General features: G+C 43.7%; 1 long non-coding RNA gene across 1 annotated transcript; it reads left to right on the forward strand.

Moving 5' to 3' along the window:
• The first annotated feature begins 24,859 nt into the window (after positions 1–24,859).
• On the forward strand, positions 24,860–49,623 carry LOC115471654. The gene is made up of 4 exons (XR_003942388.1): positions 24,860–24,900; positions 29,666–29,725; positions 41,253–41,316; positions 49,555–49,623. It is a non-coding gene; the product is annotated as an uncharacterized LOC115471654 (long non-coding RNA).
• Positions 49,624–72,089: the final 22,466 nt, after the last annotated feature.

Genomic DNA, 72,089 nt, shown 5'->3' on the forward strand with positions numbered 1-72,089 from the left:
AGTTTATACATAACAGAGCTCAAAATTAGAGACAAAGTCTCGGTAGAAAGCTTCCCACTCCATCGGTCCATTTAAACCCTTAGGTACTACTGTTTGCAATTTAAAAATCCATTTCTGTTCTTTTGATTCAAACACCGTGAAATGTCTCTTCTGCATCCATTAAATATTTCAAGGAACTTTACAGCTGACCAATGTCTATTAATATTTTTAGCAATCTTCAGTGATAATAGTGTACCTTAACACACAAGAAATCAAGGAGTCTTGTTGAGATTAGTTGGTCTCCTCCTGCAACAAAACTTTCTGATGATTGTACAAAGCTTGTTTATAAGACCATTTAATCACTTTTTTAGGATATCCTGTATCCACAAACGTATTCTTCAATTGTTCTGAAGCCTCCCTATATTTAGATACAGAATCAAAAGTCCACCTATAGTGGAGGAATTGAGCAAATGGGGGACTATTCTTCATGTGAAATGGATGCATACTTACATAGGCTAATAAAGTGTTATGATCAGTAGGTAGGTGTCAGTTTCTAAAAATAAAATCAGCAAATTTGGTCACTTTAACATCCAGGAAATAACATTCAAACTTATGAAAGGTATATTAAAATTTAATCTTTGGGTGATATGTATGTAAAGCAGCAACAAATTGACCAAGTGTTTCCACTGTGTCTAGCCAGATGACAAAACTGTTGTCTATAAAATGCCACCAACAGAAAACATGTTTAAATAGACTCATCTTGTAGATTGTTTCTTTCTCCAAGTTGAACATAAATAAATTGGCAACCAAGGGTGCAAACGATGCCCCCATTGCTATCCCCGATACAGTTTTCCATCAAACAAAATATAATTATTCTGTAAAGCTATACTTGTGAGCTGAAGAAGGAAATCAGTACCAGTGAAGCAAGGAAGCAATCTAAGAACGCTTTAAAGAGTCTTGAGCCATGACTATAGAACACCCTGGGGGATGGTCTAAAATTTTATGTATCTTAGGCCCTGTTTTTCTGTTATAACAGTTTTTTTCTTCATGGAAGGGAGTTGTTTTCTGTTGTGGCTTTTTTCAGAGTGCCATGAGAAACCTGAGATAAGAGCCTTTGGTAGAAGGCCATCTTTGTAGGCATTCCTGGGCAGTTGAGGTTTCACTTGATAATCGATGTAATTGTTTTAATGTATATTCTCTTCCATTACTATCTGCAGCAAAAAAGTGTTTTGTTATATCTGTTGTGAGGGAATCCCATATTTCTCTTGGTGATTACTGAATGGCAAAATATGTGATCCAAAAAAACGAAGCCCCTGTCATTCTTATAAGAAGTATGCACATTCCTTGGTCCTGGGCCAAAACCATGGTGCAGTACACAAATTGACATATGCAACAAGTAATGTCTCCCAGGCAAATATTTGTTCCCAAATTTGCAGAGGACTTTGGATCAGGAGGGGAGCTCTACAAATCACCACTCTCAAGTCATGTCCAGGAAGCCAAACCAGCACCCAGAGCAGTTGAAAAGACAAAAAACCCTGCTCTATGCCCACCCAGGATCTTGACAAGTTAGATAACCATTCAGTCAGAATCTGGAGGTGGGCAGCTTGTTAATAAAGAAGAAAACATGGCACCCCCTTGCCCTCTTGCATTCGAGGTTGATAGAGCATAGCATGCTTAACTCGGGCCGGCACTTTTTTCAGATAAAAGAGAATGCTTTATGTTCCAGCCTAAGAAAAAGTGCATAGGGATGGGAAGTGGTAGGGTCATAAAAAGGTAAAGGAGGTTGGGCAAGACCATCATCTCAAGGGCAGTTATTCAGCCTTTTCACAAAAGATTTAAACCTTCCCAACATTCTGATTCATCAAGAAAACTAAGTTTGAGTGGAAAGTTAGCCACATAAAGACCCTCCAGGGAAACTGGCATTGTAAGGGGGCACCTCTTGGGGGGTCTATGGTTATATTCAAAATTTCTGACTTAGTCATGTTCATCTTAAAGCCTTATAGCTCTGCAGTTCCTCAGTAACCCCTGTCAAAGGTATGTGTGGCTCCATCAGGGTTAACGGAACATCCCTGGCAAAAAGCATGACTTTATGTTTCCCCTGCCCACACTGAATGCCTCTAATGTCAGGTTGTGTTTGAATAGCATGAGCTAGCAGCTCAATAACCAGTGTAAAGAGCAGGAGTAACAAGGCACACACCTGTCTAGTGCCTCTGTGTAGTGTGAAAATGGAAGAGTATGTCCCATTCAGCTTTTATACAGGCCTCTGGCTATTATCACCCATCAAAACTCATCTGTTCCAGTACAGCGAACAGTAACAGCCAATGTATGCAATCAAATGCTTTCTCAGTGTCTAGCAACAGTAACACACTGGAACCGCTCCTGGCTGGGCCCTGGAAATCAAGTGAAGGGTTCTCTGAACATTGTCGAAGGTCTGCCTCTCCTGTATAAAGCCTGCCTGATCCTCATGCACCAGTGAAGGCATCAGATGTTGCAGATGGGCTGCCAATATTTTTGTGAATATTCTATAATCAGAGTTTAGTAAAGAGATTGGCCTATAGGAGCCATAGAATTGGGAGTCCCTACCGGGCTTTAAAAGTATCATAACCACAGCCAGCCTCCAGGTAAAATGGAGCTGTGAATGTTCTTCTATCATATTAAATACTCTCAGCAGTACAGGGACTTTTACTGAAATATTTAAGTAGAGAGGTGTGGTAGTCGTGTTAGTCCACTCTTAAAGGTTATCAATAGAAATCAAACAAAATAAAACATGGAAAAGAAAATAAGATGATACCTTTTTTATTGGACATAACTTAATACATTTCTTGATTAGCTTTCGAAGGTTGCCCTTCTTCGTCAGATCGGAAATAAGCAAATGTGCTAACTGACAGTGTATATAAGTGAAAACATTCAAGCATTACTATGACAGTCTGACAGGGTGGGAGGATGGGGGTGGGTAGGAGGTATGCATCGGGACATCAAAGCATATCATTGATATTCTAACAGGATGGGTGTGGATAGGTGAGGGATGGGGTGATCAACAGAGACATACAGCTTTATGGTTTATAATGGGCTAGGAACCCCAGATCCTTGTTAAGTCCTTTCTGTTGGGTGTTAAAATATTCAATCATTCTGACTTCAAAGGTCTTACATTCTTGTATGGTTTTAAAGTTACCTTTCAGGATTCTCACTGTGAAGTCACTGGTACAGTGTCCTGGTCCTGTAAAATGTTGACCAATAGGTGTGGGAACCCTACTGGCACCAGTATTGTTCATGTGATGTCACTCCCATCCTCCCACCCTGTCAGACTGTCATAGTAATGCTTGAATGTTTTCACTTATATACACTGTCAGCTAGCACATTTGCTTATTTCCGATCTGACGAAGAAAGGCAACCTTCGAAAGCTAATCAAGAAATGTATTAAGTTATGTCCAATAAAAAAGGTATCATCTTATTTTCTTTTCCATGTTTTATTTTGTTTGATTTCTATTGATAACCTTAAGAGTGGACTAACACGGCTACCACACTCCTCTACTTATTGATAAACTGAAATATTTATAAAACCAATTTATGAAGCCATCGGGCTCAGGAGCCTTCCCAGTAGGGAGGTCCCATATTGCCCAAATAATCTCATCTAACTCAATGGGCTTGAAGAGGGTCATGCTATCAGAGTCCAAGATTTGTGGCAGCCCTACCCCTTGGGGGTATATAGCTGCTTATAGTAGGTCACAAACTGATACAGCACTGAACTGGTCTGCACAGGGCCCCACAATTGCTAGGATCGGCCCTGCGTAGAAGGAGTAGCTGAACAGATCATAGGCAAGTGGGAAGTCTGCAGAAGCAATAGTAAGTCCTATTCTTGTTATTAAGGGAATCTTTGAGACAATAGAGGCAAAGAGGATCCCAAGAATTTGTACTGTGACTGCTGGATGTATATGTGGGAGTGTAATTTTAGAACAACTATTTTTCATTCTATTTCAGTAAACTTTATTGGCTTGGAATACCACATTTGAGTTTGGAAGTGCTTCTATTATTGACTATATCCTGGTTCCTCAAGGGAAACACTGGTATCCCTCTCCTACTCCACATAATAAATCCAAGTTAAAAATAAATCTTCTTATGTTAAAGGAAGAACCTGAAAAAGGAGATACATTTAGTTGAAGGATAAGGTTTTCTTTAAATAATAATTACAATAAAGGTTTGTGTGGCATTTAGACTTAAAGGAAAAACTGCAACAGAAATGTTTGTGGTAATCCTCAAGATTGTCTTTTTGATTATTGCAACTGGTTGGCTAAAGCTTCAGGAAGAGACTCTGACTCATGATCTACCCAAAAAGATTTAAGGGGGGGGGGGGGGGAGAGAGAGAAAGAGAGAGAGAGAGAGATAGAGAGAGAGAGAGAGAGAGGGATGATTAAAGGGAGGAATACATTTAATTTTATATAATTATGTATGCATTCTTTGTAAGCTGCTTACATTTGTGATAGACAAGGTATAAATTTCATAAACAAAATCTAGCAGCACTGGAATTAAAATTAGGATGAAAGAGGGGGAGATAAAGAAGAAAAGAAGTAATTATTTTAAGGAATGGTTTATACAATTTTGGAAATTTTTTTTATAATTTCTTACTGATGGAAGGAGCAGAAGAGGAGCGGTCTGAGATCACTCCCCAGGTGACCATGTTCTGCACAGTGTCCAAAGAGCTCTTAGTTCAAAACCCTGAAATGCTTACCATCTTTTTCAGTGGAAAAAGCTAATCAGCTACTTTAATGCATGGAGAATAGAAGGTAGCTCTTGGTTTGAATATTTTTACCTTCTGTGCCTATTCTCCAGTATTTGCACTGGGAGTTAATGGAACATAAGGATGTTAGAAGCTGAGTTTGGTACTAATGGTGTGTTCACACTGAAGAAAATAATATAGCCAGTATGATTATCACAAACTAGCATTACAAAATACAGTCTATGTACAACTGGTTCAAGGGATTTCTAACAACACGATCATACCAACTGACATCTAACTTGACTATTTCAGCCACATGGATACCTGAATGCGGAGTTCCACAGGGATTCCCCCCTCTCGCCGACTCTATTCAACTTAATGATGATAACCTTGGCCAAACTATTATCAAACCAAAACCTCAACCCATATATATATACGCAGACAACATAACGATCTACATCCCATTTAAACAAGATCTGAAGGAAATCTCCAATGATATCAACCAAAGTCTCCATATCATACACTCATGGGCGGATGCATTTCAGTTGAAACTTAATGCAGAAAAAAACCAATGCCTAATACTCACCTCACAACATAACATGAACAAATTCACTACCATCAACACACCAAATCTGAACCTGCCAATTTCAAACACCCTAAAAATTCTTGGAGTCACCATCGATCGACACCTAACACTTGAGAGTCACGCGAAAAACACAACCAAGAAGATGTTCCACTCAATGTGGAAATTTAAAAGAGTAAGACCTTTCTTCCCAAGAACCGTTTTCCGTAACCTGGTACAATCAATGGTGCTCAGTCATCTAGACTACTACAATGCACTCTACGACGGCTGCAAAGAGGAAATAATCAAGAAGCTTCAGACAGCCCAGAACACAGCAGTTAGACTCATATTCGGTAAAACAAAGTATGAAAGTGCTAAACCCCTACGAGAAAAACTACACTGGCTCCCACTTACAGAACGCATCACGTTCAAAATATGCACCCTAGTTCACAAAATCATTCACGGAGATGCACCAGCCTACATGTCAGACCTGATAGACGTACCACCCAGGAATGCTAAAAGATCATCCCGCACATTCCTTAACCTGCACTTCCCCAACTGCAAAGATCTAAAATACAAACTAATGCATGCGTCTAACTTTACCTACCTGAGCACACAGTTATGGAACGCATTACCGCGCAACCTAAAAACGATCTACGAACTAACCAACTTCCGCAAACTACTGAAGACCCATCTCTTTAACAAGGCATACCACAAAGATTAACAAATATGAACATATACAACTCCTCCACATGTATTCAGAACGGTCTTAATATATCTGCTTGCTATATTACTATCATGTTTTTATTATAATGCTACCCAAGATCCTTCTGTACCATTAAATATATATTTTCTAATCATATTTCCACCTATCATGATGTATTGTAAGCCACATTGAGCCTGCAAAGAGGTGGGGAAAATGTGGGATACAAATGCAATAAATAAATAAGAGTACAGAAACTTTGGAAGATGGGATAAGTGAAATGAGGAAATGAAGCAGAGACATTAACTTACTGAGCCTCATTCTGTGATTCTATAATTCTAATTACCCATGTTCCAACTGTAAAATCACCTTGTAACTTAGTGTTTATAAAGGCTTTGGAGATGATCTACATTAGTTGACAATTAATAGGGAGAACTTGCACCCTACAAATGAATTGCTGAAGACCTATCTCTTTAACAAGGCATACCACAAAGATCAACTAATATAAACATACACAACTCCTCCACATATATTCAGCATTGTCTTACAATATCTGATTGTTATACTACTATCATGTTTCTTCATTATCATTTTGCCAAATGATCTTTCTGTAACACTAAATGCCTATTCTCTATGTAATTCCACTATTCATGATGTATTGTAAGCCACATTGAGCCTGCAAAGAGGTGGGAAAATGTGGGATACAAATGCAATAAATAAATAAATAAAAATTTGATTACTATTACTCCTTAAATAATGGATTGCTTCTCATATCCCTCAAATGACTACAAATGGTTATGTTTTGCCACACATTTGATAATCCCTGACATAACCTTCAGAGAGGCGAAATGTGGCCACGTCAGGTTGTGTTTTAAATTGGCAAGAATAAAAGCCTTTTTAAATATTAGACAACGTGTATTCTGCTATCATGGACTGTACTACTCTTTCTGCAGAACTTTTGTTTTCCTCTTCTGGATTTCCTATATTAAATCCGAGACTTCTTTTATTAAATTTAAAACTGCCATTAAAACCTACCTTTTCTCTTTAATATATCATCCTCCTCCTTGATTGTTCATGTGCCTGAATGTATGTGTCCTCCCCTCCCCTGACACAGCATGATTATAATTAGTTTTCTGTAAACCACTCAGAAGTCAGTTCCTGGCGTGGGTGGTACGTCAAATGTTTATAAATAAATAAAATAAATCCAATGAATGCCCTCTTTGGAAATAGTACACATTCTCTTGAAATGAATGTGTGCTATTGTCGACCATCAATAATACATTAATATTAATTTTTCTGTTTCTTCTGTTCATTTTTGGTTGATAACAACATGCAAAAACTTGGGATATGTTGTGTGAGAGTGCAGGTGAAAGGGGATCTGGGAAGGCCCGAAGAAAGGGGGTACAGGGAGCCGGGGAATCTCAACGGGGCAGATTTCATGTGCACAACACTCACATTCAGAAAGCTGGGCTACCGGAGGCAGAGAGGTTGGCTGGGTTAAGGAAGAAGGGGAGGAACTACCAGTCCCAGAATCCTTCTCTTCCCCACCTGGCTGTGCAAGAGTTAGGGGAGGAGATAGAAGATTGGGAAATGGTCTCTGAGGAAGATGATGAGGGCCAGCTGGAGAGATTGGGGGTGGGGGAAGTTGAAGAGGAGGATAAAATGGAGATTACTGAAGGACTAGGGGAGGAACAGATGGAGATTGGAGCCCTGGCTCAAACCCAAAAAGCTGCTGTAAGAGGGTGGCTAGCTGTACCTTGGAGAGACTGGTGGAAGACCGGAGGAGAGAGGCTGAGGCATTGGGGAAAATCTCTACTAAAGAGGAAACAGGTGCAGCCTGTGGGAGAGAAAGAGAGCTGGGCACAATTGAAACCCCAGCCTGAACCAGGTGGGAATAAAGCTGTGTAACCATGCTGTAAGAAGGGGCAAGAAAGACTGTGTAAACTGTTTCATACTAAAAAGGTCTGGGCTGCAATCTACCAAGCTATTTGGTTTTTCCCTCTGATAAGGTACTGTTCCCTAAGTGAAGTAATCTGAGCTAAAGTGAAGTGAAGTTATATGGACTGTTTTTGAACCTGAGTTTGAAGTTATATGGACTGTTTTTGAACCTGAATTTGACTGTGTTGAACCTGAATTGTGCTCTGGGCTGCTAGCCTAAACAACCTGGAGTGAAAGGTGTTTTGTTGATTTGAAGCAAGAAAATAAAAGCTCTTACTTATAAACATTGGGCTTTGAATGTGCCTCTGTGAAAGGAACGGAGGGAGGAGGAAGTCCTGGGAGTTCACAGGGCCTGGAGCCAAGGTTCAGAGGAGCCAGATTGCTGTGGAGTGAAGGCAACAGTCGTGTGGAGGAAGAGGCAGCTAAGCAGGGTCAAGCCTGGCTGGCCCCTGGATGGGCAACCCAGCTACAGTTGTTAACATTTCCCATATAGTTGCAAACAAATACCCAACCCATTTATTTGTGATTCCAAGTTTAAAATATGCTGAAACCTCTAAATTCGTATTATGCTCCAAAGAGCAGGTATTTGCTTCCTAGGGTGTCAGGATTATCTCAGTTTTACAAAATGCTTGAAAATCTGGCTGTTTAATTTTGAAAGGAGATATGGATAGAAGAAAATGGGCTTCTACTTTCTACACTGTAATGAGGCAATGAATGGATAGACTGCACATTGCACCCTTATCCTCAATCAGACATTCTGGGAGTCTATTACAAAGGTGCATTAGTGGTTTCAGGGTCCCTTTTACCAAGATGCAGCAAAATGGGGTGTTTTTGATGTGCACCGAAGCCCCCTTTTACCGCAGTAGGTAAAAGGTAGGTCTTTCTTTTTTTGCAAAACATCCAAAGTCAGACTTAGACGTCATATCGAAAATGCCCCTCTGTTAGGAATATGGCCTATGCAGAATATAAATATTTGTAAATAAATAAATAACAGCTACGCATATGCCTTCCATTTCCATGTGTAAATGTGCACTTACATGTGGATGACAGTATTCTATAAATTTAATTGTGCAAATAACATTTAAATGTAGGTAACTCCCATTATAGAATTGGGGGGTAAATGACTTGAAGCAATAACAGACCATAGATAATACAGATGTGCATCTATTATCAGACATTTTGGTTTGTTAGTGGGCTGAAAAAATTAGGTACGTGCAAAAATTATGTACTACATGTTTATCTGTGAATTAACATAAGTACAGTCAATGTGCATGATCATGAGAACCAACGTCTGCAGTACAGGACAAGCACTTACTATCAATGGTCGAAGAAATGCTATTTAATTTGACCTTCACCCAAATAGTTCTATGTGCAAGAAATAACATATTTATTTAGATTTTCCTCACACCTTTTTCAGTAGTAGCTCAAGGTAAGCTACATTCAGGTACAGTGGATATTTCTCTGTCCCAGGAGAGCTTACAGTCTAAGTTTGTACCTGAGGCAATGGAGAGTTAAGTGACTTACCCAAAAATAAAAGGAGCAGCAGTGGGATTTCGAATAGCCACCTTTGGATTGCAAGACTGGTGCTCTAACCACTAGGCCACTCCACTCCCATAGATTGCTTAATAGCAATTGACCTACTTGGTCTGATATGTTTGGATCAGAAAAGCAAACATTCAGATGCCATTTTCATTATATTCCTGTTAATAAAGGTTTCATAGTATTCGTGTATTATTTTGTACCAGTTGGATGCTTCATGGTGAAGAGTAAAAATCTGGGCACTTTAGGAGACATGGAGGGGCATGATTGAAAGGGACGCCCAAGTTTTGTTGAGGACGTCCTCGCAAAACGTCCCGATGGAGGGGCGGGGAAACCCGTATTATCAAAATAAGATGGACGTTCATCTTTTTTTTCGAAAATACAGTTGGGGCCGCCAAAATCTTGAAATTTTGGTCATCCTTAGAGATGGTCGTCCCTAGACTTGGTCATTTCTGATTTTCAGCGATAATGGAAACCACGGACGCCCATCTCAGAAACGACCAAATGCAAGCCATTTGGTCATGGGAGGAGCCAGCATTTGTAGTGCACTGGTCCCCTTCACATGCCAAGATGCCAACCGGGCACCCTAGGGGGCACTGCAGTGGACTTCATAAAATACTCCCAGGAATATAGCTCCTTTACCTTGTCTGCTGAGCTCCCCAACACCCCCTAAAACCCACTACCCACAACTTACACCACTACCATAGACCTTATGGGTGAAGGGGGGGCACCTAGATGTGGGTACAGTGGTTTTCTGGTGGGTTTTGGAGGGCTCACTGTTTCCTCCACAAACATAACAGGTAGGGAGGGGGATGGTCCTGGGTCCGCATGCTACAGGGACCTGCATACTGCTGTCATGGACCTGAGTATGACATCTGAGGCTGGCAATCAATATTTTGAAAGATGTTTTTTGAGGGTGGGAGGGGGAGTAAGGGGAGGTCAACCCCGATTCTCTCCAGTGGTCATCTGGTCATTTCGGGCACCTTTTTGTGCCATGGTCATAACAAAAACAGGACCAGGTAAAGTCATCCAAGTGTTCATCAGGGACACCCTTTTTATAACATTATGGGTTGAGAGCAGTGCTTTTTTTATGCCGGTACGCGACGGTACGACGTACCGGCACCTTTTTTCTGGGGCTCACCTGCTCGCTCCCTGCTGTTTGCACCCGGCTGATCCCTGCCTCGTAAAACTTTTATTTTTTCGTGAACCGGCAGACTGAAGAAAGGAAACAAACAGCAGACAGGCTTGCCTCCTTCCATCGCGTCGGCCGCTTCATTTCCCTGCATTCTCAGCACGTCCCGCCTTCCTCTGATGTCATTTCCTTTCCTCGAGGGCGGTTCACGAAAAAATAAGTTTTACGAGGCATGGATCGGCCGGGTGAAACAGCAGGGAGAGAGCAGGGGAGGGTGAGCAAGTTGGGCTGGGGGTTGTGTGGGCAAGTGGGGCTGGGGGGTTGTGTGGGCAAGTGGGGCTGGGGGTGTGTGGGCAAGTAGGGCTGGGTGTGTGTGTGTGTGTGTGGGCAAGTGGGGCTGGGGGTGTGTATGGGGGCAAGTAGGGCTGGGGGTATGTGTGTATGGGCAAGTGGGGCTGGGCAAATGGGGCTGGGTTTGAATGATCTCGGGGGCAGGTGGAGGCTGGGGCGAGTCACTGGACATTGAAGGGAGGGGGAGGATAGGGGGCAAAAGAGAATCGCTGGACATGGAGAGGATGGGATAGTAGGGCAGGTGAGAGAGGAGAATGGAGAATTGCTAGGTAGGGGAGAGAAGAGAATGGAGAATTGCTGGACATGGATGGAAGGGGAAGGCAGGGAACAGAGAATTGCTGGACTTGGATAGGAGAGGAGGGCAGGGGAGAGGAGAGGAGAATTACTGGACATGGGAGGGGAGGGCAAGGCAGGGGAGAGAGGAGACATGCTGGACATGGGTGGAAGGGAGGGAAGATAGGAAGGAGATCCACATGGATGGGATGGCAGGGGAGGAAGGAGAAATGCTGGAAATGGATGGAGAGGAGATAGAGGAGAATTGCTGGACATGGATGGATGGAGGGATTGGCGGGGAGAGAGGAGAAATGCTGGACATGGAAGAAGAAAGGAGGAAAGTAAAGAAATAAATGGAAAGGAAGCCCTGGAAACGGAGTTAAGAGAACAGATAGAGAGCAACAGAATCAGACACTTGGACCAGTATGGATAGAAAACAGTCACCAGACAACAAAGGTAGAAAAAAATTATTTTATTTTCATTTTAGTGTTTGGAATTTGTCCAATTTGAGAATTTACATCTGTTGTCTTATTTTGCACTGGGTATACTGGAGCTGTAACATCTTACAGAAATGATTTATAATGAAAAAAAATCACAAGTTATTGTTTTTCTCCTATACTAGTATATTTTCAATGATGTCTGTTTATATGCGCCATGGCTGATATAAGGGGTGTGGCTAATGTGGGTGTGGCTATCGTAGGGGTGGAGCCGTATGTGGTGACCCCGCCCATAATGAGTACCGGCACCTTTTTTTCTACAAAAAATGCACTGGTTAAGAGCATGCCCAAGTCCCGCCTTCACTACACCTCCGATACACCCCCTTGAACTTTGGCCATCCCTGCGATGGAAAGCAGTTTGGGATGTCCAAAACTGGCTTTCGATTATACCGATTTGGATGACCCTGTGAGAAGGACACCCATTTTCCGATTTGTGTTGAACAATGGGCGTCCTTCTCTTTCGAATATGAGCCCATTTGAGTTTATGCAGTTGGGTTGTTATTTCTGAAGTATACCTTCAAGGTATGTTTAATTTATAGTCATTTGAAACTTGTAAAGGAGATATCATATACCATATATTTGTCTTGCCCAACTAAAGGGTTTGTATTATTTATTTATTTATTTGTTACATTTGTACCCCACATTTTCCCACCTATTTGCAGGCTCAAAGTGGCTTACATAGTACCGTAAAGGTGTTCATCAAGTCCCGTTGAGAAACAAATACAAGGTTATGTTGTGATCGAGTGAGGAAGATGTGTATCAGATATCATGAGGTGCGAGGGGAGTGGAGATTATATATTGTCCAGTACGATCACTGGTATTGCTGTGTTACCTGGTTGTCTTGTATAATATCACCAACTGTTAAAAAAAAATTGTAATGAGCCCAGTGTTCCCATATTTGGCATTTTTCATCAATTTTTAGGGTAGGATTGTACCAAATAGACCAAAGAATATTGGATCCAGCCCTTTTATGAGGAAGAATCGAACCATCCTATTAACTGTTATAAAGTAGACCGAAAGATCATCACGTCTTTTAACTGTTTCAGAAGGGTAGTCCCAATGATGAATTTCAATGAAGATGGTGCTCTCATTTGCTATTCCAATCTTACTCAGTTTGGTGGGTTAAACAGGGCAGAGCTGCTTATCCAATGCATTCCTTGGTGTAAAAGATATACCCCATGAAAGTAGTACAAATTAGGAAAGTTAGCACCTCCATATTCTCTTGTTAAGTATATATATATTTTTTATTTGTAGCAATATAAATTTTACAAGTAGTAAAATAAACTTGTCATGAAACACAGAGAAAGTAATATAAAGAAAATTATTACAATCAGGTAATTCAGTTCACTCTTTCTTAGACCACAAATTGAGGGGGGTGGGGGTGGGATAAGACAAGGATATCAATTATCTATTGAAAAACTTTTTAAAAAGAAAATGGCTTAACCCTGAATATCCCCACTAATTATTCATTTAAATCATTAGTCCCCATCGGTCCACTGGATAGTTTCTTCATATCTAAAAAGATGCGCAGTTGATTTGGTTCATAGAAAACATATTTATTGCCCAGGAAGCATATCAAACACTTGCAAGGACATGCTAACAAAAACAATGCAGCTAGTTCCTTGTTTCCTCTCTTAATGCCAGAAATTGTTTCCTTCTATCTTGTGTAGCCTTAGTCATGACTGGAAAAATCCATATTCTTTGACCACAAAAAGATAATGAAGCGAACTTGAAGTATAATCTCATCACTGAGTTCAAGTCCTGCTCAAATACAAACGAAGCAATAAGCGTCCCTCGAATAGATACTTCTGACAATGAATGTTCCAGCAACGCAGGCAGATCTTGATTCTCTGATCCAATTCCCATTGATTGAGGCAAATTCCCATCATTCACAGGTTCCACTCCCTTTTGAGCAAGAGTTGTTAAATAATATATTTTATTACATGGGAGAATAGCTGAAAGAGGAATTTTCAAATTTTCCGTTAAATATTTTTTGAAGAAATCTGTAGGAGTCATGCCTAAAGCTCTAGGAATTTTTCAGCAGTCTTAATTTTCCATTTGTTCAATTTTCTGGTGGATTAAGAGTTTGTCTCTTACCAGAGCATCTGTTGTTGATGTCATAACCTTAACCTGTTCCTGTACCTGTAGAACTTTTTGTGAAGTTTCAGTTTTAACATTCTCAAAGGATTCAGTTAAACTATCCATTTTACTCACAAGTAAAGTTGTATCCTGAGCAGACTTAGTTACTGCCACTGTTAGATCCTGAAGCGCCTTCCAGATAGGACTCAATGTAACCTCCACGGGAGACAAAAACTCCACGCTGGCTTCCCCTGCGGGTTTAGGAGTAGCACCGCCAATTTGAGTTCTGCTGCTAACGACCTTCATTTCAGCATGTACTCCCAACTCACTCCTAAACTTCGCAGGACATGGAGGCAGGTTGATTTCTGAGGACGATAGAGTTGTTTCCAAGCCCAAGAGCGTTGACGCTCCTTCATCGGTTCTCAATGCGGGATTTGCTAACCTGGCGGTTTGTAGGTGACTCGTCGCGTAGTGGTCCAAAGTTTGCTGAACAGGGGACGAAGTTCTGGCCATCAGCGGTTGGCCTTTATCTGTCTCCTTCCTCTTTGTATGGGGCATCACTATTAAAGAAGAAATTTAGGTAAGTAGAAAACTTCAGAGTACAGCGGGGCCACTCAGCATGCAAGCTTCAGGTCGCCATCTTGCCACTCCCCCATTAAGTACAATTTTTTAAGGGAATTTGAGATTGCTTTCCATTCCACAACAAATTGAGCAGCTATTTATTCAACTCATTATAAAGGCCTTTTTTGAAAAAGACAGGTATCATGTTGAAGTATACAATATAACAGGAGTGATTGACAGTTTAATTGTTTAGAATCTTCCCACCATTATAACCACTTTGGTTTCCATTGGGAGCACATGTCTTTCACCTTATTTAATAATATCTGTTGGTTAGTAAAATTGTTGATTGAAGATCAGGAATTAGATGGATACCAAGATATTTAAGACCTTGTGATTGCCATTTGAAAGGGTAGTCTTTTAAGTGATCTTTAGTGCAATGAATATTGAGTGGAAGTACTTCAGATTTGGTCCAGTTTATTTTGTGCACATAAAATATCATGAAATGGTTGATCAAGTCCAATAAAGATGGAATAGTAGATTCGGAGTTAGTCAAATACAGGAGAAAGTCATCTGCATATGCAGAAAGTTTATATGCAGTTCTTTTGTATGTGATGCCCTGAATATTATTATTCTGCTTGATGACCAGTAAAAGAAGTTTCAGTGCCAAGTCAAATAAAAGAGAAGACAAGGGCCATCCTTGACGGGTGCCCCTTTGTAGTTGAAAAGATTGAGCTAGTATATTATTCTTGTATAGTCTTGCAACAGGTTGGCAATATGGATCCCTAATCATTTGACAGAAATGAAGGCCAAGTCCAAATAATTAAAGAACACGGATTATATATGACCATTTGACCCTGTCGAAGGCCTTCTTGGCATAGAGAGAGGCCGAGAAGGCTGGTTCATTGATCTGTTTGGACAGGAACATCAGTTGTAAGTGTGGAGGGGCATAATCGAACATGAACACCTATCTCCATGGGTGTCTATGTCCGAAAACGGGTACGTGAAGAGGCGGGACAGACTGTATTTTCGAAAAAAATGGACGTTTTTCAGCTGGGCGTTTGTTTTTTTTTTAGCGATAATGGAAACTAAAAACGCCCAGCTCAAAAACGTCCTAATCCGAACCATTTGGTCATGGGAGGGGCCACGATTCGTAGTACACTCGCCCCCCTGACATGCCAGGACACCAACTGGGCACTCTAGAGGTCAGTGCGGTGGACTTCAGACAACGCTCCCACATACATAGCTCCCTTACCACGGGTGCTGAGCACCCAACCCCCCTCCCCCAAAACCCACTACCCACAAATGTACAACACTACCATAGCTCTTAGGGGTGAAGGGGGGCACCTACATGTGGGTACAGTGGGTTTTGGAGACCTCCCATTTACCAGCACAAGTGTTACAGGTAGGGGGGATGGGCCTGGGTCCACCTGGCTGAAGTGCACTGCGGTACCCACTAAAAGTGCTCCAGGGACCTGCATACACACAGGCCTCTAGGACTTGTTGCTGCTATATAACATTGGCACACCAGTTGACACCTGAAGACTAATCTCTCTGAAAACATCCTTTATTGGAATAAGCATGCTTACTCACAGTTAACTGCAGATCAGAGGTTGTGCCCCACTGGCAACGAGTCTCCCTGGTACTGAGATTAGCAGTAGGTCAGAGCTGGCAGAATGCTGTACAATGCCCTCTTTCAGCCACATTCAAGGTAAGAACTAAGTTCTCTAATGTGGCTAACATGTGAAAGGGATCTAAAACTGGCTTACAAAAATGGCCACTACCTCATGGACTACTGGAAACAAAACAGGGCACACTCTGACCCAGCAGAGGGAAAAGCACCATAGGAGTAGAGCCTACCAACTACCAACATCGTGAGCATGTGGCACAAGCTAGTGGAATCATGGAGCCCAATACCCTACACCCACCACAATGCATTGCTGATGTGACTCTGCAGTGCCCTTAACAGAAAAGGTGTCACACTCACCCGAGAGCCACATCAGAACCAGGGAAAGGCTGTCAGAGGATAGAACACATTCTGTGGTAATAGAGGTGGGTACGGCATTTGAGGCTGGCATACAGGCTGGAAAAAAAGTTTGTAAAGTGTTTTTTTTTTTGGTGGGAGGGGGTTAGTGACCACTGGGGGAGTCCGGGGAGGTCATCCCCAATTCCCTCCAGTGGTCTTCTAGTCAGTTGGGGCACTTTTTTGGGACTTGTTCGTGAAAAAAAGGGTCCAAAGAAAGTGACCCAAAATCGCAGTAAAAGCGCCTTTTTTTTTTATTATCAGCTAAAGACGCCCATCTCTCCTCAGCCAATAACCACACCCCAGTTCTGCCTTCACCACGCCTCTGACATGCCCCCGTCAACGTTACCCGTTTCTGCGACGGATTGCGGTTGGAAACGCCCAAAATCGGCTTTTGATTATACCGATTTGGGCGCCCACGGGAGAAAGACGCCCATCTCCCGATTTGGGTCGCAATATAGGCGTTTTTCTCTTTCGATTATAAGCAGGATAGTCTGGTATTATTAGATGAATATCTATAAAATTAGTTTGCCCATGTAGCGGTTTAATCTGTTTGCAAGTATTTTGGCAAATATTTTCCCATCTATGTTTATAAGTGAAAGAAGTCTGTAGCTGGAGACCTCTGTATGGTCTATACCAGGTTTAGGCAGTACAATTATCAAAGCCTAAGCCATTATGCCAGACACGTCTTCACGTGCAATCATTTCTTAATAAGGTACAAGTAAGTTTTTTAAAGAATCATAAAACTCTTGCAGTTAAACCATCCATTCCTGATGTTTTGTCCTTTTGAATACTAGATATAGCATTTGATATCTCATCTTTTCTAATATCCTTATCTAGATTATCACAAACAGTTTCGTGTAATGTAGGTATTTGTACTGAAGACAAAAATGTCCATCATAATGATCATTAGGGCTTTCAAAGGTATAAAATTTCTTATAACATTTAGCAAATTGTTCCACAATTTCAGGGGATTTGATAAGTAAGACACCCGTGTTATTCCCAGCCGCTCCCATGTCAAGAATACCGGGTTATCCAGGCTTGGGTCAAAAGCTGGATTCCCCCGTAGGGTCAGCTGGTCCGACATCGAGGGGCTCCCTCCTACTGCTTTCACCAGCCCCCTCCATACCTCTTGCAATGTATTTAGTAACACACTATTCCTAAGATAGCGCGGGAGCTGCCTACATGTCTGATGCAACAACGAGAAAAATTCAAAAGGGGCAAAGTATTCCCGTTCCATTTCTATCTGAGTATAAGTGCTAGTTTGACCGAACCAGTCGCCTAGGTGTCGGAGCAGACATGCTTGGTTTTATGAAAACAGGTCCAGCAACCCTAGGCCCCCTGCCTCCAACCTCCCAGCATGAATGTGTACCGCATTTTAGGTTTCTTCCTCGCCCAGCAGAGCTTACCCATATAAGCTTTTCAAGTCTTTCTGCAGCAATGTCTGCAGCAGGTACAACCAACGAGGAAATATAATCATCTGTATCAGGTTCACCCTTCCCCTCAGTGATAGGGGAAGGGATCCCCATTTCTCCAGCTGCTTCTTAGTATCCCTCATTAGAGTCTTAAATTTCAAATCATATAATGTCCTCAAATCCAGGGTCAGCCTGATGCCTAAGTATTTGAATGAGTCCTCAGCCCAACTCAGGGGGCAATCCTGGCCCATCATTCGCTTCACCTCTGAAGAGGATGCCAGTGCCTCTGACTTAGATTGAGACGCAGTCCTGCAAAATCACCATATTCTCTCATGATTTCCATGAGGTTGGTTGCTAGGCTGTATAGAGAGAGGTGTGATCAGCAGAAGAAAGGAAGTGTTGATGCCCCTGTACAAGTCATTGGTGAGGCCCCACCTGGAGTATTATGTTCAGTTTTGGAGGCCGTACCTCGCGAAGGATGTTAAAAAAAATGGAAGCGGTGCAAAGAAAAGCTACGAGAATGGTATGGGATTTGCGTTCCAAGACATATGAGCAGAGACTTGCTGACCTGAACATGTATACCCTGAAGGAAAGGAGGAACAGGGGTGATATGATACAGACGTTCAAATACTTGAAAGGTATTAATCCGCAAAAAAATCTTTTCCGGAGATGGGAAGGCGGTAGAACGAGAGGACATGAAATGAGATTGAAGGGGGGCAGACTCAAAAAAGATGTCAGGAAGTATTTTTTCACGGAGAGGGTGGTGGATGCTTGGAGAATTCCTTTATTAAATAAAACGGAAAAAAACAATATTCAAGACATTACATCATGCCGTTGTAAAACCAGCCCCACTACACTTTTATACAAAAAATACAAACCCGATAAAACCCGTCCCCCCCCCCAAATCCCCCCCACACCATACATTCAAATCAACTTCAAGCGTACATGCTTCCACCAAACCCCAAAATTAAGTACCCCCCCCTCCACCTTTTCCCAGCGTGCCAATTCCTGGACGGCTCGGACAACGTCCCAGGAAACCTGCTCAGCCGACCTGCACTCCTGGCGCATAGACACCCCGCATCGGGCCACCCACAGGCAGTACCTGATAATAACTGATATGAGGAAGGCGGTACCTGGCTCCAGCCGCCCCGTCCCCTGCTGCCTCCCGTACACCCAGTCTGCATAGGTGTAGGACGTGAAGCTGGGGATGGCCAACAAGGCGGCCACTCTTCCACAAACTGCTCTGGAGAATGGACACTCCATAAGGAAGTGGTCCATCGTCTCCAGCTGACCAGCACACTCCCCCCTCGGGCAGTTTCGGTCCTGCATGCTTCGGTGCATATTTGCCCTAACATATAATTTACCATGAAGGGACAGCCAGGCAATGTCCCTGTACTTGTTCGGGAGTCGTCTAGATGAAATAAAGCCCAGGCCCTGCCTCAGCACGGGCCCTGGAGCATCCCTAAGAGTCAGGGGAGATGAGAAATGCTGGGAGCGAACCCGCTCCACCCAGCTCTCCCTCTGCCCCGCCCTTATTTCCTCCCATGTAATGTCCCACAACCGGACCAGCTTTACTAAGGATTTGTAGTAGCCTACCCCCTCTGGGAAACCCTTCCGCAACCTCCCCACCTTCCCCCCTCCCCACCAAGGGCCCCAAAATCCCTCCCACCACTGCACAACACTTTGTGCCCACCCTGGGGCCTCCGGCCCTCCCCCCCGCCCAAGGTTAAACTGGATGAACAGGGAGGAGAATAGCAAGACAGGGTTTACCATCCCCACCCCCCCTTCCTCCCGCGACCGGTAAGTAATATTGCGTTTTACCGGGTTCATCCTGTTGCCCCACAAAAGTTGAAAAAACACGCTGTACAATAAAGTGAAACAGCATTCCGGCAAAAGGCAGATGTAACTCAAGAAGAGAAACATGGGGACTATCTGGGTCTTCAACAACCGGACCCTGTCTGCCATGGACATCCGCCACCCCTTCCAACGATCCACCTTTTCCCTTGCCTCCGATATCTTTTGCTCCCAACTCTCCCGCCCGTAATCCCCCCCCCCCAAAATACACTCCCAACACCCGCATTCTTTCAATCCCTGCAGGAAACCCGCCCCCTAGGTTAAATCGCCGTTCCTCTGGACCCACCCACAAGCTAGTACACTTACCCAGGTTTACCCGTGACCCCGATGCCTTGGAATATTCTTCAAGGGTCTCCCGCAGCATCCTCCCCTCCCTCTGGTCTGCCACCCAAACGGTGACATCGTCTGCATAAGCGATGACTCTCAATACGTTCCCTTTGCCAACCTCTACCCCTCTGAGCCCTCCCTCCCCCCCCTCCTCCTAGCCTCCGCACCAGGGGATCTATGGCAAAAGCGTACAGCAGGGGGCTCAATGGGCACCCCTGCCGTACCCCTGCCGTGACCCCCACCTCCGCCCCCCTCCATCCATTCACCAGGGGAAAAAATCGCGCCCCAGCATACAACAGTTGCAGTTGTGCGATCCACTCCCCCGGGAAGCCATAGTGATCCAGGACCTTCCACAAGAACTCCCACTGCACTCGGTCAAAAGCCTTGTCCTGGTCCAAGGCCACGACCAACCTACCATCTCCCACCTGGCTATGTTCCAAGCCCTCCCTCACCCAGGCTACTGCCTCCAGCACCCCCCTTCCTGGGACCCCACACCTCTGCGGGACTGCTAGCACTTCACCGGAGACCTTCCTCATGCGAGCATGAAGCATGTGGGCGAAGATCTTCCGGTCGCTGTTCAATAGTGCTATTGGTCGCCAGTTCGCCACGTCTTGAGGGTCCTTGCCTTTGCTAAGGAGGACCAATGCTGATCCTCCCATAGACTCCGACAAGGATCCTCCTGTTCGCGCCTCCTCCCAGAGTTCCAGCAAGAGCGGCGCCAGCTGGTCCCTGAACCGTTGGTAAAACTCCGCCGGAAGTCCATCCGGCCCCGGCGCTGTTCTGCGCCGCAAGGCCCCAATGGCCTCCTCCACCTCACCCAGCGTCCACGGCTGCGTTAAGACCTGAAGCTGGGGCCCCCCGTTACCCACCCCCGGGGTCCCCTCAATATATCTTCCCATGGCCTCTGTCCCCAACTGTAGGTCCGAGAAAACCCGCCCAAAATGCGTCCCCACCACCCGCAAAATACCTTCCCTGGATTCTTGGAGCACCCCCCCCTCATCCCTAAACCCCACCACCACCCTCCTCTCCCTTCGTTCCTTGCAGCAGTCATACGGGTCCGGACCAAGCAGCTTCCCGAAGTCCCGCTCGTAGACGAGGGAAGAGTAGCGGTTGTACTGTACTCTTTCAACCTCCTGCTGCAGTACCTCAATATCCTCCCTCCTCCCCCCCCGGGAAATTAGATTATCCCGTCGCTTTCTCAGGGCGATCCCCAACCGGGTGGCCTCCCTTCCCTCCCGCCTTGCCTGACGGAGAAAAAACCCTCTGGTGCGGTGTTTCAGTACTTCCCACCAGTCCCTGAGGGAAGGGAAGACACCCTGAATGGACACCTGGTCTGCTAGGAATTCCAGGTACTCCTGGTGCAACACCCCCTCCTTCAACCATTTGAGATTCAATCTCCACAACCCTTTCCCTAGCTTGCACGCCCCCCCCCCCCCCCAACTCTATCATCACCATCCTGTGGTCAGAGAAATCTACTTCCACCACCCTAGGTGCCTGCCTACATGCCCCTTCCCGAACTATAAACCGGTCAATTCTGCTCCTACAGGTGCCCCGTGAAAAGGTGAAACCCTGATTCCCACCACCAAGTGCAATATGTACATCCACCAGCCCTGCTCCTTTCATAATCCCCGCTAGTCGAACCCCATCATAGCGTACTTGTGGTGCCCGCCCCCCACTATCCTCTTTCCGTAAGATAGTGTTGAAGTCTCCTCCCCACACCAACTGCCTTGAAGTGTATAGGTAAGGCTTAATTTTGTTGAACAATGCAGACCTTCCCTGTTTGCTTTGCGGTCCATACACATTAATCACCCGCAAGGCCACCCCCCGCAATATTACGTCCAACACCAAACACCTACCAATACCCAGCTCCACCACCCTCTGAATCTCTACTTTATTGGTTTTAAAGAGGATGCCTATCCCCCCATACCTCTCCCCGGCCAGACCCCAGATAGAGGGTCCCCATCTCCAGGCCCTCTTTGCCCGCCGGATGTCCTCCAGCGTCTGCAACCGGGTCTCCTGGAGGAGGAAACAGTCCGCCTCCACAGCAGAGAGGCCATCAAATGCCAAGCTTCTTGCCCTCTGGGAGGCGACACTAGCCACATTAAGTGTGGCGAACACCAATAGCAGTCCCGCCATCAGTCCTCGCTACCACACCCCCCGCCTTCCTGGCTGCCTTCCCTTCTCTCCACACCATCATCCATGGTCCCTTCCCCTCCACCCTCTTCTTCCTCCTCCGCCCAATCCCGGACCCCTAGCTTAAACATCCCTTCCCCCACCCTTGCTTTCTTCCTCCCTATCTTCTTTTTGTCTTCACCCACCTCCCTCCCTCCCTGGGGATCATCAACCGACCTGCCCCCCTCCTCTCCTCCCTCTTCCACCCCTACTACCTCCTCTTCTTCCACCCTTCCCATCAATCCCGCCTCCGACCCTTCCTCCCTCCCCTCACGGGCCTGCATTACTACCTCCTTTCTTACCTTCCTTTCCTCTCCCGCCCTCCCTGCATCAGCTGTCACCTCCCCCGATCCACCCACCTCCCCCCCTACCCTTCCCCCCTCTTTGTCCCTCAAAACCCTCCCCCCCGTTTCTCTTTCCTCTTACCCGCTGTTCCCCTCACTCCTTCTCCCCTACCTCCCAACCCGTCCTGCCGGCTACCCCCATCCTCTACCTCCTCACCAGCCAGTTCCTCAACCCCTCCCTCCTCTTCCAAACCCCTGAATCTATTCCCTACTTCTATCCCCATTCCCACCCCCCCTTCCCCCCTTTCCTCTTCGCTGTTTCTTGGACACCCGCGTCCAGCCCTCATCCTCCCCTTCCTGCCGCTTCCGACCCCCCCCCAAGCCCCCCCCCCTCTACCTGTCCCTGTCCTTCCCTGGACCCTTTCCCCCCCGCCCCGGGAACCTGATCATGGTCTGCTTCCCCTCCCCCCTCCCCCTGACCTGAACCATCCCTATCTATCTCCTCCTCACCCCCATTATGGGAGGCCCAAGGGCAGGCTCGAAATGCATGCCCCAGACCCCCACACAGGTTGCACTGAATAGACATACAGGACTCCGTGGGATGCTCTTTAGACCCGCACTTTCCACACTGCACAACCGGGCATGACATACTAAAATGTCTAAACGACCCGCACTTGTGACACTGCCGTGGCTGCCCCTTATAAAAGCAGAGAATCCGATCCCTGCCGATGAACGCCGAGGAGGGAATGTGCTGGGTGACATGCCCTGCCTGCCTCAGCCTAACCTGCGCACCCCAACCTCCAGCCCACACCCTACTGGGGTCCGGGAGTTTGGACAAGGGGGTACGCAATTCTGCGTACCGTTGTAGCCAGAAGGCCAGGTCCGCCCCTGATAGAGACTCATTTCGAACCAGAAGGGTTACCTGCACCAGGTCGGGTCTGCTAATCGGTACGGCCCGGTAGTTCTTCCAGTCCCCTCTCCCCCGTACCCCTTCGTATCTCTCCCAGAAGACCTCCATGCCTCGCTGGGTTAGAAAGCTAATATCGTATTCTGGTATATTCACCGGATGAATACAGGCATAGAGGTCCTCTGGGAGGAATCCTAGACCAAGGACCAATCTCAGGACTGCATCCCTGCTTGGCATCCCCCCCTCCCCCACCCATTTCAATTGTACCACATTCCTCCTTTTGGGAACCTGGCCTCCCCCCCACCCCCCTCCCCATCCTTCCCCGCTGCCCCCTACCCCCCTAGTTCCCCTGCACCCGCCTCCTCCACCCACCACCGCCGCAAAGGACGGACCCCCCCCCACCGTCCCCCCCCTTCTCCAGCGCGGGGACCCCCCCCGCTCCTGATGCATCATATCCTCCTTCTCTAGCCTTCCCCGTTTCTCAGCCTCCCTCCCTATCCCTCCCCCCAACATGCCTTGTACCCCTTCAACCAGCAAACCTTGGTCCCCTGCACCCCTCACCCCCCGAGCACTCGTATCCCCTGCAGTCACAGTGTCCATCAGTTCAATGCCTCCTGCAACAGAAACCCTGCCTGTCTCCCCATCGATTTGGTCCGTATGAACTTTGAGAGCAGGTTCCCCTATATAACCGGTCCCCTCCCGGTGCCCCTGCCCCCCTCCCGTCAAATCAACCCCTCCCCCCAGAACCAACCACCCCGCTGCCTGGCCGTGATCAGAATCCCTAGTACCACCAGTTACGTTTACTTCTGGTGCGCATGGCAAGGCAAGTACCCCTCCCTCCCGCCCAAAACCTGCTCTCTGGACCGGGTCCCTTTTTCCTCCAACGTTCTGCTCCGTCGGATCCTCCAGCCCCGCTGTTTCGCCAAGCGGATGAGGCTTCCCACACTCCAGAAGTGCCTGCCCTCTCACACATGGGGAATCTTCTGGCGCTGCAGCTATTTCACCTGCCAGCATTTGTAGCTGTTCTGCAGTCTTTCCTGCTCCCACAGACCGATTGGCTGGAGCCTCTGCTGCCAGGCCGGTTTGTTGCAAACACTCCTGATCCTCCTGTGCTTTCTTCATTGAGAACCCCTCCTTTTCACCTGCTGTTTGTCCAGCTGCAGCACTCTCTGTCACCAGGTTTTCCTCTGCTAAAACCTCACCATTCTCAGTCTTTGGCAGTGCTGCAGCCTGCCTGGCTGTGACCTCCAGCCCCTCAGTGCTGTGTGGGTGGGGCCTCCCCAGCTGCAATGGAGTCAGTGTTTGTTTGCTGCTCTCAACTCCTGCTGCAGGCAATGGGCACAAAACCTGTGGCTGCAACTGCCTCTGCTGACCTCTTGCTTCTTGCTCAAGTAAGTTTTTAATTTCTGCTTCCACCATCACTGGTGTAGAAAAGAGTCTCTCTCCTGAACTTCCAGCCCCTGTTTCTACAAGATGAAAAGTCTGGGTTTTAAAACTTTTTTCCTGTTCAGTTTTTCCAACCTCAGGTTCCCTTAACGAGGATGCCTCTCCAGCCCTGCTTGCTCCAGAAGCTGCCAGAGACTGACTAGCAAGGTACTGCATATACTGTAATGTGTTTTGGGTACTGGGCCCAGGAAGCTCCTCTGGCCCCTGGGTGTTCTGGGGTCCAAGGTCTGAGCTCCTACTCTCCTTCTCTGTTTGCTGTTGTGACTGTTTGAAGGTTGTCAGGGCTTTTCCCCCCAAGGCAATTCTTTCTCTGTTGATGTAAACTTCTCTCAGAGGGTTCCCAGGGCCCTTTTTCAATGCCCCCAGCAAATGTTCTTTCTTTTGAAGAAGCTTGAGTAAACGGGTTACCTCCTTTGTATAAGTCTTGCGGTGCTCCACTGGGGCTAGTTTGCACAGGGCTTTTGCCATTTTAACCCGTTTCCCCAACTCTACCACCTCTTTTTCTGTGCTTTTTATCTTTCTCACCATTTGAATCAGGCCACTGGTCGGGTCCTCTGGATCCTGACTATAGTCTGTGAAATCTTCCTCCTCTGAGGAGTCACTGTCCTCCTCCTCTGACACCGGTAGGGCCTCCCGGCAGATCTCCATTACCTCTGCTCTCTCCTCTCTCTCCTCCGATCTGCTGTTCTCTGGGGCCTCCCCCAGCTCTCTCCCCCCCTCACCTGCTAGATGGCGTGCCACTGTGAGGGGGGTACCGGTCTGGGTTCCTCCCGTGGAAGCCTGCACTCTTCGATCCACAGGGCTCCTTTCCCTCCTCTCTGGAGCCCTGCCAGAGAGGGAACTACTTCTCCTGGCCTTCTGGTCCCTGGCCCCAGGAGACCCCCTGGCCTGGGGCTTTCCTGAGGACCGCTCCCCAGGGACCTTCCTCATTTCTGGGGAAGGAGCTAGGCCTCACTCCCTTCCCCCTGGAAGCCTGCAGAGCCTCTGGCAGCACTTCCTCCTCCTTCCAAGTCTCAACAGCAACTAACTTGGAATGCCCTCCCGCGGGAGGTGGTGGAAATGAAAATGGTAACGGAATTCAAACATGCGTGGGATAAGCATAAAGGAATCCTGTGCAGTAGGAATGGATCCTCAGAAGCTTAGCCAAAATTGGGTGGCGGAGCAGGTGGGGGAAGAGAGATTGGTAGTTGGGAGGCGAGGATAGTGGAGGGCAGACTTATACGGTCTGCCAGAGCCGGAGATGGGAGGCGGGACTGGTGCTTGGGAGGCGGGAAATACTGCTGGGCAGACTTGTACAGTCTGTGCCCTGAAAAAGGCAGGTACAAATCAAGGTAAGGTATAAACATATGAGTTTATCTTGTTGGGCAGACTGGATGGACCGTGCAGGTCTTTTTCTGCCGTCATCTACTATGTTACTATCATCTTTAACAGCAACAATTTGTTGCCTCTGGTTTTCCCCTTTTAGATAAGCTGCTAGCCTTTTATCTGCTCTATTAGAAGTTTCATAGTAGCATGATTTTTGGATACAAATTTCACCTCTAGTTGTCTTACGTGGTGTCCATTATACTTAAATTTTAACTTCATAATCTTGTTTAATAAGTCAGCTGATCATTTATGTTTGAGTTAATCTTAAATTAATTTTATTTCTTTTTCTAAGTCTGCAGTTTAAGATTTTTGAATTTTGTTGACTATCAGTTTATCTCATAATATGACCTATTAGAGTTGTTTTAAAAGCATCCAACAGAGTAGTTATAGAAGATACAGAGCCATTATTCATTTCAAAATATGATTTCTGCCTTGGTGAGTCTAAAATTTTCACCTAGCAAAAGTAAGTTGTTGAATCTCAATAGAAGTGTTTGTGATATAGGAATATTAGTTAGGAAATCAATAGAAATCCCAGCATGATCTGGGATTAGAGCATTATCTATGTCAGTATGAAAAGTCACAGATGTTAGACCTCTAGAGATTAGAAAAAAAAGCAATTATAATGTTAGGGTATGCTTTATTTAAGGCTTCAGAGAATAGTTCATTAAAGTATTCAGTATCCTTCACAGAGGGAACATAGATGTTGAGCACTGAATAATTGGTTTGGCCAATTGAAAAGTTAAGAAGAGACCATCTGCCTTCTAAGTCATGATACTGATTTTGAATTTTAATTTTTAGTCATTTGGCAATTAATATTGCTACACCTCTGTTTTTGTTTTTTTTTTTTTTTGTTATTGCGGGTGAGAAATAACAATCAGAAATCCAGACTCCATTTAATTTTTCTGATTCTTTTTCATTTAAATATGTTTCTTATATCAATTTAATATCTGAATTCTTCTTTTTGTAAGTACTGTAATTTAGCACTTTTTCCCTCTTTATGGGATGATTTAAACCATTAACATTCAGGGAAGATATTTATGGGATGATTTAAGCCATTCACATTTAGGGAAAATATTTTAATAAATGTCATGGTTTCCATTTAATAGGGATGATATATAATGTCTGTATCAAACATTTCTTCCATATAGCAGTTCCTAAGCCACTGTAAGTCATATGTAAGCACATACCAGCACATAAATTGTCATAATAAAGAAAACGTTTAAGCAAGAGTTTAGTAACCAGCACTAAAAAAAAGAAAAAGGAAGGAAACAGGAGTGAAAAAGGAAAAATTACACATCAAAATGGCTTTCCCCTCGAAAGTATTTGTCGCTGGTGAGCACAGGAGTGTTGTAGCATGGCTGCCAGAGCAAGCCCTCCCCCCCCCCCTCCCACACACTCCCCCTGGATAACTACAGGAAGCAGTTCTGTGATAAGAAAGTTATCCAGATAAGAAAGTTAGAACATGGGGGGTAGATGCATCAAGCAAATGTAAAAAAATCAGAAACGTAAAAACCTATACCGAATCTCAAATAACGAAGCATGCTCCAAAAACACAGCCCCAAAAAGTTTGGTGCGGTATTGTAAAGAACGATGCACTAATCCCCGTCGGTAATCGGCTCGTAAAGCATGCGCAAAGCAGCCAAGCGTTATGCTGGCTGCTCTGCGCATGCCAGAAACGTAAGAAAAAAAAGAAAACACAAACACGTGGCTCCCCACTTTCCCCTGCATGTCTCCACAAACATTAAAGGATTGGGAGGGGGCAAAGGCGCTCATCAGCAGCGTCCTGTATGGACGGCCTTGCCTTGCCCCTCCCCCGAAGTCCCCGCTGCTCCCCACTGCTCCGTTTGTGAAATAAAAGCTTTTAAAAATGAAACCTTTGCAGTTGCTGGGCTCCCCCTCCCTTCCTGTCTCTCTCTTCTTTAGTCGGCAATGCTCCGCCTCCTGCCCTCCTCCACCTCCGTGCCCCCCCCCCGATTTCGTCCCCGCCGCTCCCTCCCCCCCACCGGACCCCCCCTCCACCATAATGGCCGGTGCAGCGCCTCTCACCTATGTTTGAAGGCGCTGCACATGATGGATCAGCTGTTCTTGAGCTCTTCTGTCTCCTCCGATGTCTCCTTTTTCTTCCTGTGTCCGCCCTCCTCTGATGTCAGCTATCTACGTAGATAACTGACATCAGAGGAGGGCGGACACAGGAAGAAAAAGGAGACATCGGAGGAGACAGAAGAGCTCAAGAACAGCTGATCCATCCTGTGCAGCGCCTTCAAACATAGGTGAGAGGCGCTGCACCGGCCATTATGGTGGAGGGGGGGTCCGATGGGGGGGGAGCGGCGGGGACGAAATCGTGGGGGCAGGGCACGGAGGTGGAGGAGGGCAGGAGGCGGAGCATTGCTGACTAAAGAAGAGAGAGACAGGAAGGGAGGGGGAGCCCAGCAACTGCAAAGGTTTCATTTTTAAAAGCTTTTATTTCACAAACGGAGCAGCGGGGAGCAGCGGGGACTTCGGGGGGGGGGGGGGGCAAGGCAAGGCAAGGCCGTCCATACAGGACGCTGCTGATGAGCGCCTTTGCCCCCTCCCGATCCTTTTTTAATTTAGTTTCCTTTTTTATTTTAGGCACAGGGAAGCAGGGAGCCACTTTTCTTTTAAAACATGCCAGCAATTTGGTTTTTCATCGTGCAGGGGGCAGTGGGGAGATGACAGCTCAGGCTTTAATGACAGGTCTGAGCTGACGTTAAATTTCTGGCGGTAAGTGAATCGTTGCTATCGTCGGTATGGTTAGTGCATTCCGAATTGTCTACATTTCACTGGTAGTTTCTCATTAGCATTCCAGTTTTGTTAGCTGCTACTGCCGTCGAAAAATAGGCTTTAGTGCATGGAAAGGATAGGAAATTCTTCCTTAAGGGCTCATTTAATGATGAAAAACGTTTAGTGCATCTGGGCCATGGTATTTAACATGTGGTTGCAGCTGCCACACAGCAATGCCGTCAGAGCCCATTCAAAATGAATGGACTATGTCGGTATTAGCTCACGGCAGCTGCTAACGTGGCTTAGCATCTAGCGTGTCATAATTATTACATTGCATTACATGAATATTACAGAAGCATAACAGTGTATAATGTATTAACTGCAAAGTAGTCAGTATGCATTTTGTAAAATAAAAATGCACTATTTAAGTTTGCAGCAGTAACTAGTAACTCGATAAAGAATTTCACTGTCACATGACTGTACCTTGACATTAATTTATATAAGCTTTAAGATCTTCTGGTTTATCAACATTTTGTGTTTTATTTAAGTGTGTGACTCTGAAGATTGCAGGATACAGAACTGTATTATGCACTGTTGCCACTTGTTGATTATGATTCGCCAGTGTACATTATATTCAAGATTATTTCTGTGCAATGTAAAGTGGTATAAAGATAACTGGAAATAGTATTTTATGAATCCGGTTGGGGGAGAGAAGAGCTCAAGCAGCTATCTCCCTCAAGGTGCAGACTCCATTCTCCCCACTCCCCCCACCTACATTTTTCTCTGTTTCTATTTAACCATCCAGTGCCTCAAGTACAAGACTGTAAGTCCTCCAAGAACAAGAAAATATCTACTATACCTGAAGGTAACTAGCCTTGAGCTACAAATGAAAAAGATGTGAGAATTTTTTTTCCCTCCCTCCCTCTTACTATTTATGACTCTGGTAACTCAAAGCATTGTTTGAAGGGGAGGGGGAAACACACATTATTGTACTCTATGTATTTTTGTTTATTGGGATTAATTAACCACATTTATGAAGAGATTCACCCAAGGTTGTGTACAGCAGGTGCAGTTTAACATAAAACAATTTTGTTAACGGCATAACAATAGTAAAATGACCAAATATAAGCATAAATACAATCAATGAGGTAAACTTTGAAATGGCAAATTGAAACCTAGTAATAGGACTAACATGAAACAGTATCATTTAACAACACTGTAGAACAATCATATAACAGAAATATGATAAATGTCAGTACAATAAAAACAATACCATAATACACAGCATAGATGAACATTCAAATAACAGACATAATATTATTTCAGCATAATATCAATAAAACACCTAAGAAGCACACATTAGAACATTTGAATAACATAGATATGGGTGGCTGTGGCCTGCACAGCGTGACGGGTGTGGCTCTGGCCACCTTGTTGTACAGACTGGATGGACCGAGCAGGTCTTTATTTGTTGTCATTTACTATCTTACTGTGGTGCTAATGCTGTTCCTAAAATACAATGAAACATCTTACTACATAGTTGAGGGGCCAAGTGCAGATATATAGATGAGGCAAAATGAGTAATACAAAACTGGGACAAATAAATGGATGGCTAACTGAAGGCAAATTATTTTTGCAGTTAAATACAATATGAGGGATTAGTCTAAATTACAAGGTGTACAGCAAGTTAGTCCAGGTGCAGAGTTAGTGGATAGTCAATCACTACATGTATTAAAAGCTTGGGGGAAGAGCAAGGCTTTCACTTGTTTCCTGAAGTAGAGGTACTCTTGAGTTAGACATAGCCCCAAGGAGGAAAGAATCAGTGAGAAGTACACCCAGAACCATTGTTCTGACTAGTCTAGAAATAATTAGGTGCAATGCTAGACAAACCCTGCATGGTACCCGATTTGGTGCTAGTAGCTATATAAAAGAAACCATGGAAATTACAGACAAGTATTTCATGCCCAGGATAAGCTGCAACTACAGCTACTCTGCTGAGGGAAAATGTCTATAGGCCAGCTATCAGCAAAAAGATTTCTTTTTGTGACAAGTAGCCCTCTGACAGCTCTCCATAGCCTTCATAGATTTTCCAAGATATCTCATCATAGTCATGGCTTGAACTAACCATAGCAAAGTTCCATTTGTACAAGTATTGCTCCACCCCACCTACATCTGTGCCTTGAACAACCCAGTACTACCCAGAGAGTTCCACAGCAGTCAGAGCAGTGAGTATCATATTCATGTTATATGAATGTTCCACTATGCTGCCTATCACGGTGCATCATTTATCATATTTCTGTTATATGATTATTCTATTGTGCTGTTTAATGTATATATTTCTGATACTGTATCCATTTACTCCTATTTCTAGGATTCAGTTGCCTGCCTCTAAGTTTATCTCGTATTTATGCGTATAATTGGTCATTTTACTATTACTGTGCTGTTAACAAAACTGTAAGTTTTATGCCAACCTGTACCTGTTGTACACTGCCTTGAGTGAATCTCTTCATAAAGGTGTTTAACAAATCCCAATGAACAAACAAAACTCGACTGAATAGGTGTGCCCTGAGGGGTAGGTTGAGAAGCAGTGCATTAGGTCACTCTGCCAGTTATAGTTCTGTAATAACAACTACTTTCTGCAGTCCGAAAAAAATTAATTCCTACATGCACGTATAACAGTGGAAAAAGCCTCAAAAGTCCTCCTAAATCTTGAATTGATTTAGAGAAGATGTGACGGGTCAAATGACCTTTTTAATCATCACTGGCATAAAAAACCACTGCTTGTGCTAATCTTCATTCATTTATGGTAAACCGTGATTATGTTATATTCAACACCAAAACGCCACACTTATCTTAAAGTGGATGCTTGCGGTTTAACTGCGCTGCACTCTTTCACTCTCAACTGGTGCAGGGCCGACGGTGGCCAGCGTTTCGCAAGGCTGCTTCAGGGCCTCTACTGCACTATCTGTTGAAAGATATACATATTAATTCTGGAAAATCTAAACACTGAAAACCATAAAGAATCAACACACTCACCAAGTTGAGAGGACAGCTTCACTGTGTACTTCCTTACACGTTAACTTCTCTACAAAAATGGCTTCTCTATAGCCTCCTGACTGACGTCAGACGCTATCGCTGGCATGAACGATTAAGTAGGGGTGCTATAAAAAATGGCTCCATTCAACTCGATGGTTCAGTCCTTTCGGATTCTTTATGGTTTTCAGTGTTTAGATTTTCCAGAATTAATATGTATATCTTTCAACAGATAGTGCAGTAGAGGCCCTGAAGCAGCCTTGCGAAACGCTGGCCACCGTCGGCCCTGCACCAGTTGAGAGTGAAAGAGTACAGCGCAGTTAAACCGCAAGCATCCACTTTAAGATAAGTGTGGCGTTTTGGTGTTGAATATAACATAATCACGGTTTACCATAAATGAATGAAGATTAGCACAAGCAGTGGTTTTTTATGCCAGTGATGATTAAAAAGGTCATTTGACCCGTCACATCTTCTCTAAATCAATTCAAGATTTAGGAGGACTTTTGAGGCTTTTTCCACTGTTATACGTGCATGTAGGAATTAATTTTTTTCGGACTGCAGATCTGTTGTTTGTTTTGTAATAATTACCAGTCGATCTGCTATCGAGCATATTTATAACAACTACTTTCACCAGTAATTTACAGTTCAGATTGGTGTTATTGCTATCAGTAAAGAATTTTCTTTCACCAACAGGTCCTTTACTGTTTTTTTCCACCTTATCTCTTACCTTTACATACTACTAGATCTCACCAATCTGTGCCAAATTGTGCCATTGTGTTGCACACCCAGGTCAAAAGAAAAGGAATTAAACTAGGCAGAATTTGTAAGGTGCATTTTCATCATTTCACCTTTGTAAATCCCACTATTAGAACCTCTTGCATCTGCTACATTTGAAATAAACAAGAGTTAGACTATGGTCTAGGAGCAGCTGAACTCTGGCCGGTAGCTGTAAACAGAAGGGAAAAACTCAGTTTGGTTTATGGCATCCACAGTTTGCACAGCAACAAATGCACAGTAACAAATGACTGTGATTTGACAGCCTGTAATTCCTACCTACTGTTTTATGTAACGTGGAAGGAATGGAACATACTGAGGGCCAGGACGGATCAACATGTGTAAACAACTCCAAGTCTCCAGTGGAGGTGGGAAGTCTTAAGTTTCTCTGATGCTGCTGTTGTGTATCTGTGTATGCTTTATGTTATACACAAGAGACAGGATACAAAGTGGACTGGCTGATCACTATATCAGAAAGAAGTACATTGGAACCATTCCATGATGACATAAACAAAGGAAGGACTGAAAAGTATAGTAGGGGTAATAAAAAAAATTACCTGACCAATACCATATGGTGTATCTGCTAGAAATGTGCATAGACTACAAACTTTAATTTATTCCAGTGTCAATAGGATCAGGGACCTCTCTATACAATAAACTTTGGCAGAGGGAGAACCTGGGAAATGTCTGACCGCTAGTAGTCAGGGCCTGCTCATATGATCTTTTTAGGGCTGGGTCAGCTTTTTGTTCCTGTACAAAAGAAGGAAGCTTCCTCACTAGCTCTTCAGCAACCCAGGGAATTACCTCCCCTAACCTTAGCTAGCCAAGAGCTTGTGCCATCTCCTTTCTCTCTTTATTTGTTAGCAACTTAGATTTCCTTTCCTTCCCTTCTCTTTCTGGAAATGAAAGACCTGAGCTAAGGACTCCTCGTTGTGATTCTGATCCTTCTCTATTTTACACTGGGCTCGAGTTAACAGTAAGCCTTCCATTCCCACTAAACATTTCTTAAAATAAACCCAGTCCCTCCCTAGAACTAGGTAATAGGGAAGCCTGGGGAGGACTTCCACTTGCACTGTATCCCGAAACCCCTGGACCTCCTACCTTCACCCAATGTAATAAATAGGCTGCTGAGGCCCCATGAATGCATTTAGTTTTATTATTGCCTTAGTACTTATTTTCCCCATCTTTTATGTGATTTCTTAACTTTCCTATTGTAAACCCCCTGGCGGCAGAGCAAGGTATTACAATGATGCTACCAAATATGTCACAGTGATTCCCCAAAATGACTCAACACCAACCAGGGAGTTTAACAATAAAACGAAAATATTTTTTTATTAGTTGAATTATATTTAAATGCTAATGAAATTTTACCGTTCACAGGACAAATCCCTCCTCTCTGTACCCTTCTCCAACACCGGCAACTCCAGGCTCCGCTCATTCTGCCTCGCCTCACCCTATGCTTGGAACAATCTTCCTGAGCCCTTACACCAAGCCCCCTCCCTGCTCATCTTCAAGTCTTTGCTTAAAACCCACCTCTTCAATGCTGCATTCGGCACCTAACTCTTACCGTTCAGTAAATCCAGACTGCCCCAATTTGACTGCCCTTATCGGACTGTCCGTTCACTTGTCTCTTAGATTGTAAGATCCTTGAGCAGGGACCGTCCCTCTATGTTAATTTGTACAGCGCTGCGTAACCCTAGTAGCGCTTTAGAAATGTTAAGTAGTAGTAAGTAGTTAAGTAGTAGTAATTACAGGTTTGCAACACAAATCAGTTTAGCCTCTAGAAACATTGAGAGCATCCTCAGATAAGTATAAATATTACCGTATTGTTCAGACTATAAGACGTACTTTTTTCCCCCAAAATTTGGGAGGAAAATGGGGGGTGCGTCTTATAGTCCGAAGGTAGCGAGTTTTGGATCGCCCTCCCCTACTTACGCGACGCCATGTTCCCTGGTGGTCTAGTGACGTCGGGGCAGGAAAGAGCCCTCTCTTTCCTGCCCAGCGCGCTGCTCTCCGTGCTCCTGACTGCTTCCTGACGGTCTCGGCGATATTCAAAATGGCCGCTGAGATTCTCGGCGGCGATTTTGAATCTCGCCGAGACCGTCAGGAAGCAGTCAGGAGCATGGAGAGCAGCGCGCTGGGCAGGAAAGAGGGGGCTCTTTCCTGCCCCGACGTCACTAGACCACCAGGGAACATGGCGTCGCGTAAGTAGGGGAGGGCGATCCAAAACTCGGACAAGACGCACCGGAGCACCTAGGTTTTAGAGGAGGGAAAAAGGAAACATTTTTTTTTCCTATTTCCCTCCTCTAAAACCTAGGTGCGTCTTATGGTCCGGTGCGTCTTATAGTCCGAAAAATACGGTAGTTACATAAATCATTTAGGTACATTCAATTCCGCAAAACACCAGACTCTTCAAAGTCTCCCCTCTCCTGTCCCTCAGACCCCCGGAGACCCCCAAGCATCTCAACATGTAAGTTTTCCTCTACTCTTTTGTTTTCTCCTTCTTTTAGTTATCTCTCACTTATTGTTCAGGTTTCCTTTACTATTTTCTCTAATGTGCACTTTTTAAAATAGTTTCAGTCACTTAGCTGCTCTCTTTGTTTTCTTTCTCTGGCTCTCTTGAACGGTGGGTGCCTTTTCTTTCAGGTGATGATCTCCAGCATCAACTTTCTTCCAGTCTTTCCCTAGTAACATGTTCTCACCAATAGAGCTCTCTCCCAACTGCCAGCATGAGCTGTTTGTCACTCTCCTGAAAGTTCCATCAGCATGCAGAACACTCAGCGCATGCACACAGACTACTCAGTTTCACTGCACTGCTGCTCACTGTCTCTGCACCAGATCTAGAAGGAGCCAGGGGGACATCATATACTGATCTGCATGGGAATACATCATATACTGATCTGCATGGGAATCAAGTAGGGCAGTGACTGGAATACCTTCAACTCTTGAGAGAAAATAGATTATCCTATGTCTTCCTTATTCCCTTGAAATTCCATTTTCTCCTGACAGTCTTTCTTCATTTACCACCCTCCTCCCCCCCAGCCCCACACACATCTGTAGCACTTAAGTCCCCCTTTGCCTTTCTCCTGTACAGGGGTATATACACTACATGTCATACTTCTTTTATCTTTGAACAGGGGTTTCACTAGCTGTCCTGTTTGGAAGCAAGCTCCTCTTGGGACAAAGAGGCTAGATTGGGCAATTTGGGCCTCATAGTTTAACTCAGCACACCGGATAGCCTTCTCTACTGAACTGACAACTTGTTTAACCATCCCCTTACTTCCCCAGGGGCAGCAAAAAGAAAATGTTCAAGGACTATTTCCCTCATTTGAGCAGCAGTTTTTCCTTCTGGCTTTAGCAAATTATTAGCCAAATCTTTTAGCCTTTGAGCTAGACTTGAGGTATATCCTGCTAGCCTAATGTTGTGTCTCTGAAAGTTCTCTATAGGAGTCTTTTGTAAGACCTAAATGGTCCTTGATAGCAGCCTTAACTGCTGTATAGTCAGTGGCTTGGGCTGGAGGCATGGTGTCAAGGTGGTGGCTAAGTGTATAGCCCACTGCTCTGGTGACCACCAAGCTAATCCTGCCACCCTCTCAAAAATCCTAAAAAGTTATCAACATCATCCTTCTTCCCCATCTTGCTCAAAGAAAATGGTCCAAGACCCAGTAGTCCTACTGCAGCCATGGAGGGAACGGGATCCAGGCTTGTGGGAGGTTGTTTCATTAACTTCTCTGTGTCTTTCAAATGGTCATGTAGAAGATCCAGTAGTAGGTGATGTTGAGCTTGGCTGGCCTCATGGTTCTCTTGCATCATCCTTTGGGATCCTTCCTGCTATTTCTGAAATTCAGCAGCCATCCACTCAAGGACCCCTTGGGTTCCATCATAACTTCGAACCCTGCAGCACAAAACAAAAACAACCAAATGTGTCTCCATTTAACCATGCTCAGGGACACTATTCCAGCTTCCAACCCTTCGATCTTTTACAGTGTCAGTACATTCGCCACTAGGTACCCTTACCTGATAGGATCGCTGACAATTGCTTGTCTAAGAATAAGAGGGGTCTTCCGTCCTAAAGGCTAGCAGCATGGGGATTCTTCCGATTCCATCCTTGACACCATTGTATTATTGCTAGAGGTGTCTGAAGTTCTGAAGACCCAGAAAGAGGTGCTTTTCTCTCCTCAGTTCAATCCCTAAAAACAATCCAGTCTGGGATTTTGTTCTTTCCCAATAAGAATTCTCCAAGTTAATTATGAGTTAAAAAACAAAACTCATCTATTTCACGACATGAAATTCAAAAATTATAAGCATTCAATACAGTGTCTCACAAGGAACTAATTGATCTATTAAGCAAACAGTTGGTCATGTTCCTGCTCTTTGAAGTAGGTCCACAATGCAAGCAAGGAATGCTGCTTTTGTCTGTCTCAGTTCACAGTCCCCAAGGACCACAAGTCTAAAACACTCTTCTTTTCTGTGTCCCACACTTCTATTGTTGTTTTGTCAGCAAAACAAATCCACTTCTCAAAGTAAATCCACTTCCCAATAAAGTTCAGGCCACAAGTCTTTTCTGTTGTGCCTGCCACCCTCCATCCACTTGCCAGGAATTTAAACTGTCTCACCTGGGGGATGATTGTTACACAGCAGCAAGATGCAATCCAGTGTACCAGACATGAGTTTAAATTCACTAGGAAGTAACCTCCATTGGCTCATCTGGACAGAGCTCCTATTCTTCCACAGCTGCCATGTTTTCTTCCAACTGCACTCAGCATTGAATATTTAGGGTCAGTGCCGCCAGTGGCAGATAACCATGCTGCCTGCTGCTGACTGAATTTTGGGGGAATTCTTATCTATGTCAGGAGGGTTCTGTATTAATGTCAAGATTCCCATTATTTGTGATTTTATATTGCAAATGGCATAGTCGCCGTATGTACAATTTGAGGTATGTCAAGTGCCAAAAACAAATAAATATGCAAATCCAATTACAATTAATTTTCAATTTATAAAAAGTGATTATAACATTAAACAATTTATTATCCAGTGACATTTCTCCACAGTATCAAATGCAACTCTGTGCTTCTAGCTTTGAGCTTTCTCATTGCCCTTTTTCTTCCTATAATTCCTATGAAGTTGTGGCACATAAGAATTTTGTAACATATTTAAATGCAGCAGTTTGCTTGAAGTGTGAGTGAACAGTTTTGGCCAACATTGCATTAGGAGAAAATCTCATTGTGCTTCTTGCACAATTCCAGATGCTGGTGACAGCAGGAGAGTGTGCATTACAGAGGTAAAGAAATTCATATATATTATAGTCAGGCTGGTGATGTATTAGGTGTGTTAGAGCAGAGGGCTATCTAAGATTCTGAATACTGAGGGTTTTCTGGTGGGATGAGTAGCAGGCTGCAACATACTCACCCTGGTTTTATCCTGCTATTCATCCCACCAGAAAAAATCATAGTTTGCTATCTTACGTGGCATTTGCAAGAAGAGCAGAAAGAGTTTTATGCACTGGCACACTTCTACAAACTTTTTCCGACATTGTTGTGTAATTCCTATGAACATTTGGACGGACTCTTATTTTCTTATTAAAAAAAAAAAAGCCTGAAATTTCTTTAATGCAAATGGAATAATTTAGGATGAGCCACCAGTATCTAACACAGGATGAAAATATTTTTATTTGCTAGGGTTACAAGTATCTTTAGGCTGTTAATTTTTGTGTATTTTGAATTTGGGGGAATTGAACCCTTTGTGTGTTGTGGGGGGGGGGAGTGGGGTTTAGGTGATGACTATGTTTCTTATGATTTGTGTTTCTTAATAATTTCTTCTTAGCTAATAACTATATGAGCTCAGTAGAATGTATCTTTACTACTTCTTGAGAAGTGTATCCTGAACAATCTTATATATATATATATATATATATATATATATATATATATATATATATACAGTGCTTTCCATTTAAATGCACGTCAGATAAGTGCATGCTCTGTTTAACTGCATGCCGTACTTCGGTCCCGGTTTTGGCGCTATCAATTTCTATGGGGACAAACTTCGGTTTAGCGCACCACTGATAAGTACAAGATTTGCTTATATGCATGGTTTAAGACTGCTCCTCTGCAGGAAAGACTCCGCATACGCGCACGCGCGGAATATGGAAGCCGATTGGCACGTGACAAGGGGCGGTAAATTTGAAATATCGTTGGTTAACTGCCACAGGCAGAAGAAGCGAAAGAATGTTGTTAGAGTGTACACTGGAGTTGTCGTTGTCGTCATCATTGTGCAACTATAAGACTTTAACACTGGCTGAACGAATAGAAGTTCTTAAAAAATTAGAAAACAAACAAAGTCAAGCATCTATTGCTAAAGAATATGGTGTCAATCCCAGTCAAATTTTACGTATCTTGAAGCAGAAAGACCAGCTTCTGGAAGACTGGCAAAACAATACAAATCCACACTGGAAATGAAAATGGGCGGGAAAAGCTGAGGAGGTAGAAGATGCTCTTCTTCGGTGGTTTTCTCAAGTCAGGAGCAGACAGTTTCCTGTCAGTGGTCCACTGCTTATGGAGAAAGCTAATCAGCTAGCTGAAAGTCTTGGACTAACTGAATTCAAAGCCACTGTTGGATGGTTGGAAAGATGGAAGGAGAGGAACATAAAATTCAAGAAACAGCATGGTGAAAAACAAGACGCTGATGACTTTGGTGCTGAAAATTGGGTTGTTTCAGTTCTTCCTACCATCTTGAACGAGTTTGCACCTCATGACATTTTCAATGGGCTTTTCCCGCCCATTTTCATTTCCGGTGTGGATTTGTATTGTTTTGCCAGTCTTCCAGAAGCTGGTCTTTCTGCTTCAAGATACATGAAATTTGACTGGGATTAGCACCATATTCTTTAGCAATAGATGCTTTACTTTGTTTGTTTTCTAATTTTTTAAGAACTTCTATTCGTTCAGCCAGTGTTAATCTCTTACAGTTGCGCAACGATAACTCTAGTACACTCTAACAACATTTTTTCATTTCTTCTGTCCCTTTGTCACGCGCCAATCGGTTTCCATATTCCGTGTGTGCGCTTATGCGGAGTCTTTCCTGCAGAGAAGCGGTCTTAAACCATACATATAAGACAAGAAACAAGAAACACATCCGAATCAACACGAATGTACCTAAATCTCCACTACCCAAGCTGCAAAGGACTCAAATACAAATCAACTTACGCATCTAGGTTTTTATACATCAGCACATAACTATGGAACGCATTACCAAAAGACTTGAAAACCACATACGACCACTTACACTTCAGGAAATCACTTAAGACCCACATGTTTTAAAAGGCATACCCTACCGATCCAACATAAACGCCTGATCTCAGTGACACAACAACACTAAAGTTCGTAATGGCCATCACACAACTCTTCTGTTGTACGATTCCTTTATGTGGTCCTACAACATGAACCTTATCCTACCACAACATCACCTTGTATTTGTTTACTCCAGAGTCTGCAAACAGCCCTCCGACACTATGTGAGCTACATTGAGTCTGCAAATAGGTGGGAAAATGTGGGATACAAATGTAACAAATAAATAAATAAATATAAGCGAATCTTGCACTTATCAATGGTGTGCTAAACCGAAGTTTGTCCCCATAGAAATTGATGGCTCCAAAAACCGGATCGAAGTATGGAAAGCAGAGCATGCGCTTATCCGATGTACACTTAAATGGAGTGCACTGTATTTTTATTCAGAAATCTTAGAGCTGCTGCATCTGTGGACAAGTTACCAGGATAAAGTTAACCTTATAGCAGTTGAATATTGCTGCTATTCAGACAACATTCTGGTGTGTCCTGAGACCACCCTAACCCCTTCTTTATTTATTTGGAAAATTTTTACCAAACGTTCTCCCTTTGCAAGGCCAGAAATTTTTTAAACAAAAGACTTTCCAGGTAATTCCCAAAGTTACTTAGAATAATCCTTATTAATATCAGTCCCAAAGAGTTTGGAAAAAATGAGCAGTAAAAATAAAACCAAACAAAGAAACCCAAAGCCTGAACAATAATAGCTATTTAGAACAAAACTGGAAAAACTCAAAAATATTATCTGCCTGAGCTTCTGTGATTAATTCTGCATTAAATAGGTTTAGCAGAAGGCAAGCAAGTCTTTGACGTAAGCTGTATGTTCTTTTCTTTCCTCTCCCAGCGCAGTCTAGAAATGATTTATATGCCACTCAAAGGTTACAGAGCAATAATAACCAGATAACTCTTTTTTTTTTCTCTTTCCGGGCTTCTGTGGAGGAAAGATCATTGCCATTCAATGACATCATCAACATGTTGACCTGGTTTCATTGGTCTCTGGAGTTCCTTTTTCTAAGATTAGCTCTCTCCTTCCTGAAGTCTGAAAGGGATTGCACAAATTTAAGGAAAATAGAGGCCTCTCCCCAGCATTCCCTTCTGCAGTGCTGTATTAAATTCTGGATAATCAGTTATTGCTGCACAAGCTGTTTGGCATATTTAAGAGTTTCTATATAATTAAAGCTTTTCTTGCAGTCTGTTTAGCATTATCTTCTTCTTTTGTACTTTTATTTGTTCTTTTTGTCTCATCAGTTTTTGGGCTGAACCTCAGCACGTCTGAGCGAACATATAGGTAAACAGCCAAAATTATTGCAAGGTAAGTACAAAGGAAGTGCGGTAGCTGTTCAGGGTATGTCCAGCGTCTTTTCTTCAGTTACCAGATAGACAAGTTCTCTACAATATGTTAATGCCAAACGTGATAGAGGTGGCATTAAGTGCACCTCCACTATATGCATATTTAACAGCATACTCTAATTATGGTACTGTGAGCTAACTGCAGTATGCAGTCCATGCCCAATGTCTGCCTATACCCCACCCAATCCCTACCTCATATTGCACCATGCAGTTAGTGCAGGAGTTTTACTGTGCTAGATATTTTAGAGTGCAGTAACTGTTAGCTCAGACCTGTGCTTATAATTAGGGGGCACTAAAATCTGCGCTAATTACTTAGTATACTTTAGTAAACATGTGCCTTAGTACTGTTTATAAAAAAAACATGAAATCTTAAACAAACCCCTGGTATGCAACATTATGCGATGATCAGAATAGCTAAAGTCCACAATTAGATAAAGTATTATATAGACTAGCAGCACATTATTTATTTATTTATATGAAGATACTTTAGCCTTGCTCCTCCTACTGCTGACGACCACTCACCAAGATCCAATCTGATCTGTAACAACCAGGTTGAATGCGATTCAGACCTGGGCTTCGGCAAATAAACTAAAACTGAATGCGTAAAAGACTAAGATCCTATGGTCCCGGAACCAAGGAGTCGAAGCCCCAACTTCAATAACATTATCCAATGACAGCACATTCACAATCAAATCAGAAACCAGAGTGCTGGGACTCCTCCTAGACTCCTCCCTATCATACACATCCCATATCAACCAACTATGGAAGACCACACTTTTCAAAATGAGACAACTACGACTAATTAAGTCATCCTTTAAATTTGCGCTACTGGTCCAAATGCTAATCCTACTCTACCTGGATTACTGTAATGTTCTATTTGTTGGTATTAAGACACAATACCAGAAAAAAAAGCAGATCATACAGAACCAAGCAGTAAGACAAATTTTCAAAACAAACAGATATACAAGCGCTTCACCATATATCACTAAATTACATTGGCTACCCATAGCTGAAAGAATCAGGTTTAAAGCAGCCTGCCTAATCATTCAAATACTACATATCAACTAATCATTGCCCCACTATTCTAAAAGGGAATCTGATTTTGTAAGATCTTCAGCTCGCTCTTCCCTGTATTAGGAATCTCTTTGTGGAACTCACTTCCCGTGGTCACTTGAACAGAAACTAACTACTTCAGTTTTCAGAAGAGGTTGAAATGTACCTCTTTCCAAAGACTACAACATAAGAAACACCATCATACTATGTCTCAGAGTGCTCACAGGACTAAGTAAAAACTGCGCTCCCACCACGTTCTCTAATATCACCAACATGACATTCAACCAACAAGACTGTACACAATCAATGCCCTTCCTATAAAACTATACCCAACCTAGACACATCCATAATGTAAACCGCACTGAACTCTTAACAGGGGATATTAGCAGTATATAAGATCTGAATTGAATTGAATTAAAACAGGGCTGATTATTTCCCCTGTGTACATGAATAAAGTGCTTTGACTTATACCTGGTTGCAACCTGTGTGTACCACCTTTTGTGAGGTCCTACAGCAGGCCACTAAATCCATGCTATCACAGTGTGTTTATGTTTATTTTACTTGCTTTACTGTTAATAATAACAAAATAAAAAAGAACTACAATCAAATCAGTACAGGAGAAATACAGAACATCAAGGAAATACAGGCCATGGGCAACAAGACCACCACCCCACCCCAGCCACAACATTTACCCGACCCCTGCACCCTCTCAAACACCAAAGGCTAATTCAAAAAAGTAGATTTTTAGGCCCACTTTAAAAATTTTTGAGAGAAGACAGAGATTGCATCACTATCTTTTCTACTTCATTTCTGTTCTTTGATTTTTTTTTTTTTTAAACCTGGATCAGAGAAACCAGCTAATTTGCTGTTCCTTTTGATCAGAGAAGGGGTCTTGGAAGATCCTAATTTTATTACAGATTGTCTAAATTGGGAGGATAAGTGGTGTCTATTTTTGGCCTAATTTATAAAGATACATTATTATTATTATTAGCATTTGTATAGCGCTACCAGATGCATGCAGCACTGAACACCTGACACAGAGAGACAGTCCCTGCTCAATAGAATACATAGAACCTCCTTGTGATATTACCTCATTAATGGAAACATGAAATGGGGAGCTCAATTTGAGGCTGTCCCCTGACTTGTTATATACAGCAATCAAATCCATATCCACGCTAACAGTTAGGGGATAATTCTGTAACTGGGTGACCTAGATCCTGAATTGTTTCTTTTTGATAATATATCTATACTGAACACATGCCCTAGGAATGACTTTATGTTGGTGATGTATTCTACACAAGTGGATAAGCTTTCAGGCTCTGTCAATAACATAGTGATGTTTAGGGGAATGGGACTTATACTGCCTTTCTATGTTTTTTTGCAACTACATTCAAAGTGATTTATGTGTATCTCCAGGTACTTATTTGTACCTGGGGTAATGGAGGGTTAAGTGACTTGACCAGAATCACAAGGAGCTGTAGTAGGAATCAAACCCAGTTCCCCAGGGTCAAGTCTGCTGCACTAACTACTAATTTTCCTCCACTCCTCTACTAGGACTTCATGATCTGATGGTGATGGACAAAATTGAAAGACTTGCAAAACTACTTCACTGGACAGTCTTTATCGGAATATGGAACCACTATCCAGCTAATTTTCTAAAGAGAAAGATGCCCATATTTCGACCCAAATCAGGAGATGGGCGTCTTTCTCCCGTGGGCGTCCAAATCGGTATAATCGAAAGCCGATTTTAGGCGTCTTCAACTGCAATCTGTCGCAGAAACAGGCAAAGTTGATGGGGTGTGTCGGAGGTGTGGTGAAGGCGGGACTGGGACGTGTTTATCGGCCGAGGAGAGATAAGCGTCCTTGGCCGATAATCGAAAAAAGAAAGGCATTTTTAGTGCGAATTTGGGTCACTTTTTTGGACCCTTTTTTTCACGAACAAGCCCCAAAAAAGTGCCCTAAATGACCAGATGACCACCGGAGGGAATCGGGGATGACCACCCCTGACTCCCCCAGTGGTCACTAACCCCCTCCCACCCAAAAAAAAACAACTTTAAAACCTTTTTTTTTCCAGCCTGTATGCCAGCCTCAAATGTCATACCCAGCTCCATCACAGCAGTATGCAGGTCCCTGGAGCAGTTGTTAGTGGGTGCAGTGGACTTCAGCCAGGTGGACCCAGGCCCATCCCCCCTACCTGTTACACTTGTGGTGGTAAATGGGAGCGCTCCAAACCACTACTACTACTACTTGACATTTCTAAAGCGCTACTAGGGTTACGCAGCGCTGTACAATTTAACATAGAAGGACAGTCCCTGCTCAAAGGAGCTTACAATCTAAAGGACAAATGTACAGTCAGTCAAATAGGGGCAGTCTAGATTTCCTGAAAGGTATAAAGGTTAGGTGCCGAAAGCAACATTGAAGAGGTGGGCTTTGAGCAAGGATTTGAAGATGGGTAGGGAGGGGGCTTGGCGTAAGGGCTCAGGAAGTTTATTCCAAGCATAGGGTGAGGCGAGGCAGAATGAGCGGAGCCTGGAGTTGGCGGTGGTGGAGAAGGGTACTGAGAGGAGGGATTTGTCCTGTGAGCGGAGGTTACGGGCGGGAACGTAAGGGGAAATGAGGGTAGAGAGGTAATGAGGGGCTGCAGACTGAGTGCATTTGTAGGTAAGAAGGAGAAGCTTGAACTGTATGCGGTATCTGATTGGAAGCCAGTGAAGTGACCTGAGAAGAGGGGTGATATGAGTATATCGGTTCAGGCGGAATATAAGACGTGCAGCAGAGTTCTGAACAGATTGAAGGGGGGATAGATGGCTAAGTGGGAGGCCAGTAAGGAGTAGGTTGCAGTAGTCAAGGCGAGAGGTAATGAGAGCGTGGACGAGAGTACAGGTGGTGTGCTCAGAGAGGAAAGGGCAAATTTTGCTGATGTTAAAGAGAAAGAAGCGACAGGTCTTGGCTATCTGCTGGATATGCGCAGAGAAGGAGAGGGAGGAGTCGAAGATGACTCCGAGGTTGCGGGCAGATGAAACGGGGAGGATGAGGGTGCCATCAACTGAGATAGAGAGTGGAGGAAGAGGAGAAGTGGGTTTTGGTGGAAAGACGATAAGCTCGGTCTTGGACATGTTCAGTTTCAGGTGGCGGTTGGACATCCATGCAGCAATGTCGGATAAGCAGGCCGATACCTTGGCCTGGGTCTCCGTGGTGATGTTTGGTGTGGACAGATATAGCTGGGTGTCATCAGCATAAAGATGATACTGGAAACCATAAGATGAGATCAGTGAGCCCAGGGAAGAGGTGTAGATTGAAAAAAGAAGGGGTCCAAGGACAGATCCCTGGGGAACTCCCACAGAGAGCGGGATGGGGGTGGAGGAAGATCCATGAGAGTGTACTTTGAAGGTGCGGTGGGAGAGATAGGAGGAGAACCAGGAGAGGACAGAACCCTGGAACCCAAATGAGGACAGTGTGGCAAGAAGTAAATCATGATTGACAGTATCAAAAGCGGCGGATAGATCAAGGAGGATGAGGATGGAGTAGTGGCCTCTGGATTTGGCAAGGAACAGGTCATTACAGACTTTAGAGAGTGCCGTTTCTGTCGAGTGTAGAGGGCGAAAACCGGATTGAAGCGGATCGAGGATGGCATGAGAGGAGAGAAAATCAAGGCAGCAGCTGTGAACAGCATGCTCAAGTATTTTGGAGAGGAAGGGTAGGAGGGAGATGGGGCGGTAGTTGGAGGGACTGGTAGGGTCAAGTGATATTTTTTTGAGGAGAGGTGTGCTTGAAGGTGTCAGGGACAGTTGCAGTGGAGAGAGAGAGGTTGAGGATATGACAGATGGAGGGGGTGACAGTATGAGAGATGGTGTTCAGTAAGTTGGTGGGGATGGGATCAGAGGAACAAGTGGTGCATTTCTAGGAGGAAAGAAGGCGGGCGGTTTCCTCATCGGTGATATCAGGAAAGGAGGAGAAAGAGGCCTGGGTTGGTTGGTTGAGGGAGAGGGTTGAAGGGTGAAGAGGAAGAGGTGCCTTGGTGGTGAACTCAAGGTTGATCTTTTGCACCTTGTCGCCCCCAAAACCCACTGTACCCACATCTAGGTGCCCCCCTTCAGTCATAAGTGCTATGGTAATGGTGTAGAGTTGTGGGGAGTGGGTTTTGGGGGGATTTGGGGGGCTCAGCACCCAAGGGAAGGGAGCTATGGACTTGGGAGGTAGTTTGCTTTGTTTTTTTAATTGTTACAAGTGCCCCCTAGGGTGCCCGGTTGGTGTCCTGGCATGTGAGGGGGACCAGTGCACTACAAATCCTGGCCCCTCCCACAACCCAATGCCTTGGATTTGGTTGTTTTTGAGCTGGGCGCCTTTGGATTCCATTATCGCTGAAAAACGAAACCGCCCAGCTCAAATCCGCACAAATCCAATGCATTTGGCTGGACAAACCGTATTATCGGAAAAAAGATGGACGCCCATTTTTTTCAAAAATACGGTTTGTCCCGCCCCTTCACGTACACGTTCTCGAAAATAGACACCCATGGAGATGGGCGTTCTTGTTTGATTATGCCCCTCTAAATAAACTTGTTACTTCGTAGAGCAAGAACTGTGACATTGAATATGTAATCCCTCTATGAAGAGTGAAGAGTGGATATAATTTGGTTTTGGGAAAGAAGGATAGGATAAGGGGAAGAAAATGTCCAGTATTGTTTGTTCTCTGTTCTGACATTTGAGAATAGACTGGCATGGTTTCAGAAAATCAATAAACAGGTATTCAAAAATATGTATTTTTCTGAATATAAAAGATACAAGAAATAGAGGGGTTGATTGGCTTGAGAAGCTCCTACCTGCTTTAATCCCACTCAGCAGGCCAACTCTGGATATTCTGCAGCACATAACCATGCCATTCAGTGGCACATAACCTTTGACCTTGACAGCACTGTGTGGTTAGTGCCTGGGAAGTCCACAAGTAGACTCAGAAAGGAGCCAACAGTTATGTGGGCATCAGCCCTATTCAGCACTGATGTGTTTATAGCTAAGTGGACAGATAATACCACACAAAAGGCAATGCTATCATTGCCCACTGAGCTCTGCAGGTGCCAGCACTTGCATAATTTTCAGTTCAGCAGCTGACACATATATTCAATGCCAGTGCCCAGACATTGAACAGCTGGGCTTAATTTTGCCAATGGCTGCTAATAGCTTAAAAACCGCTGACCGGGATTCAAAATGGCCGCTGACTAGATCGGACACCCAGCAAGCTCTGAAAGAAAAAAATGCTGAAGAGAAGAGTTTGCTTGTCCTCCTTGGCTGCCCCGCCACGGCAAAATCTTCCTTCTCAATCCACTATGATCAATTACCTTCGTGGAACACAGATACCAGTGACACCGGGAGCACGTCCGCTAGGTCAACCGGGTGGAGATGGTAACACCTTGGAGACCGCTGGACTGGAGCTATCGCTCAGCCCCGATGTTAGGGCGCCTGCCCCGCAACCCTCGGGAGCGAGCACGTCAACGCCAGATCCCAGCAGGACGCCACCGAAGAATGTAGTTGTTCAGCGGGCCGAGGAGGAGAGTCAAACTGCGGGCAGTGTGGACCTATTTGGCGAACAAGGTGCCTCTCGAGGGGGAGAAATAGCATCTAATACCCAGGACCGGATGGAAACTGTGGCCGGGGATAGAGCACAACAAAACACTGTTGTAGCTGCAGAGGTACAATTTCCTAAGTTTCAGAAACCTACTGAAATTACATTAGAGACTCTATATACTTTGATTGTGGACTTGGGGAAATCCTTAAGTCCACAAATAAAACAATTATCTCAAGATATGTCTAAATTGGACCAAAAGGTTCAACAAACTGAACTTAGGGTAGAGACAATATCGAACCGGCAAGTGGAACTGGAAAAAGAAATGAAAGAGGTTCATTCGAACCAGGAGACTATGATTAAGGATTTAATTGCCTTGAGAAGACGAACTGAATTCTTGGAGAATGTAACCAGAAATAGCAATATTCGTTTTTTAAAATTTCCTAAAAAAGTTGGAGTTTTACCAAGGGAAATGCTCAGAAAGTATATCACCGAGATACTTGGTGTATCTGTGGAAATGGTTCCACCATTTACACAAATATATTATTTGCCCCTGAAACACTAAGAATCTCAAGAAAAATTTGAATGAGATATTTCATTGATATTGGAATCCTCAGATACTGACCTAGTTAAAGCTTCTACTTTAATTGCCACAGTAGCCTTGTCAACAGATAAGAACTGGTTGATGAGACTTTTCTTCCAAAATAAAGATAAGAGCTTCCTTGGATTAAAGGTTAGTCTCTTCCCTGATGTGACCAAGGAGACTCAAAAATGCAGACAGAGATTTTTTACTTATGAGGCCTGGTGTAATTCAGTTAAGAGGTACGTTCTTTTTAAAGTACCCGTGCAAATGCCTAGTAAAATATCAATCTAATAAATATGTGTTTTATGAGCCAGCACAACTTTCTTCGTTCCTGGCTACAAAAGGACAAGGGAGCAATTAATGTATAGCCCTATATATATAGGAGAAGGTATATATTATAAGCATCCGATAAAGGAAAGTTTCCTTAATTATTTTCTTTTTAGAATCCATACTGTAAATTTTGAATCTCACCAATGTGGACTTTAATTAACATACTGTTTGTAATTGCTTGAAATATTAATTTGTTTCTTTATATATTTGAACAGTAATGTTATTTACTTGACAAGTATATTTTTGCTTGTTTTAATATATGTAAAATAATAAATAAATAAATTAAAAAAAGCTGACCACCATAGGCTGAATATCAGCCCCAGAGTTTTTCTTCATTTTGCTTGTTGCATCATATTTGGGGGGTTGTTTACTAAAGCTTAGCTCAAGTTATCTGCAGCAGGGAATGAGCAAGTTTTACAGAAAATTGTGGGTTGCAGCGGGGTTTAGCAGAGCAAATGGCTACATGGCTTTGGCCTGAACTTGCATTGAAAATATGGTGAAATAATACCTTGGAATGAGTCAAAATTTTCAAGTTTGTTTTTTGAATATGAAGCTCCCTACAAAGCTAAACAAGATCAGAAAATCAGCCTCTTATCTATGCACAGTTTATTTTGCTTTGGATGTTCTATTTTTAAAATACATTTTTAATTCTAATTTTATTTTATTGTATTCTTTAGAGCTGTCATCGATTAGGTTGGGTGGAATATTTATCATGGTCAGACAGTAAGGACGTGATTTACTGAAGGTTTGAATTCAATTGGTCATTTGTCAACTTGTTTACAATAAAGACTCCTTGATATCCTCTCTGAATCCACCTCATTTTTTGTTTGCTGCTCATGGTAATGTGAGGTTGCTCCTCCTTTGCTCTTTTCTTCCAATTGGAAAAGCCTGAGATAAATTAAACTCCTTCATGGAAAGTGTTTTCAGAAGGCATGAGTAGCAAAGCTCATTCTCCTCTGGTATGCATAAAGAAAGCTGTATGATATAATCTGAGTTCTCCCTAGACATATACAAACACTTCCCCACAGGGTGATATAATCTGAAAAGCCATGCAGTTATATATACACAGGCATTGTCTTTACAGATAATGATAAGATCTGAATATCCCTCAGAAACAGTATGTTCCCTGGGTAATATAATCTGAATGCCATTAATAAATAAACATTTTATCGTTCTGGCTCAGTCAAATTTGTAAGGCTCAACAGTGCTCACCAGAAAATATACTGTTAACTAGAGAAAAAAAAATCAGAGTTATTCAGTGACATGGCAGTCTCTGGATAAAATAGAGGGACATAAGCGAAAGGCACCGGCCAAATAGCTGGCCGGCCATCTCCGGCGCCGCAAGAGGGCGGAGCCAACCATATTTTCAAAAAAGATGGCTGGCCATCTTTTTCTTCGCTAATACAGTTGGGCCCGGCCAAATGTCAGAGTTCGCCGGGGTTGAGATGGCCGACCTCGGTTTTTGGCCATAATGGAAAAAATTGCCAGTGATCTCAAACCTGGCAAAATCCAAGGCATTTTGTCATGGGAGAAGCCAGCATTTGTAGTGCACTGGCCCCTCTGACATGCCAGGACACCAACCAGGCACCCTAGGGGGCACTTCTAAAAATAAAAAAATAAAATAAAAATAGCTCCCAGGTGCATAACTCCCTTTCCTTGGTTGTTTAGCCCCCAACCCCCCCCCCCCCCCAAATCTATTCCCCACAACTCTACACCATTACCATAGCCCAAAGGGATGAAGGGGGGCACCTACATGTAGGTACAGTGGGTTTTGGGTGGGTTTTGGAGGGCTCCCATTTACCACCACAAGTGGAACAGGTGGGGGGGATGGGCCTGGGTCCACCTGTCTGAAGTGCAATGCACCCACTAAAAACTGCTCCAGGGACTTGCATACTGCTGTCAGGGAGCTGGGTATGACATTTGAGGCTGGCAAAAAAGTTTTTTTGGGGGGGTTGGAGGGGGTTGGTGACCACTGGGGGAGTAAGGGGAGGTCATCCACGATTCCCTCCGGTGGTCATCTGGTCAATTGGGGCCCCTTTTTGAAGCTTGGTCGTGAAAAAAAGGGACCAAGTAAAGCCGGCGAAATGCTCGTCAAGCCTGGCTTTTTTTTCCATTATCAGGCGAAGCCAGCCATCTCGTGAGCATGCCCTCGTCCCACCCCATCCCGCCTTCACTACCCTACTGACACGCCCCCTTGATGTTTCACCGGCTCCGCGACGGAGAGCAGTTGAACCTGGCCAAAATCGGCTTTCAACTATACCGATTTTGCCGGGTTCAGGAGATCGCCGGCTATCTCCCGATTTGTGTCGGAAGATGGCCGGCAATCACTTTCGAAAATGAGCTGGATAGTATCCTATTCAAGGGGTATTTAATTGTGCATTCATTCATTCCTCAACTTGATTATATGCTCAAAGTGTGTTACAAATAAAAGAATAAAACTATTAAAAACCAATCCTTATCTCTCTTCCACTACCCACACTAGTCTTATTCTAAATGCAAAACTCACTTGCAATCCTCCCCCCCCCCAGCACACGCATACACTTATTTATTTTAGGGAGGGGAGGGTACACAGGCTTTCAGACTCACAGAATGACTCAAGAGGGTAATGTGGCATCCTTTTTTCTAATTTGGTACCTAAGACAGTAATACGTTTTACTGAATATTCTACTGTAACCATTAGGAGCTCATGAGGAGACATGTTTAGATTGATCTTCTCCTCTCTCCCTTGTTTTCCTCCCACCCCACAGATGACCCAGTTTACTTGTCTCAGTAGGTTAGCTGGTATTGTCTGGGGAGAATTTTCAGTCATTGCAGGGAGTGTTCTTGAAGGTGTACCCAGCTATAGAGTTGAGGAAGGGAGGGATGCATGCTAGAACTTTTCCTTTGCAGGGTCTGATTTGGTGGAATAGTATTGCCCCCAAATTTGTGGCTGGTAGAGAACTATTTGGGTTTTCAGAAAAAGCTGAACAACCTGGCTAGTTGAAGAGAGGTAGGGGGTCTCTTTGTACAGAGGGAGGTAGGAAGTGACTGAGTGTGATATGAAATGTGTAGCATGCTAAGGTGCTATGGTGGAAGTGGAGAGGTGAGAACTGCTGTTTGGCTGGGAGATGGCAGAGGGAAGGACATGTGAAGGGGTGTTTTAGGTAGTGATTGATGTTCACAGGGTATGTTTTAATGTAGAGCAGTCTGTGGGGAATGCAGAGGGATGCAGGACCATGTACTTAGACTCATTGTGGGACCTCATTTGCATAAGTCAGTAGGGGCTGAACAGCAGTAGTGAAAAGAGGGGCCACAGGCAAAATGCACAGTCATTCAATGGTAATGCTGATATTATTATTATTGTTGATGTTGTTGTTGTTATTATTATTATTTTATCTTTATTGTTGTGAACCATGTTGGGCAACAGTTTTGCAGGATAAGTGGTATATGAGAAATAATCATGAAATACAATGAAAGAAAATTTAATGTAGTCAGGTTTAAATAAGTGAGTGTGCCTGTGAAGTGTGAGTAATCACTTAGATGAGTGATGTAGTCAGGAAAGTGAGTCAGGCCTAGAATTAAAATAAAAAAATCCAGCAAGATCATTTCATCACATCAGCATGAGTGACCAATCACTATTTTCTAAATCCTCTTACTCTCTTACCTATCTATATGTTCCATCTTTGCTTATACCCTACACTGTCAATTAAAATGTTCTATTATGTATTGTGTTGACACTGTAAGTAGAATACTATGCTATACTTTGTATTGTTATTTGAATATTTTTTACTGCTGTAATTGTCTAATTGTCTATAGCACATGTTTTATTTATTCTTACTGTACACTGCCTTGAGTGAATTCCTTCAAAAAGGCAGTAAATAAATCATAATAAATAAATAATAAATACTGTATTATGTGTGCTCTTTGAAGGTTTGCTTGACTGTTGGTGGGAAGGGGGATGGTGTGTTAAAATATATTTTTATCAGATGAGGCACCGATTCCTGGGATATTTTGTCCATCTAGAGACAAGTCCATCTCGAGAATAAAGTGAGACTTTATTGGACAAGTGAAAAATAATCAAACTGCAAAAGAAATACAAAAAGGGAGTATATTCAGAAGAGAGAGACAACATGTAGGTGCCAGGATGATGTGCACTAGGGGATTCTTTTACTAAGCTGCGATAAAAAGGGACCTGCACTAGCAGTGGGGGCTGATTTTGCCGTGCACTGAGGTCCTTTTCACAGTAGCGGGTAAAAAGGCCGAAAAAAGACACGGCCATGCAGTAAGATTGCTCTTACCGCATGGCCATTCCGGGGGAGCAAGTATGGCCACCCAATGAGGTGGCAGCAAGGGCTCCTAGGCTAACCTGGTGGTAACCAGGCAGCACTGCCAGGTAACCCCCTGTGGAAATATTTTTCACATCTTTCCGCTAGTGCCGCGTTGGTCTGGCAGTAGTTCGGATTTGCCAAACAGTAAGCCTATGTTGGGCTCACAATGCTTAGTAAAAGTGTCCATAAGTGCGAATTCTATAATGGCAGTTCCACACAGAGCTGCTGTTATAGAATATTAGTGTAATTCTGCAGTTTTGTGCCTAACTTTAGGTGTGAGCACTTACACCATGTCAAAGGCTGGTATAAGTGGTCATGCCTAAACTGTAACTCCTAGTATTCTGTAACCTGTGTGCCTAATTCCAAGGCATGCCCATGCCCCTCCGATGTCCACAACCCCCTAGAAGTTGCACATAACAGAATTTGTGTGCACAACTTCTAGAATAATGACTAAAGGCAACTGCGCACGCAACTGGTAATTGGTACCAATTAGCATCATTTACAGCTAATAATTGGCTGTTAACTCCAATTAACAGCCAATTATTAAATTAAGTTGTGCACACAACTGACCTTATTTAATAAGTTGTGAATGCAAATTTGGAACGCTAAGCCTATATTTGGGTGGGCAAGTTTATAGAATCAGGGGGAAAATGTGTATTATTGTAATTTATTAGGACTGATTTAAAAAGACTAAATGCTCATCATATCTTAAGAGTCATCTCCATTTGGGGTGACATTCTAGAATAAAGAAAGCAAATTAAGTCAGAATATTAAGCATCTGGACTGCTTCCAAGAGGCTCTGGCAGCACCCTTGTAATTGGGATAGAAGTCCCCTAGCAAGAGCCCCATCTGTTATGAATTAGGAGAGAACCAACACACAACAGGGTATGCATTCAATGGCACCTAATACTTTCAGCACCGTATAAGGCCACACATGTATCTAATGCTCTGATCATGAAGTGTGTCAGTCTGAGTGTAGAATGTTTAAAATAGAAAAAAAAGATTTTCTTGGCATGCAAAGAGCAGATTATTTTGTTGAATTTGTCCTGGTATGTGTACTACAGAGCTGTGTTGCCTTTGTGAAATTCTGCCTGATGTGCAGACAGAGCTGGCTTAACCATTGGACCAGGTAATACACTGGCTCAGGGCATCAGTGATAAAGGCGCCAGAATCCCCAGCCTCTGACCTAACCTGGTCTAATGATTAACCTTTCTCTTTCCCCTACTTCCCACAGGTCCAGTGCCTCTCCTAATCTCTCCCCATCCTCCCCTTGGCCCAGTTTTTCTCTCTCTCCCCCCCCCCCCCCCTCTGCACTCCACTCCCTAAGGGCCCAGCATCACTCTTTCTCTTCTCTCCATTCCCCCCCCCCCCCTTCCCATGGCCCAATAAACTATGTGCAACTTGACAGCAGCAGCAGTCTGAAGACAGGCTGCCTTCACCCAGCCCACAGGAAATTGCAGCTGAGAAGGTGGGATGCAGCAGTGGGAAGATCAAAGCAGCCTGTCTTCACAGCTTACAGGACTTTAGAGGGAGAGGGCAGGAGGAGAGAAGAAAGAATGATGCTGGGGCCACAGGGAAGAGGTTGTGGAGGGGGGAGAGACCCTGAACCAAAGGAGAGAGGGAGAGATGCTGGACCCGCGAGAGCAAGGGGGGGCCAATGCATGTTGGCTTAGGTTGTCACAATCCCTTGAGGTGGCCTTGGGTGCAGAACAATAAATGTAGAATTAGATACACAAATGTCTCATTTGCTCACTGCCTGGCCAGATCAGCCTGCAGTTCCTTGAATCCTTTGCTTACTAGTGTTCAACGTTTTATCAGCATCTGACAGAGCACAATGTATATGACTGCTATATATGTTTGTGCAGGGTGTGAGCTAGAAACCTCTATTCATGTTCTCAGTTACTATTCAGAGGGTAAAAAGCTTGTGATTTTTTCCATTCATTCTGTAGATTATATAAGGTATATGTTTTCAAATGATTTCACCTGCATAACTAACCAGGGTAAAATAGAGGGACTGAAGGTTGCTCTCCTCCACTTCAGGTAAAAAAAACTGTGTTGAAATAAGTGGGTCCAGGGTGGGGAGAGCAGAAGCAGCTGACAACATACGCATTTTTAATTTGAAATCTATGTGGGCTAGGGAATGTACAGGGGAAACAAACTGGTTCATGTTAGGGTCATTTTCAGACTCTGATTTTTGGAAATTTTTTGATTTAGTTCACTCACTCACATTGATAAAAAATATTTTACACTTATTAGAACTTTTAATTTACATTAATCGGTAGGCTAATGTGTGTCAAATCAAATTTAGTGTGCACTAAATTTTTAGGGTATGCTAACAAACAGTTCATGCTAACAACTGTACTTTCCTTCCATGGGTGGTTTAAGCTGTGGAATTTGTCCCTGTTGCCATGATGTGTTAAGTCCATAGTACCAATGTGCCACCAATGTTACCCAGGGTACGTAAGAGCCTAAATGTCAAAAGCCCTCCTAAGCACTATTTATTTATTTCCAGTTCTTGATATACTGCAAGTCCATAAAGGCACTACTATGTAATTAACAGTAAAAAAAAAAAAAGCAAGCCAGGGTGGAGACAAGAGGGAGAGGAGACAAGCTCAATGAGTAGAAGAACCAAAGGACTCAACTAACAGATGAGTTTTGAGTAGTGATTTGAACTTTGGATAAGAAAGTTCCATATGAATGTGAGAGGGCAGAGAGTTCCAGAGGGTTGGACCAGGGTAGCTGAAGCTGGTCTCAGAAGAAATAGATAAATGGAAGACAGGAGGGATGGGACTGTAAGTAGATTAGCAGTAGAAGTATGGAGGGAACATGTTGGGGCTTAAGGGAAAAGGAGAGAATTGAGATATGCTGGAGCAGAAGGGAGACACAATTTGAAGACCAGGCAAAGGATTTTGAATTTAATGCAAGCTGATAACGGAAGCCAGTGTTCTGAACAGAGGAGGGGGTAGTATGGTCAGATCGGTGAGCAGAGTGAAGGAGTTTAATGGCAGTGGACTGGATGAGTTGAAGACATTTGAGTGAACTGAAAGGGAGACCAGAGTATAAGGAATTGCAATAATCAATGTGAGAAATAAAGGGAAAGGAGAAGGGTGCGAATAAGCAGTGGATTGAATAAAGAGAGCATGGGCCAAAGACAGTATAGTGCAAAGAAAGAAGAGCAAACACTTAGAGTCAAAAATGACACCTATGATTTTGATGGTGTCACAGAAAGGGAGTAGATGGTTATCGAGAGAAGGGTAGGGGGGCAAGGGTGAATGTGGACTGCGGAATACAATGGCTTCACATTTGGATGTGTTCCAAAAAAGAGGAATATCATTGACATAACAGAAGGGAATGCAGCCTTGTTCCTGAATCAACATGAGGAGAGGGGAGAGAAATACATTGAAGAGGGCAGGGGTGAGGATGGATCCCTGGGGAACTCCAGATTCTACTGAGAAAACAGAGCTGAAAGGTGCACCCAGAATGGTAACTTGAAAACCAAGAATGCACAATACCATGGATACCCAGGGAGTGGAGGCAAGAGAGATGAAGAGTGTGGTCGAATATGTCAAAGGTGGATGAGAGATCCAGGGAGACACCAATAACAGAATAGTGATGATCAAGGGAAGAGTGGATAGTATTGTTAAGAGCAAGTAGGAGGGTTTTGGTACTGTGGTTGTGACTAAATCCGGATTGATAGGGATAGAAGGCTTTGGTGTTGTCAAGGAATTATTCTAATTGAAGAAGGACCAGCTTTTCAAGAATTTTGGAGACGGGGGGAGATTTGAAATAGGACAAAAGTTAAAGGTAAGAGCAGGATCAAGTTGGGACTTCTTGGGGAGAGGTCAAACCAGAGCGTGTTTCCAGACAGGTGGCACGATGCTGAGGGTAAGACTGGAATGAAGGAGAGGGAGAAGGTGAAGAGAGAGAAAGAAGGGAGAAGACTGACCAAGCATGCAGACCAGGGGTCTCAGGGGTGGAGGAGAAGTTGAGCGAGTGCACAAAATGATGTAAGGAGACAGCAGAATGGAGACTGAATTAAAGCCAGGTAGCACAGAAGAGGGAAGGCAGAGAAAGGGGATCCAAAGTAGAGTTGGAGAAGAGAGTGGAGAGATCCAAACAAGGAGGGGGATTCTGGGGGAGGTTTGGCATAAGGAAGAAATCTTGGAAATCCAGGCATCAGAAAGTGTAGTAAGCAGAAAAATGGAAAGGTCTTAAGCAGGGATAACTGTGTAAGAAGGAGATTAGTTGCTCAAGGATACGGTAAGCAGTATGGGGGTGGTTAGCTGAGGTCAAGATACATGTATATACATAGGCGGAGTGTGGGTGGAGCTCACACTTATGTATGTAATTTATAGAATATTATAAGTTTTATATGTTTCTTCGGCATTTTGGCAAACATACTTATGCCAGCTCGATGACTGGTGAAAATGCTCATACCTAAGTGCATAGGCATCTGTATACCCAGTTATGCTACCAGTCTACTTTATAGAATGGGTGCCTAAATATAGGTGCACAGATATAGAATTACCCTACCCCCCACCCCCCAGTGACTTGCTTAAGGTCACCAGGAACATCAATAGGAGAAGTAAAATTTGATCTTCCTAGGTTTTACCCAGTACCCTAACCACAAGATCAACCTTTACTACCGATTACATTAAAACGATAGAGAACAGCTAGCAAAAATGTGTGTAGGCCAAATAAAGAGGAGCCACCTTGTAATCTGCTGCTATGTAACCAATAAACTGAGCAAAAATAAGCTAGATGTCATAAGCAATTAAAAACAGTGAATGCAACACTTTTAACTGTACATTTCACAGAGGGACTTTATTGATGTGAATAAGGCACACAGATGTTATAGAGCAGTACAAAAGAGTCGCTTCTACTAACAGAATGGACAAAAAAAGGAATGTGTGCCCTATCCCTGGTCTTCACAACCATGGCCTGTGAAGGCCCCAAACAGATCTGGGTTTATATTGACGGCAATATTTGTAACTATTTACCTAGATAAATAATGATTGACCTGGACAAACTGTTCTATGTGAATTTCTCTTCCAATAAAAATGCGCATATAATTCTACGGTACCTGAATTTCAGTCAGGCTAAGGACAGGAGCGCTTGGGTGGGGAAGAGAGGGAGACTAGAGAGAACAGAAGGTACTGGAAACCATTCTCTCTATAATAATTAGCTGCAATGAAACAAAAAAAGAATGTCTCGTGAGCAAACCATTTTGTCTCTAACAGTTAAACCACTAAAAAGAAACCTGCTGAGCTACAGAGAAGAAGAGATTAGATTACTCTATGTAGTGAAGACAGAAGAAAAGGCGTATTCAATGTGAGCAGCTCAAGGGTAGCTTTTCTATTCTAATCCTCACACTCATATACCATCTTATTGGTTGAAGAAGTGATCCTAAAGCAGCTTTCAGTGCAATTCAATTCAAATAATGCAACAATAAACAGTTTCTATCAAAACCACAACATCTATCATTTCAGTTTATTGACTATGGTGTGCTTTTTTGACATGTGATACTGTAGTAATGTTTAAATAAAACACCTTTAAAAGAGTTGTGAAATATGTTTCTTTAGATTCCCAAGTTATGCCGCTGGACCCAGAGAGAAAGGAGGGATGGAGGAGAGGTTCTGCTGGAGCCAGGGGGAGAAAAAGGGGGGAGAGAGAGAGGGGAGAGAGAGGGGGGGGGGTGTGCCGCTGCTGGACCCAGGAGGGACAGGAAGGAGGGAAAAGAAGAGGTGCTGGTTGGCCCTAGGGGAGGGAGGGAGGGAGACAAGTGTGGTTGGACTGAGGGGTGAGGGAGGGAAAGAGAGAGGGAGAGGTGCTGCAGGACCAGGGGGAAGAAGAAGGGAGAAGATTGGTGCTGCTGGACCCAGGAGGGAGAGGGAGGGAGAGAGAAGAAAAGGTGCTGCTTGACCTTGGGGGAAGGAGAGAAAGGGAGATTTGCTGCTGGACCTGTGGGAAGGGAGGGAGGAAGAGAAACTGCTGAATCAGAGGGAAGAAGAAGTGCTGCTGGACCCAGAAGGGAGAGGGAGAGAGGGAGGGAAAAGGAGAGGTGCTGCTTCACCCTGGAGGAAGGAGGGAGAGAGAAGTGTGCTACTGGACTTAGAGGGAGGAAGGGAGGGAGAGATGCTGCTGTATATGGGGGAAGGAAGGAGAAAGAGGTAGAGGTACTTCTGGACGAGGGGGAATGAGAGAGAGGTACTGCTGGACCAGGAGGGAGGGGAGAAAGGAGAGGAAGAAGTACTGCTGGACCCCAGCAAGGGGGAAGGAGGAAGAGGGGGAAGTATTGCTGGACCTGGAAGAGGAGGGGTAGGGTTTGTGAGGAGGGAGGGAAAGGGAGTGATGCTGGACCAAATGGAAAGAGAGAAAGAGAGAGAGAGAGAGAGAGTCCAGATCTGAGAGCAGAAAGGAAGAGAGACACTGGACTCAGAGAGAGAAGCCAAATTGCAAAGGGGTACAAAGGAGAGGGAAAGATACTGACCCCAGGGTGAAGGATGCAGGAAGAAGGGAAGGGAGGACAGGGGCACAGAGAAAAGATGCTGGGCATGGTGGGAGCATAGGGACAGGACAGGGTCATAGAGAGGTATGGCTGGAAAGGGGGTTGTATAGGAAACCAGAGGGGTGATGCTGAACACAGGGGGAAGAATAAAGACATAGATGGAAAGGGAAATGGGACTTGATATACCACCTTTCTGAGGTTTTTGCAACTACATTCAGAGTGGTTTACATATATTCAGGTACTTATTTTGTACCAGGGACAATGGAGGGTTAAGTGACTTGCCCAGAGTCACAAGGAGCTACAGTGGGAATTAAACTCAGTTCCCAAGGATCAAAGTCCACTGTACTAACCACTAGGCTACTCCTCCAGGCCACTCTGCTCCTCCACAGAGGGCAAAATACTGGACAATGGGGGATAGGATCACAGAGGGGGAGATGCTGGACAGGGTGAGATATTTTAAATTATAAGGATAAAGCTATGCACCTAACTTTATCCAGAGATATGCAATAGTAGACTTAAATACATAAATCTTTGCTTATCTGGATGAGGTTCTGACTCTGTCTGATTAACTTATATTGTCTACTAGAATATTTCATTTAGAACCCATAGTTAAGATAGTTCAGTGCAATGAACTCTGCTTCTCACATCCCCTAATGACATTCCAAAGTCAGTATATCCTCAAGTTGAACTCTTTTGTGGTTCTTTAATCATGTATTGTTGTGGCACAAGAAATTCCTTGCTGTATTCAGGGTTTTTTTTCCCCCTCAGCTGTTCTTTTTTATGCATCTTTTATATTTATCTGAATTGCATTTGATTAGCTTTCAGTCTATTTGGTTATTCTAAATGTCATCAGCAGTTGCCAATCTTCCATACAATACGTGCAGTGGGGGTAAAAGAAATAACTGCAGTAATGGGAAACAGCTTGCTTGGTGCAATGGTCTTTCCATTATAATTTTGACTATGCTTTCGGATTTATTTCCTTAATTGAACAGAAAGACAATAGTGCTCTAATATGCTTAGCTGAAATCATGACTCCCCTTACAGTTGAGAGCATATTTAACTTATGCAAGAATAAAAAGTTATTGCCTCTGCTAATCAATGATTGTTCCTTATCCTCTGCTAATTACCAAATATATATAATGGCCGTAATTTTAAAAGTAGCTAAGGAGGTTCCAGGTCTGTGAGCAAGTCCTTTTCAGAGGGAAACTTCCTGCAGGAACCACAGTTAAAACAAACAAACAAACATGGTACAGTGGGGATTGCAGAACCCTAAAGTGCCTGCAGACTTTGCTTCTCGAGAAAGCACCTAGGCAAGATGAAAATGAGCTCCACTTCCCTGCTCTGACCCCGCCCGTAGCTTTGCCTTTTTATCCTGCATGACTAAAGGCAGGATAAAAGTACAGAGCCTATATTGGGCTGCACTGAAGAGGAAGTTAATTATTTATGAATGTGATGAGATTCATTGAAAATTGTCCTTAGATTGACTAGTGAAAGCTAAAAGAACTCTGAGACAGATGTATTATTAGGTGATACAAATGCAACATCACTAGGAATAGTCATGCTGCTGCAAATGTACATTGTTTCCAAATTTAATAAAATGTTACATACCACTCATCATTATGCTAAGTAGTGAAAACAATACAAACATACAAATATATATATATATATATATATATATATATATATATATATATATATATATATATATATATATATAAAACAAGAAAGAGAGTACATTCACATACGGAAAAGAAATCCATGGTAAATTAGAATAGAAAAGAAATCATAGATTCATTGAAATATTTTCAAGCTAGAATTGCAGACTACACATCATCCTGCTTCACAAGACAACAGTGGCATAGCCAAGGGTGGGCGTGGGTGGGCCCAGGCCCACCCACTTTGGGTTCAGGCCCACCCAGTAGCAGCATACCTATGATGTGGCTGGCAGGGATCCCCAAGCCCCACCAGCTGAAAACTCCCAACAACTGTCCCTCCTGCATACCTTTTAAGTAGCAGATCATCGCCTGCAGTGAGCAGTGACATACATACTGCTCGCACCGGCCCCACATGCAGGCAAGAGGAGAGACCAAATCACTTCTGGGACGGGGCAAGGTTCTTCTGCCCACCCATCTTGGGCCCAGGCCCACCCAAAATTGGGTGTCTGGCTACGCCCCTGCAACCTACTACAATGTGATTAAATAGGAATAGCATTTTGATACAAGAAAGATCCAATTCTCCAAATCAGTCCTCTGTGCCTTCTTTGCACTGCTCAATCTGGCCCAACCCTGCTTAGTTTCTGTGATCTGTTGGATTCACACTTACCCAGTTTCTGGGGATTGAGCAAGGGCATGTGCTCATATATTGCCCAGTTCAACCTCCCATGCTTCGTCTTCTCTCTTTGTTCCAGATTCATGATTTGCAGACTGAATATCTGGCAATCTTCCACATATGGATGTTTTTTTTTTTTGTTTCTTAATTTATGGTGATTCTGAGGTAAAGTGGTAGGGTAGCTGGGTTAGTCCACTTTTAAAGGTAAGAAATAGAAATAAAACAAGACAAAGAAAATAAGATGATTCTTTTATTGGACTAACTTAATACATTTTTTAATGAGCTTTCAAAAGTAACCTTTCTTCTTCAGATCACAAATGAGAAAATGATGACATCTATAAGAACATATCTGTGAAACATAAAAGCATTCCAATGACAAGTCTCATAGGGAAGGCAGGGGTGGGAGGGTGGATGGGGAGGGAGAGGGTTGAGAAACAGGGAGAGATGGATGAGTGATCAGAGGGTGACAAAGCAGTATAATATTATGGCTTATAATGTGATAGGACACCCAGGCCCAGATGCACTAAACGTTTTTCATCGTTAAATGAGCCCTCAAGGAAGAATTTCCTATCCTTTCCATGCACTAAAGCCTATTTTCCGACGACAGTAGCAGCTAACGAAAACTGAATGCAGATGAGCAATTCTTCTACAAATCCCATTGAAATGACATGCACTAACCTTTTCCGATTCGTTTAACGCAGAACACCGTGAAATCTAACGAGAGTCTGTACCTCTCATTAGGGCTGTCTGTCTGCTAGAAGTTTACAAAATCCAATAAAAAAAATAACTGGGGGGGGGCAAAAACACGTCAGGGGCGTCCTTTATTGACGCCCCAGGTCGCCGCTGCTCCCCTCTCCCTCAGCACCAAAAAAGAAAAAAAAAAAAGGATCGGGAGGGGGCAAAGGCACTCGTCATGAGCGTCCCGTATGGACGCCTTGCCCCCCCCCCCCCCCCGCTGCTCCCCCCCCCCCCCCCCCCCCCCCCGCATGAAAAATCTCCAATTTTAGCAGCCCCGGGCTGGCCCTCCTCCCTTCCTGTATTCTCCCACACTAGCTCCACCTCCTGCCATGCTCCGGTCCCGTGCCCCCCCCCCGCCGCCCCCTTTGGTCGTGGCTGCTGCTCCCCCCCTCCCACGCCCCCCCCCCCTTGCCTTACTGGCCCGTGCAGCGCCTGTCACCTCTGCTGCACGGGCAAGAACAGCTGATCGGCTTGTCAGAAGGCCTCCTCAGACGTCCTTTCTTTCTTCCTGGGCCCGCCCTCCTCTGACGTAGTTTTTTTGCTTGTTTGTTTTGACAGCTGGGTCTTTGTGGCATGCGCAGAGCAGCCAGCATAACACTTGGGCTGCTCTGCGCATGCTTTAGGCGCTGATTAACAACGGGTTTAACGATTCTGTGATACATCCTACTTTGCAATACCGATCCGAACATTTCTGGAGTGTTTTTGTAGTGCATTCTTCGTTTTTTAAAAATCGTTAAGCACTTTTCTTATTTTTTAACGTTTGGTTGATGCATCTGGGCCCCAGATCTTTGTTAAATCTCATCTGGTGGGTACCAAAATATTTCATCATTTTAACTTCAAAGGATGGTTTTGAAATTTCCTTTTAGTATTCTCACCATGAAGTCATTAGTGCAGTGCTCTGGTCTGGCAAAATGTTGTCCTACAAGGTGTCACTCTGGTTAGCACCATAATTTCTGATGTGATGTCTGTGTAGAATCAATCTCGACTTAAGCATTTGGCCTGTCTCCCCAAACATGGCATTGCTTTTTCACATTTTTTGCATTGAATAATATACAATATATTTGAAGAAAAGCATATGTAGGATCCCTGTATGCTGAGTATTTTCCCCACATACGTGACTGTCCTGTGATATGTGTTGGCACAGTTTGCAACTTGATATCTTGCAGGGATATGTGCCATTCTCTTTTTCAGTTTCTATTGGGTTTTGTTTTCACTAATTTTTGTTGCAGGTTTGGTGGTTGACCGAAGGCCAGCATAGGTGGAGCTGGGAATATCTCTTTCAGTAATTCATCTTCGTATTGGCTGTAGATCTTTTATGATTCTTCTCCATTTTTCTAGCTCTGGTTTAATGTCACTACAAAGGGCACTCTGTCTGTGATTTTCTTTTGCTTGTACTGCAGTAAGGTTTCTCTGGTTCGGGATAAGGTATCTTTCAAAGATATCACCATAACAGGGAAGATAGAGTATCCTGATAGTGAGGTTGCAAAAGAGATTGTAGTAGATCGGGTATCTTTAAATAACAATAAAAATCAGACAAAAGATTGCCAATTAATACTGTCAAGTACTAAGCATGATGTACTTAGGAACAACAAACATAGTTTGAAATGTCTATATGCGAATGCCAGGAGCCTAAGAAATAAGATGGGGGAGTTAGAATATATTGCACTAAATGAAAAATTAGATATAATAGGCATCTCTGAGACCTGGTGGAAGGAGGATAACCAGTGGGACACTGTCATACCGGGGTACAAATTATATCGTAGTGATAGGGTGAATCGGATTGGTGGAGGGGTAGCATTGTATATTAACGAGAGCCTTGAATCAAATAGATTGAAAATTCTGCAGGAAGCAAAACACTCCTTGGAATCACTGTGGATTGAAATTCCATGTGCAAAGGGGAAAAGGATAGTGATAGGAGTGTACTACCGTCCGCCTGGCCAGGACGAACAGACGGATGCGGAAATGTTAAAGGAAATCAGGGACGCAAACAAACTGGGCAACACAATAATAATGGGGGATTTCAATTACCCGCATATAGACTGGGGTAATGTAACATCTGTACACGCAAGGGACATAAGATTTCTTGATGAAATCAAGGACAGCTTCATGGAACAGCTAGTTCAGGAGCCGACAAGAGAAGGAAAAATACTAGACTTAGTCCTTAGTGGTGCTCATGATCTAGTGCAGGGGGTAACGATACGAGGGCCGCTTGATAACAGTGATCATAATATGATCGGTTTTGATATTGGCATTGAAGGAAGTGAAACTAGGAAATCAAGTACGCTAGCGTTTAACTATAGAAAAGGTGATTACGACAAAATGAGAAAAATGGTGAAAAAAAGACTGAAAGGAGCAGCTCGCAGAGTAAAAAACTTGCATCAGGCGTGGATGCTGTTTAAAAACGCCATCCTGGAGGTTCAGGACAAATATATTCCACGTATTAGAAAAAAGGGAAAAAAGACTAAACGTCAGCCGGCGTGGCTAAACAGTAAGATAAAGGAAATCATTAGAGCCAAAAAACAATCCTTCAGAAAGTGGAGAAGAGAACCAACTGAAAGTAACAGGATAGATCATAAGGAATGCCAAGCCAAATGCAAAGCGGAGATAAGGAGGGCAAAAAAGGACTTTGAGAAGAAATTAGCGTTGGAAGCAAAAATACATAGTAAAAACTTTTTTAGATACATTAAAAGCAGGAAACCGGCCAAAGAGTCGGTTGGGCCGCTGGACGAAAATGGTGTTAAAGGGGCGATCAAGGAGGACAAAGCCGTAGCGGAGAAATTAAACGAATTCTTTGCTTCGGTCTTCACCGAGGAGGATTTGGGGGGGACACCGGTGCCGGAAAGAATATTTGAAGCGGGGGAATCGGAGAAACTAAACAAATTCTCTGTAACCTTGGAGGATGTAATGGGTCAGTTCAGCAAGCTGAAGAGTAGTAAATCACCGGGACCTGATGGTATTCATCCCAGAGTATTAATAGAACTAAAAAATGAACTTGCGGAGCTACTGTTAGAAATATGCAATCTGTCCCTAAAATCGAGTGTAATACCGGAAGACTGGAGGGTAGCCAATGTTACTCCGATTTTTAAGAAGGGTTCCAGAGGAGATCCGGGAAATTATAGACCGGTGAGTCTGACGTCGGTGCCGGGCAAGATGGTGGAGGCTATTATTAAGAATAAAATTGCAGAGCATATACAAAAACATGGACTGATGAGACAAAGTCAGCACGGATTTAGTGAAGGGAAGTCTTGCCTCACCAATCTAATGCATTTTTTTGAGGGGGTAAGCAAACATGTGGACAATGGGGAGCCGGTTGATATTGTATATCTGGATTTTCAGAAGGCGTTTGACAAAGTGCCGCACGAAAGACTCCTGAAGAAATTGCAGAGTCATGGAATCGGAGGTAGGGTATTATTATGGATTAAGAACTGGTTGAAAGATAGGAAGCAGAGAGTAGGATTGCGTGGCCAGTATTCTCAGTGGAGGAGGGTAGTTAGTGGGGTCCCGCAGGGGTCTGTGCTGGGTCCGTTGCTTTTTAATGTATTTATAAATGACCTAGAGATGGGAATAACTAGTGAGGTAATTAAATTCGCCGATGACACAAAATTATTCAGGGTCGTCAAGTCGCAGGAGGAATGTGAACGATTACAGGAGGACCTTGCGAGACTGGGAGAATGGGCGTGCAAGTGGCAGATGAAGTTCAATGTTGACAAGTGCAAAGTGATGCATGTGGGTAAGAGGAACCCGAATTATAGCTACGTCTTGCAAGGTTCCGCGTTAGGAGTTACGGATCAAGAAAGGGATCTGGGTGTCGTCGTCGATGATACGCTGAAACCTTCTGCTCAGTGTGCTGCTGCGGCTAGGAAAGCGAATAGAATGTTGGGTGTTATTAAGAAGGGTATGGAGTCCAGGTGTGCGGATGTTATAATGCCGTTGTATCGCTCCATGGTGCGACCGCACCTGGAGTATTGTGTTCAGTACTGGTCTCCGTATCTCAAAAAAGATATAGTAGAATTGGAAAAGGTACAGCGAAGGGCGACGAAAATGATAGTGGGGATGGGACGACTTTCCTATGAAGAGAGGCTGAGAAGGCTAGGGCTTTTCAGCTTGGAGAAGAGACGGCTGAGGGGAGATATGATAGAAGTGTATAAAATAATGAGTGGAATGGATCGGGTGGATGTGAAGCGACTGTTCACGCTATCCAAAAATACTAGGACTAGAGGGCATGAGTTGAAGCTACAGTGTGGTAAATTTAAAACGAATCGGAGAAAATTTTTCTTCACCCAACGTGTAATTAGACTCTGGAATTCATTGCCGGAGAACGTGGTACGGGCGGTTAGCTTGACGGAGTTTAAAAAGGGGTTAGATAGATTCCTAAAGGACAAGTCCATAGACCGCTATTAAATGGACTGGAAAAATTCCTCATTTTTAGGTACAACTTGTCTGGAATGTTTTTACGTTTGGGGAGCGTGCCAGGTGCCCTTGACCTGGATTGGCCACTGTCGGTGACAGGATGCTGGGCTAGATGGACCTTTGGTCTTTCCCAGTATGGCACTACTTATGTACTTATGGGTGTTTTAAGGGAAGAGGCTATCTTTGTGGAGATTATTTGGGGTTGTATCCTTTTTGTATGAAGTATTCAGTCAGGATTTTGAGGTATTTACCTGTCTTTATGGTCAGAACAGATACAGTGGTATCTTGTGGCTTGGCTACGAGTATGTGAAATGTCCATAGTTGAAGGAGCTTCAAGTCACATTCCTAAAGAATTTAGGACCCTTTTACTAAAGCTGAGCACGTGCTAACAGACATTAGCGTACACTAAGTGCCATGTGGCCACAAGTATAAAATAGGATGTGCAACATTTAGCTCATGCTGAGCTTTAGTAAAAGGGCTCCTAAGCAACATACTTGTTATGTTATATCAGACTTATCACCCGCCAACTCCCTCAAGTTGAGATTCAAGAAACAATAAATAAAACTGATTACAAAACATCAGGAATGTATAAATAAATAAAAAAATTACTATTAAAAAAAAACAATATAACATTATGAACTAAAATAAACTACTAAACTCAGAACATATGTTTTCAAAGTTTTACAAAATGAATAATAATACTTCATTATTCCATAAACGTACAGCCAGAAACAAAAAAGAATGGGAAAATAAAACCTTGAGTCTAACAGACTTAATAGATGGAAAAGTCAAACGTTGTTGATGGCAACACCTAGTAGTCACAGTGGAATTTAGAATTATCAATAACTGAGGCAATCTATCTGGACAGTTACCTTCCAAAATTTTAAAAAACTAGGCATAATACCTTAAAATGAATCCTAGCCTGTATTGGCCACCAATGCAGCTTCCCCAATAGATGAGTCACATGGTCGCTATGGGATTTACAGAAGATAAGTCTAGCAGCTGAGTTTTGAATCAGTTGAATTTTATGAATCAGCCTAGCAGTTATACCCAGATAGCGTGAATTACAGTAATCCAGTAAAGCTAAAATCGAAAGTTGAGCAATAATTCTAAAGTGATCTCTCAGAAAATAAGAAAGTAGCAAACGATGTTGCTTTATCTTAAAATAGGCCTTCCTTACTAAATTGTTAATCTGGGGTAAATAATTCAAAAAGTGATCCCAAATGTCAAACAAATTGCAGTGAACCAATAATCTTTTCATACACAGCAATGAATGCATATGGTTTCTCCATAATGTTATTGTAAGAGGATCTGCCTTTATCCAGTTGAGTAAAATACATTTCACCATTAAACAAGCCTTGTATACAAGCAAGTAATATTTATTCTGCTCAAGTTCAAGATTGTCCTCCAGATCTAATAAACATAATTCCTTACTCATTAGTATGGACATATTCAGCATTCTATTTGCACCCAAATCTCTGTCCAGAAACTTACAATCTTTGAACATTCCCATCAACAATGTAAATATGTTCCTTCACAAGTCTCACACTTTACAAATATAAATTACAATTGAATCAGCAAGAGCGTACCTAAACCTTCACTTCCCAAGATGCAGGGGTTTGAAGTATAAATCAACATACGCGTCCAGCTTTCCCTACATATGCACAAAGCTCTGGAATACATTACCAAAAGATCTGAAAACCATGAATAACCATCTAAACTTCCAAAAAAATCTAAAGATTCACCTTTTCAGAAAAGAATACCACACAGAACAGACATAAACACCGAATAATGAAGCACAATAATCAAACTAGGAAACAGTGCTGGGCAGACTTATATGGTCTGTGCCCTGAAAAAGACAGGTACAAATCAAGGTAAGGTATACACAAAAAATGGCACATGTGAGTTTCTTGTTGGGCAGACTGGGTGGACCGTGCAGGTATTTTTCTGCCGTCATCTACTATGTTACTATGTTACTATCCCTTGCCATGGATCCCACCCTTGCATTCTGCTTGGGACAAATCACCCCAATGCTAATTAATTGTACTTGTACAAACCAATCTGTACTGTTCAAACCGGAGTCTGTAAACACCTCTCCAGAACTATGTACATATACTATGTTACTATGTACATAGTACTAAGTTACTATCCAGCTTATAATCGAAAGTAATCGCCGGCTATTTCCCGACACAAATCGGGATATGGCCGGCGATTTCGCAAAAGCGGCGAAAAGCATATATTCGAAAGCTACATTTGTGATAGCTTCGTCGCTTTCCCTTCGCCTCGCCGGCGAAAGTTCAAAGGGGCGTGTTGGCGGCGAAGCGAAGGCGGGACATGGGCAGGCTTGGGCATGGCTACCAGATGGCCGGCTTTCGCGGATAATGGAAAAATAAAACCCGGCGATAAGCAGTATTTCGCCGGGTTTACTTGGTCCTTTTATTTTCACGACCAAGCCTCAAAACGTTGCCCCAACTGACCAGATGACCACCGGAGGGAATGGGGGATGACCTCCCCTTACTCCCCCAGTGGTCGCCAACCCCCTCCCACACTACAATTATTAAAATACAAACCTTTTTTGCCAGCCTGTATGCCAGCCTCAAATGTCATACCCAGCACCCAGACAGCAGTATGCAGGTCCCTGGAACAGTTGTTGTTGGTTGCAGTGGACTGCAGAAAGGCAGAGCCAGGCCCATCCCCCCCTACCTGTTCCACTTGTGGTGGGTAATGTTGAGCCCTCCCAAACCCCCCAAAACCCACTGTACCCACATGTAGGTGCCCCCATTCAGCCCTTAGGGCTAGGGTAATGGTGCACACTTGTGGGCAGTGGGTTTTGGGGGGGATTTGGGGGACTCAGCACACAAGGGAAGGGTGCTATGCACCTGGAAGCTAATTTGGTTGTTTATAAAAGATGTTTGAAGTGCCCCCTAGGGTGCCCGGTTGGTGTCCTGGCATGTGAGGGGGACCATTGCACTACAAATGCTGGCTCCTCCCACGGCCAAATGCCTTGGATTTCGCCGGGTTTGAGATCGCCGGCAGTTTTTTCCATTATTGCGGAAAAACAAAAGTGGCTATCTCAAACCCGGTGAAATCCAAGGCATTTCGCCGGCCCACACCGTATTATCGAGAAAAAAGATGGCCGGCCATCTTTTTTGAAAATACGGTTCCGGCCAGCTGTTGCGCTGCCGCCAAAATAGATCGCCGGCGACCTATTTCGCCGGCGACGTTCGATTATTCCCCTCCACGTAAACCACATTGAGCCTACAAATAGGTGAGAAAATGTGGGATACAAATGTAACAAATAAATAAATAAAAATATAGAACTAGATTCTATATGTGGCGCCTGAAAATCTGCACTGAAGAAAAGACGCCTAGGTGTATTCTATAAAGTACACCTAAATTTAGATGTACTTTATATACACCTAATTTTCCACACACAGATTATAGAATATGCTGAGTGCCCATCCATGTGACTAAATTTAGTCGCAGGCAGTTACATCAAAATTAGGCGCAAACTGTAAGGGTGTCAAGTACAAGAAGATCTTCGCCTCGTCCTTCCGTTATTGGAGCCCTAAGCACTGGAATGCTCTCCCGCATCACCTCAAAACTCAAGCGGACCACGTCCTCTTCAAGAAGTTGTTTAAGACCCACTTCTTTGCCAAGACCTACTCCTCACCTTATACCACTGCCTGATGCACCCTCCCTGACCCCTACCCTGCTAGTTTGCCCTGTTAGATGCTTTTCCCCCTGCTTACTTCCTGTATACTTTTCTAAGTTTCCTATTTTGTAATCTTATTAACGTTTTGTAAGCTACATTTTGCCTGAATGAGTGGGAAAATGTGGGATATAAGCGAACAATAAATACATAAATAAATAAATATTCTATAACAACATGCATAGATTTTAGAAATGCTCATGACCCAACCATTCCAGCCCACTTTTCAACTATGTGACTTAGAATTTACAATCACGTTACAGAATATGCTTAGACAGTTGTTCATATAAATTCTAATTAATGCAATTAGTGTCAATTGCTTGTTAAGTGACAATTATAGGCGCTGATTGGCTTGTTAGCTAATTAAATTGCACATACAAAAGCAGAATGAGACCGGATTTGTGCGTGCAATTTAAGTCATGTTATTTAGAATTCAGTGGATACTGGGGAATTCTATAAATGGCACCTAAAGTTAGGTGCTAATTAGGATCCCAAATTTTGTCATGGAAACGTATTTTAATGAATATGAGACACTGAAACGGCAGGTCGGCATGAAAATACACGTATACACCAAGTTATAGGATAGCACTTAAGTGTCTTCATACGTAACTCCTAAGGGGGCATGGCCATGGGAGCAGTATGTGCAGGTCGGGGAATCCAGAAATTTGCGTGCAGTTTTATAGAATACACAGGAAACAGCAAAGGTGACTCAAACAGGAGGATTGGAAAATGCTCTTGAATACAGAGTTTATTGAACAACCTACAGACTTGACAAGAGTCTTGGACTGCTGCGATTGATAGCTATATCTCAATTCAGAATAATTAAGTTGCAATCGGTCAATGCTGGTAGAGTTTTGTGGGAAAATCAAAAACCGCTGTCACTATTAGAACTGAAATGCTCAGTCATAATGTATAAAGGAATCTCTGAGCTGATGCGAACTGCTTCTTTGGTCTGGAAAGAATACATGTCCAACTTGCACATCAGTATTTACACCAGGTCTCAGCTGGTGTAAATCCTTACATGCAAATTTGGGCACAAAATTCAGTGCCCTATGCTATTCTATAAAGAGCACTCATCCCAGAGTGCCCTTTATAGAATATCGCTGGGCACTGATTTTTTCCAATGCCCAAATTTGGGTAATATTTAATTAATCTAGCCCATACTATTCCTTGTGGGTCAAACTTTATGTACCCATCTTGGATACATAT

This window comes from Microcaecilia unicolor, chromosome 6, assembly GCF_901765095.1.
Source record: "Microcaecilia unicolor chromosome 6, aMicUni1.1, whole genome shotgun sequence".
Lineage (NCBI taxonomy): Eukaryota > Metazoa > Chordata > Amphibia > Gymnophiona > Siphonopidae > Microcaecilia > Microcaecilia unicolor.